Genomic DNA, 70,245 nt, shown 5'->3' with positions numbered 1-70,245 from the left:
CGTGCGTGTGTGTGCGTGTGTGTGCGTGCATGTGCCTGTCCGTTTGTCTGATTGTTGTAGCGCGCGCTGCACTTTGTGGCTGCCATTAATGTCAACGCCGTTGTTGTTGCCCCTGTTGCTGCTGCCGCTGCTGCTGTTGCTGCAGTTGTTGTTGTCGTCGTGTTAATGTTTTTTAATTACATGCAAAGCGTCCAACAAAAAACTCGGCATTTCTCGTTAAGTGTTGCCGTGAAGTTTGACAACACAATTTAATGCACATGCCACTTGCCGTTGTCCGAGACACACGTGAAAAAGCAACACAAATTTATAAATAACATTAAAAAACCAACAAATACATAAATAACAATTAATTTGATAACAATCAACGTGCGCTCACAAATTTACTGGCCCTTCTCAGGTAAATCTTGCATTTGTTTTCAAGTATGTGCGTGTTTGCATTGAGCTGATAAGCGAGTTTGTAACTGATAAGCGTTGAAAGTGAAGAAACAGAAAGATATCAGACTAGCTGCAACTTAGATACACCTGTATTTAATTAAATGGATATTAAATCAAGATCGAATTAAAATAAGTTAGAGCGTTTCTCAAACGTAACCAAGCCTTTTAAAAACAGACCAATTTGCACTTGAGTAAAATTCACTTCGGCTTGCACTCAATTCCATACTTTTTTTTTTATATATGTTTTATTAGTTATGCCAAGAATCGGCCATTAATATCGGCTATAATAGGCGGGGTAAATTTAAAAGCCACGCCTTGTCACAATTCCATACTAACTTAAGCGAGACATTTTCTGCTTAAAATAACCCGACTTATGCTTATTAAATAGCTAAATTAAGAATTCCAACGTACTTATATAAAAAAAGCTCCGAAGAAATTACCCTTCATCTCGCCAGCTTTAGGCAGAAGCCTTTGCATATATTAAATACAAAGATAATGGCATCGCGGGAGCTCGATCTCTAAACATCGTGAGTCCAGAGTCCGGGCGCTTATTAACCCACTGCGCTATTAAAGCGAATTTTCGGGTAATGTCAAAGAATAAATTTAACAGCCGTGTTAGTTATTTTTAAAAGTTTATAAAACTTTTCTTCTTTCTTGACGGGATTCGATCCCTTAACTTCTTATTCAGCATCGCGCCAGCTTGAGGCTCCCGCCTTTGCCATATGCTAAAAATACATATGATATTATTTATGTCTTCGCGGTAGCTCGATCCTTAAACATCCTGCACACAAACTCAACGCTTAACCAATTGCGCTATTCTAGCAATTTTCGGAGGTTTGCCAAAAAAATACATTTAACAGTAGTGTAGTTATTTTAAATGCAAATTTAAAGTTTATAAAATTTGTCTTCTTTCTTGACGGGGTTCGAACCCACAACCCAACAAAACTTTGCCAATGTGGCCACCCATTAAAGGGTTTAGGCCTGAGCCCCTGGAAATGCTTTAGCCATTTCTTGATATACAGTTTCATAGAAATAACTGTTCAAACGCACCTCTAACGGAGGCAACAGTTGCTGTCGTCACATTCGTTGATACACAACTCATTAAACTCACGGCTCACCGGAATTTGCATATATACGTGTTTAAATCGCATTTGCCCTAACGCCGCGCTGCCTCGCTCTCAAACGCGTTTTCGTTTTTTTTTTAGACTAAAGTGTTTAAGCATCGTTATTAATGCATAATGTTGTCTCTGTTAATAATATTGATTTCAAGACATAAACATAAACATTGACAAATTAATGCCAATGCGAATCCGAGTGCGATTCCAGCTCAGTCATCATCCTCTCGACTCGCAAACCTGAAGTAGTTGGCGTTATTAATGTTGTTGTTGTTGTTGTTGTTGTTGTTGCTGTTGCTGTTGTTGTTGCTGCTGCTGTTGCCTTTGTTGCACTTGAAAACTGTGGCAGCCTGTTTTTCAATATCTGCCTCTCCTCGGCCACCTTATCAGACCTTGCGGCGCACTTGAGTCGCCGACGAGTTGTCGCATATTATTGATACTCTTCACGGAGCTTACTTGAAAAAAAAATAAAATAAAATATCTTAGACTATATCTATTCCTGTTCAGATATAACCATGCACTTGTTGCGAAAGCTTTGCATAGGAATATGGTGGTCCAAGGAAACAAAAACATGGTTTTACACATCTCTGAATTCAGGATTCAACTTGAGTCTAGCTTCGTTTATATATATATAAAAAAAAATATATAAAAAATTATTTTTATTATTATATATTAAAAAATTGAACTATTGTTTATTTTACATTTCAAATGTTCTATCCGGGTTCAATTTCATGTATAATAATAATAAGAATTATTTTATTCATTTTGATTCTTGTTTAAGTTTTACTTTTTTCGCTTCAAGATTTGGTTTGGCGCCTATGTTAGGCATATATGGCTTAGCTATAGCTTAAACTGAACAATTAGATTTCTGCTATATTTTTCTTAAGACAATATTATCTCATCTAAACGCAAGAGCATTTGCTCTGTGGCACTCTTCCTTTCTGGCTTGGGAATTCATTTCTGGCCAAACCTTTCCGACTGCCAGATTGGCAGATGTTGCTCTGTGAAAGCCTTGGCATTGGCTTGTTGGCCGAGTCGAAAGTGCTTGACTAATTATTAATAGGCACGTGTATTTATAGACGAGCAAATATATGCGTATTTGTTTAAGAACAGATCGTCATCGTTATCCACATCGACTCATTAAATATCCATGCTTAAATGTAACATCTGTTAACGCTTTTGCAGCCTTTTGTTTACAGCTCGCATATTTTATTGTTTATAAGTGCTGTTCTTTTATGTATACCCTGGAAATGGCAGAAAACGGCATAATGCTTTTATGCACATCTATGTTACAGGCAGAAGGCAGCAGCTCCTTGATGTCCCTCTGTGTGAACTTGAGGATCTCGGGGACTACAAAGGCTAGAATATTGAAATTTGGCTTATATACGCATAAAGAGATTATAATTTTAACGATATCTCCTTCCAGTTTTAAAATATTGATAATATTCGATTTTGACACATGGTTTTTTAAGCAAAACTCGAGGATTATAGGAGCTGGATACACACAACTTGGTATATAGGTCTCGAATAATATAAACTGACTGAAAATACTTTCTTTTTTTTAGATACTATCCCCCATTTCCTAAGAAATTGAAAGTATCCCATTTTTAAAGATAGAACCTTGAGCTTTGGTATTTAGACACTTTTTTATGCCATATTGAAGCCCTGAAAGTTTCAAGCAGAACGAACTATAAGTTCCCAAGTTAAGCAAGACTATATTTCCTATAGATAGGAAAGAAGAAGCACAGCGTCAGTCTTAGAGCGCAGCTTGCAGGAATAAAATAGAACTGGCTCTATTCTAATGACAGCTTGTCGCAATTATAGGGTATCAGCTAGTCGGACACTCCAGACTAGAGCATTCAAGACTATATTTCCTATAGATAGGAAAGAAGAAGCACAGCCGCAGTCCTAGAGCGCAGCTTGCAGCAATAAAATAAAACTAGCTCTATTCTTGTCGCTATTATAGGGTATCCGCTAGTCGGACACTCCAGATAAGAGCACTCTCACTAGTGTTTTTTTTTTGATCTGACCAGGCCAAAACACTTTTGCGACGTCACTCGTTTATGAAACGTAGAGGCGAAGAGGCGTAGAGGTAGAAGGGGGGTCTGGCATATGAAATATGAAAATTTATTGCGTATACGCCGCGCTGGCCGGCGCTTCTCTTCTGTTTGTTGTTCTTTTTGGGCATTTGGGCCTCCAGTTGATTGAGCTCTGTACAGAGATACACAAACATACATATATATATATATATACAGTTTCAAATCAAAATGTCTTTATTTATATAAATGCTGATTTATGCGCAGCTCTTTCATGTTGCGAATTTATCTGTGTGTTGTTTTCTGTGTGTGTTTTTCTTTTCTTGCTTTTTGGCAGCGTCTCATTTTTTATGCCTAGCGATTTACCTAATTACGCTGGAAAAGCCAAAGAAGCATGGCAAAGAGTGGGGGAGAGGGGAGAGAGTGGGGGGGGGGGGGGGTGGGTCGATCTTTTAGTCAGCTGTCCGTTTGATTTGCCAGACATGTGTGAGACCTTTCGAATTGTTGGGCTTTTGTTTTTGGGGCCGATCGCCCGATTGGGACGCCGCTTGAATAGCAAATTTGTATGTTATTGTTGTTGTTCTTGCTTTATCTGAGTCACGACTACCAAACATTTCAAAACAATAAGTCACAACATTTTCTGCGTGCATTTCTTTTCAACAGAAATTCAACTCGAACTGTCACCGGGGGCTATGCAAATAAAAGGCGCGTCTTGGGCTTTTATTGTGGCATGAGTTGGCCCATTAGGCCCGGGGGGGTGGGGCACGATTATATAGGTCCATCAATATGTAGGTCCATTGCATACACAATATTTGCTTAACCCAAAATAATACCAAAATGCTATTCCGCGCATTAAACTTTTTATACCCTTGCCGTGGGTATTGTGCATTTTTCATGAGAAAGCTTCGAGCCCATGTATATACTTTCTTTAAGAACTGTAGCTCGAAAACTCTGCGATTTCTATATTAGGTACATAGTTTCTGTAAAGGTATCGAAAATAACGTAAAAATTTGAATTTTCAATTTGCTGACAAGATCAGTGTGACCAAAAAGAGTGATAACTAAATACTATAACGATAGTTATTTATATCGATAAAATCAGGCATAGAAGACAAAACTAGAAGGTCACACAGAGTAACGATGGAAAAGACAGGTCGAGTAAAGAAAGATTCGTTGGGTTGTGTGACCAAACAAAATAATATATATATATAATAGCGATAGTTATTTATATCGATCAAATTAGGCAGAGAAAATAAAAGAAGGTCACACAGTGTAACGAAGGATAAGAGAGTTCGAGAAAGGAGAGATGTGTTGAAATTTAAACCATTTAATATGCCACGCCAGAGTATTAAATGTTCGGTGTGCGGTTTTCTGCTGCTCATGTTTTTATACAATATAATATTTACCTTTGCATTTAGTTAAACTTTTTTGCGACGTGCCAAATATTTTTATGGCTCACATTTCGATAGAACTTTTCGCGCTGGGCGTTCTTTATAGCTTTGGCTATGGCTAAACAAATAAACAATAACAACAAAAAGTGATCGACTTGCCGTTTTTATGAGTGCCCCCGATGACGAGTCGAACGGTGGAAAGTATGTATGTATATGGAGAACTTTTGAATTTTCCCAGCCAACGCGTGCCTAATTTACTGTCAGCGCAATTATTGATCTTTAATGGTGATGGGGGAGGGGGGGGAGGGTGGGGAGGGGGCGACTGTTAATTGTTGAGCGCAATGTTTTCGACTTATTTTCGGGTTTCGTTTCTAATGCGATTAAACGCAATCCTCAGGCAATAACAAATTATTATATAATCAACTTTGTTAGCTGCTGCCACTTGGCATTTTGTTTACACTCGAATCGGCAGAGACGCCCGAGACGCCGCCCGAGAAGCCGCCTGAAGGAGTCAGCCGGGCGGCCAGCCTTCCGTCTCTCAGTCTGAGTAATTCATTAGACGTATATTGTGCTAGAAGAGAGGAGGCACAGGGGGGGGGGGGGGTGTGGCATTTGCATAATTATGCAATCACTTTTGGCATACTTACACATTAGGCGCAGACGGCTGATAAACAAGCCCCAAGCACTAAACCGAACCGAACCGAACCCAACCCAAGCCCACACGACCTCACACTACGCCCGGGGGGCTGCTCTGGGCATAGACAAAGGCGCAGACACGGACTAGACCCAATTTGATTAGCACGCGCATAGCAAATGAAGGCCAAGTCGCAGGGTGGTCTTCCAGCAGCGCCTTCCCCTCCCTCCAACCCCTCTCCGCCTATTGCCCTGCCTCTGCACACACCTACTGCACACCTACGTCCAAGCTAGAGATGGGCGCGTGTCGGACTGCGGCACGAGCACGAAACGCAAGCGCTTTCCCTTTTTTATACTCTGTGTACCAAGTAAAAACAGAGTATATTGATTTCGTGCAATGTTCGTCTTGTTGTCTGTCGATATTTCCCACAGTTTCCATATCAGAGTCCAGACTACTGAAGATCTCCTCTAAAGGTCGAGCCTAAAGATGGCTATTGCTATTAAAGTTTGCGAAGCCAATTCATAAGGTTTTTTTTTTGTTAAATTGTTCATTTTTTGTCGTACCTTTTTTTATATTAATTTTATTCAGCTTCGATAATAGTTTCAGATTTAAATATTCCCATCACTTTTTAATAGTTTAATTATATTATTATTTTAGATTGATTTTTACCCATAAGCCGTGGGGTACATGCCTGCAATTTGACTTTAACACACGATATGAGCCCATCTCTAATCCGCAGGCAACTCCCATATTCCTTAATGTTCTATGTAAAGTCGTGTTTTCTATTCAACACGAACACGCAAAAGATTTATTTTTTAACACGATCTTCGCTCATCTCTAATCCGAATTTAACTTCCTCGCTGAAGCTGTCTATCCCATACTTATTACGCGAGCTAAATCGACACGCGTCCATCTCTTATCCGCACTCAACTCCCTCCCTTTTTGTTGCTTGTTTGTAATAAATAGTGTTTTATATGACGCCAAGTTTTCTTATTTTAAAACACGAAATGCGCTCATCTCTAATCCCAATTCAACGTTCTCGCTTCACACTAATTAGTTTTTTTTTCTATAACACGAACACGTCGTGCTCCCATCTCTAATCATTAAACTCCCTTATTTTTTGTCACTCTGAATTTAGCTACCTCGCCTTGTGATGCTCATCTCATACTAAATAGTTTTTTTTTGTCTTAACACGAACACGCGAGCAAACACGACACGCGCCCATCTCTAGATCCGCACACAACTTCCCCGCCCTTATGATGCTTTCCATTCCTCCCATACTTCGGTGTGCGACGTGGCGGCCACTTAATCATCGTCGTGCTCCATGTTAAGGCCGTGTGTGAAGGTATTTTTCGCTTTGCCACTTGTGCGCTGCTCCTCTTCTTCTTCTTCAACTGCTGCTCTTCTTCTTCCACCTCTGCTGCTGCTTCTTCTGCTGCTATTTGTTGCTGCTTTTGTTGGCCTTTTGGCTCTTAATTAGAAGTCAAATGTTTGCTGCCGAGGCAAGGCCGTTGCGACTGTTTTTTAGTGCGCACTGCGGCATATGTGTGGGCGGGAGGGGGAGGGGGGAGTGTGATGTGTGTGTGTGGGTGGCTTTTATGTGGGGTCTTATTGGCCATTTGAATGCAGCTAGTTGAGTGCTAACAAATGAGTTATTAAGTTTGTGACGGGACTCACAATTCGCAATTTCGCAGCCGGCAGCATTCTGAGGCGACGCGAGTCGAGGCGAGGCGAGTCGAGTCGAGTCCTTGCCGAAGGATCTGAGATATGAGTGCGATTTATTAAGTGAAATCTGTCAGGCCATCTGTCAGGCCAACTGTTGCCGGAGATTTCATTAAAACTCAACCCACTAAATATAAATAGACCTAATCACAATCTATGTAAACAATTAGTGGAATATTTCTGTTTAATTCATGCTATTGTAGCTGGCTCCCCCAACCGTGTACAACATCTTTTATTTATAGCTTAGTTCTTCGTGTTTATTGATTTGGGGGCCTTCCTAGTTTTTACGGCTCTCACTCTCGCCTGGCCATCAAAAATCAATCAGAAACATATTAGAAACAAAGTCTCTCAAAGTTGCGCAGCAAACACTAAATTATTAAACAATTTCATACGCAGGACATCAAACGATGGAAATTTCCGATCATTAACAAACCCCTTTGAATTCAATATATTTTTTGGCTGAAATTTGAGGCCAGACGAGTTTTGGTGTGGAAATATCCAATTAGAACTAGCCAGCAATTAAATCAAAGATGATTTTTGCTTTTAATTTTTTTCTGCTTTTAATTTGAGATTTATTTATAGATATAAAAATTGACGACAGCAATGTTAAAATTGATATTAATTGTTTTATTTTTTTATTTAACTATTATTAGTTACTATTGGCTTAGAAAATGAAATGTCTTATAAAGTCTCAGACAATGCTTCCTCCATACAATAGACTGGGGACTTGAACTCGAGTCTCCCCTTTACAGTTTCTTAAAAGACGCACTATAACTATCTCAAAATCGATTTTAATAAGTTTTATATTATATATTTTATTATCATTATAAATTTAGTTAATAAACTGTCTAATGCTTACACTGGACTGGGGACTTGAACCCGTGTCTCCCCTTTACAGTTTCTTGGAAGACTAGTTAACGATAAATGGACTAAAACTATCTCAAAATCGATTTTAGTTGGTTTTATATATTTTATATTTAGATAAAGTTAAATTAAGTTAGATAAACTAAAAGTAAACTTTCCAATGCTTCCTTTATACACCGTCTGGTGGATTCGAACCCATTTTTCCCATTTCCAGTCTCAGATAATGCTTCCTCCTTCCTCCTCCTCCTTCCTTAGAAGAAGAAATGTACTTAAATCTTGAAATCGATTTTAATTGATTTTATATATTTGATTATTATTATTATAAGTTAAGATAATAAACTGTCTAATGCTTACACTGGACTGGAGACTTGAACTCGTGTCTTCCCTTTACAGTTTCTTAGAAGACGAGTTAACGGTAAATAGATTAAAACTATATTTAAATCGATTTTAATTGGTTTTCTATATTTTATTCTTATTCTAAGTTTGGATAATAAACTGTGTAATACAGTCTCAGACAAAACTTCCTCCATACACTAGACTAAGGACTTGAACTCGTGTCTTCCCTTTACAGTTTCTTAGACACGATAAATGGACTAAAGCTTGCTTAAAATCGATTGTAATTGGTTTTATATATTTTGTTATATATTTATATATTTTGTTATTATTATTAGTTTAGATAAAGTGAGATAAACTAAAATTAAAGTGTCTAATGCTTCCGCCTTACACCAGACTGTGGATTCGAACCCCTTTTTCCCATTTCTGTGTAATACAGTCTCAGACAAAACTTCCTCCATACACTAGACTGAGGACTTGAACCAGTGTCTTCCTTTTACAGTTTCTTAGATGACGATTACACGATAAATGGACTTTATATATTATATTATTAAGTTAATACAATAAACTGTCTAATGCTTCCTCCTTACGCTGTGGATTCGAACCCCTTTTTCCCATTTCCGTTTCCTAAAGTACAAGTGCTTGGTATAATATATATTTTAGAAAATTTTCCATGGCGTATTTACGCTTATTATCGATCCTTTTTTTTTTGGGGTAAATTGTGTCTCATATGTTTGGGGAGTCTTTTGTACCCACAGCTCAAAACTGAAACGGACCCTTTTTGTATTCTTGGTGTAAAAGTGCGTGTAAAAGCGAGAGCAAACAAATCCATAAGCAAATATCTAAAAGTAAACACTCAAACAGTTTTTTTCACGCTATGCTTTATAAAATTTATGCATGCTTATTTGTGCGTTCCTCCATTTGGATTTTAATCCCCAGTTCCCACAGCTCGGCTCGGCCCGGCTTGGGCTCAACTTCGAGCAATCGCTGACAAATGAGCCACAAGCTAAGTAACAACTTTCTTCGTCATTACGTTCAAATTGTTTCTGGGCGCATCCAAATTGTGAGAAACACGTAAGCGTGTGCACGCCTCGATTGACCGACTAGAAGATATCCTGTTACACGTTCCGAGTTGCTGTGCATTCGTATTTGCTCCTGGCAGGCATAGCTCATAGACTCAGCTCTTTGAAAATTTAATTCTCCAATAACTTTTGATTTTATTGCTCTATTTTGGATATAATTTCAGAGCTTAAATAGAACTTTCAATTGTGTGTAATCGATTTATTTATATATAAAATTACCAGGGAGAATTATTCTTTATCAATGTTTCCTATAAAAGAGACTCTAGTCTATGCTTCTACCTTTTATTACCGAAAATGCTCAAAAAACCGCATTTGAAAACCGATATTTATCGATTTGAGGAAAGTCCGAAAAGTTATTTATACTTTAAAATAAATATTCGACCTTGTCTTATCTAAGAACAAAACCGAAAAGAACAATGTTTTCTATAAAAGAGCCTCTCAACTGTCCTTTATTATCGGATATGCTCCGATACCCGCAGCTGAAACCTGATATTTATCGATTTGAGGAAAGTCCGAAAAGTTCTTTATACTTTTAAATAAATATTCGACCTTGTTGTGCCTAAGAACTAAAGCTTTTAAGAAGGAGAATTATTCTTTAAATAGGTTTCCTTTAAAAGAGCCACTCGACTGTCCTTTTGTTACCCGATAAGATCCGAAAAGCGATATTTATCGGTTTGAGGAAAATTAAAAAAACTTATTTATACTTTTAAGCAAAGTTTATGACCTTGTCTTGACTAAGAACAAATGCTCTTTATTGGATTCGAGCTGCTAATATATTGTATATATCAAGGAGAATTATATTTTATCAATGTATCGTATAAAAGAGCCTACCTTTTGTTATCGAATATGCGCCGATAACCGCAGCTGAACTCCGATATTTATCGATTTGATAAGTTTATTTTACTTTTAAGCAAAGTTTATGACCTTGTTTTGACTAAGAACAAATGCTTTTTATTGGATTCGAGCTGCTAATATACCCCATATTTGGACTAATTTTAATGGGTGTCTTAAAATAAAAAATGTGCAGCTTACGCAATACTTTTGAGCCGCGTCTCAGGCACTTGGACGCCGGTTTCCGGCTGTCGCTGGCACGTTTCCTTAAGGGGGTTTCGATTCCGAAGGTCGTCAACGGATTCCTCTGGCTGCCGGCGAAATTTAGCTGTAGTTATTTTCGCTGCCGAGCCTGGCCAAAAATGCCAAGCATTTGCAATTCTAATTGCAAACAGATGCCCGTTTAATTTATAAAACGTGGGCCCAAAACGCCCTCGCCCCCCTCCCCTCCCCTCCCTCCTCCTCCCGTCCTGCTGTTCCGTCAGCTCGTAATAATTTTTTTTTTTTGGCTTTCTTGGTACGTATTAACGCGTTATTCTGGTTTTTATTTTTGCATTGCTAACAACAACAACAAGAACAAGTACAACAAAAAAGCAGGAAGAACACACCCAAATCATATTATATAATGTGATACTTATATGCAGCCAAGCCGAAGCCTGCACACCCTTTCCCTATCTTATTACTATATTGGGAATTGAATAAATATTATTGAATACATTAATTTGAATATTGAAAGGGAGAAATATATGAAAAGCTCATCTTAGATTTAGCTTCTTCTTTTCTTATTATTATTAAAAGATATCGAAAAATTGATAGACTGTACTTGATTTATACACTAGCCTGGGGACTCGAACCAGTGTCCTGCTAAAGATATAAGCTCAAGCTGTGAATGACCTTTTGTTAGGAACTTGATAAATATTATTACATTTTAGATTATTTTGATGATTTCCATAAATTTATAGACTGTGCTTGATTTATATATTAGCCTGAGGGATTCGAACCAGTGTCCTGCTAAATATATATAAGCTCAAGCTGTGAATGACCTTTTGTTAGGAACTTTTTAAACATTATTGAATTTATTTTAGATTTTTTTCGATGATTTCGATAAACTGATAGACTGTGCTTGATTTATACACTAGCCTGGGGATTCGAACCCGTGTCCTGCTGAATATATATGTTTAAGCTGTGAATGAGATTGTTAAATATTATTAAATTTTAGATTATTTTGATGATTTCGATAAATTGACAGACTGTGCTTGATTTATATATTAGCCTGGGGATTCGAACCAGTGTCCTGCTAAATATATATGCTTAAGCTGTGAATGACCCTTCGATAAATATTTTTGAATGCATTTTAGATTTATTTCGATGACAAGAGTCAAGAGTGAATGCCAAAGGCGTGAGTCTCGACTGTCTCGACTGAATTGGACTCGATTTGCTCGGCTTTATCGAGAACAACGAGATGAGATTGAGATTGAGATTGACGTTTAAATATAGCGCGGACAGGCAGTTGGGATTAGTGAACGCATCTTAAGGTTTTATGATGCCGAGGAATTTGGTACTTTTTTTTTTTTGTCAAATATATCGTGTTGGCCACAAAGTGTTTAATTTACTGATAAATATTTTTATGCCACAATAAATAATCCAACAACATTTTCATGAGGTACTTGGCCAGCGCGTGGCCGCCAAAAGCCCATAAAAAAAAATGGTGGCCAAAACCAAATTCACGTTCTCATTCGCACTTGTGTCCTGCGGACAATTACAACATTCGCTTTTTACACTCTGCTCGCAGAGTGCAAAAGTCTATATTGGTTTTATGCAACTGTGTTTGAGCCAAAACGGTTCAAAATTTAAAGGCTATAGCCTTTAAGTTTGAAATATATATTATAAATAAATATATAGTTGTACATATATGAGACTTTATCATTTCGTGTCAATATTTCGATCCAATTCCCAAATATCGATAAAAATCAATTTTGACACTTGATTTCTTAAGCTTATCTCGAGGATTATTAAAGCTGGAGATGCCAAATTTGGTATAAAGGTTCTCGAATAGTAAAACTTCTTAGGTATAACTTCCTTATATAACTTCTTCGTATAACTTCTTAGTATAACATCTTAGGTATAACTTCTAAGTATAACTTCTTGGTATAACTTCTTAGTATAACTGCTTGGTATAACTTCTTAGTATAACTTCTTAGTATAACTTCTTCGTATAACTTCTTAGTATAACTTCTTAGGTATAACTTCTAAGAATACCTTCTTAGCATAACTTCTTGGTATAACTTCTTAGGTATAACTTCTTAGTATAAGTTCTTAGGTATAACTTCTTAGTATAACTTCTTAGTATAACTTCTTAGTATAACTTCTTAGTATAGCTTCTTTTATGCCCTCTAAAATTGAAAAGAAAATCAGACATTTCATAAAGATCGGACTTCACATACCGATCCACATGGAATCTAGAATTTGTATAAACTATTCTATTGAATTTATTATGAAATTATAATTAATTTATCAACGATAAACTCTTTCTTCAGCTTGTCTCCTTTTATGGGCCTCTGAGCGAGTATTATGCAGTCGTTTACACCCGACTGCAATATTCTTGCTTTGCATATACCACAGGCTGGAGTCGGACAGGGGCAGGGCCGGGGGGTTGGTCTCCCGACTGCTGTCGTTGGTTCACTGAACTCGTAAAATGCTGCTTCTTCTTCTTTTTTTGGCAATGCCCAAAAGTGAAAGTGGCCAACTATGCAGTCGGGCAGCCCATTAAATTGCAGCCACAATAAAAGGCAACAATTACGAGCCAACAACTTGTCTTTGTCTTAGTATGTGTGTGTGAGTGTGTGGCTGTGTGTGAGTGTGTGTGTGTGTGTGTGTGTGTTAGTGTGTGGACAGTAGCTCAATTAAACGTACAGCTTTCAATCTCGAACTGCACTCAAATTCACACTCTGTCAATTGAGCGTCAAGTGGGGCAAAGTAAGTCACAAGCGCCACGCCTTAAATAAAGCCACTTTTGTGTGGTTATTTTTATGATACCCTGCAGCCATTAAAAATGGCTATAAGGGGTATAATGTACTTGTGCAAATGTGTATGTGACAGGCAGAAGTAAGCATCTCTGACCCAATTTTTGATCAGCATCAATAGGCGAGTCGATCTAACCATGTCCGTCTGTCTGTCTGCATGTATAAATGCAAGGATCTCATAACCTATAACAGCTAGAGACTTGATATTTTAAACGTAGGTCCTGCTAGTGCTCGCGCACTACGAATTTCATTCCGATAATCGATAACTTGCCCCTTTTCCAAGTTATCGATAATAATCGATATCGAAATCCTGCCTTTTTGGGCAAATCTCGTTAGTTATAAGAGCTAGAGTCAGCAAACTTGAAAGGTAGCTTCTAGAATTGTATATAATCATATATCGAGTATCTTTCAGGGGTTCAGGCTTCAGAGTATCTCCTAGTCGGGAGCTCCTACTGGTTGTTGTTGTTGCTGTCGCGTAAATTGTCGGCAGCAGCAGCAACTGACATCAGCAACACGCTCTTGACCACGCCCCCTGAGCGCTTTATGGGCGTGCACTTGTCGTCCTTTGTGGCAGCGGTGACAAATTAAATGAAATGCCACAGCAAGTGCAGCGGCCCCTTCACCCCCCCGCCCCTCACATACCTCCCCGTCCTCGAGTGCCACAGATTGTTAGCTGCGTTTGCGGTTGGGGTTCTTGTTCTTGTTGTTCTTGTTGTGCAGCCTCAAGTTAACGGGGCACTGCTCAATAATCCGAACGGAAGTGCGGCCAGCGCCATTTTTCAATTTGTACGCGCCGGAAATAACAATGCAGTCGCCGGGGCAACTGCTAATGCCAAAGTCCTGAGTCCTGCAGTCGCATTCCGCGCGACAAAGAACCCCTCACAGAAATTGAATTGTAACAAGTGCGAGTGCGCTGGCCGAGTGCGCCTGACTAGCAGATACCCTGTAGATTGCTGCCCCGAAAACAAACATAAGACGAGATTGGGCTTCTTCCTGCGTGAACCCTACAATTCTCCATCTCCTTAACTGTAAATTGATGCCTATATGAAGAGTGCAGGTTCAATAGAAACTTGGTAGGTCGCCAGTTCAAATCCAGAAGCAATTTTTAAGTTTTCTATTGCAGTTAGCAGAGCGTCGGCAAACTTAAAAAGAGGTTGAGGGATCGAACTCCCGTGAAGATCAACTATGTAAGTTTTTGAATTAAATTGGAGCAAATTTATTTATTAAAAAACAAAGAAAAAGGTTTTGTCAAAAAAAAAGGCAAAAGCTGAAGACAAAATATTAAAGATTTGATATAAAATTAGAGCAAATGTATTTATTCAATAAAAAAAAAAGAAAAAGATTTTATTTTCGTTTTGAGTCTAAGCAAAAGTCTCCAGATTCACGCTCAAAGCTGCCTCTGCCAAACAGTTTGCACAACACCAATATGCCCTCTTATTTTAGACCATTTTCATTATGTACAGGGTATAAATATGGGTTGGCAGTTAATGGCAGCTTATTGCATTTCCCACATGGGGCTGCGGATCAAGCTGCGTCGATTGCCGTCGACCTGCCTGAGTTAGCGTGAAATTTGATAACCTTGAAGGTCAGCCGAATGTGAAAGCCACATTAGCTATGCACATACGTGGATATTCCAATATAGTCCGGGCCTGATATATATATATATATATTTACACATTATGTACACACACACATATCGAAGCAATTAAAGTGTCTTTAGCGAGGTTGACTTTTTTCTCTCCCACTTTTTTCTGTTGCTGTTTTCAATTTCCACGCAATCGTAAAACAATAGCGAATGCTATCTATGCTATATGGTCGTCTATCTCTCTGTCTGTGCGTGTGTGTGTGTGGGTGTGTGTGTGTGTGTGTATGAATTCTCATGGCAAACAAATAAACAAACAGCTAGCAGACAACAGCGACAGCAGCTGCCGAGTTTCCCGGCCCGCAGCGATGGTCGCATCTTTCAACAACGCCGCCCGTCGCCCGCCCCCTTCCCTTTCCCACGCCCCCGACCCCTGGCGCAATAAAATGCCTGCCCGCGGGGCCTTATCAATGCCAAGCCAACGTTAAATACTTGCAATGCGACATGGCCACAAGCGAAAGGATAACATTTCAGGCAGCTTCTCGAGCGGCAACTTTAACTTGAACTTTCGCGTTAAAAAGCGAGAAAAAAACGAATTGTCGCTGGCTGATAAAAAAGGCAGCTGAGACAGAGAGAGAGAGAGAGAGAGGCAGAGACCGGGCGCACATTAGCCGAACGACCCGCTCGTATGAAGATCTATGCGCATATCTGGGCTTATGTGTGAATAGGTATACGAGGTGGGGTCAAAGGGTCATGAGATCTCGACTGATTGCTGGGAGAAAAGAAAAACTTGACGAGAAAGTGCCAGAAAAATGGGATACATTGCAGTTGTGGGAGGATTAGTTGCGAAGGGAAGGCATATGCATATATACTATTAAATGTTATATACTTAATCTATAAATACTATATAGTCTCTATATACGATATTCTTGATCATTAGCTTCCTACCATGTCGCTCTGTCGCTCCCTATGCCTTTACCTTATATGAATGAGAGGTGCCAAAAATGGTTCTCGTACTCAGACGAAGCATATTACAAATTATGGTATATTCTCACGTTTCCCACAAATCGATAAATATCGAAAAATGGGATATACTGGGATATACTTATGTAAGCATTAGTTGCAAAGAGCAGGCATCTGCCGTTCCAGAAAGTATATATATTGTTATATATACAATATTCTATATATAATATATATATATGCTATATAGTCTCTATATACTATATTCTTCAGCATCAGCTTCCTACCATGTTTCTCCCTATGCCTTTACCTTATATGAATGAGAGGTGCCAAAAATGATTCTCGTATTTCATATTCAGACGAAGCTTATTACAAATTATGAAATATTCTCAAGTTTTCCACAAATCGATAAATATCGAAATAAAGTCCTACTTCTTTTTTAAGCGTATTATGTAGACAATAAGCCCATCTCGAGCTAGAGACTGCTTCCCTATTGAATACTCAGAGCAACAAATATATTTCTTCAAGGGAGTATATGCTCAGGATTTCCAAAAATCGATAAATATCTATTTTTAGCCATTTTTCTCCTTTATGCCATTTTTATTATAAGCGTATATTGGCAATGTAAGCTCTTCTCCAGCTAAAGACTAAAAATATATATGATCCCTTATTAAATACACAGATCAAACAATATTTGTCTTCAAGGATATTTTGTATATAGACAGAACAAAATAAAATCTTAAAGCATCAAAAACTATAACTATAAAGGCAGAAGTTATTTAAGAATGAAATTTTAGAAGTAGATGAGAAACTGATCTAAAATTTCAAAATTATAAGACTATAAAGATAGAAGATAGATTTAATAATTAAATTTTCAAAGTAGGTTGGCTTAGATGCACTCTTTCTTATTTAAACTATTAGATATATATATAGAGATAAATTGATAGAAGGACATAAATCCCTTCAAAAATGTCTATTCCTGTTGGTTTTCGAGCACATCTCGCTTGGATGTACAAGACATACAATGGCATTGTTTGAGAGTTGAACAAACAGCCAAACAGTCGCAGTAAATGTAACTTTAACGGGCAAACAGAAGACGACTGAGAGGCGGGTTTGTGGTGGAGGCAGAAACTCCGGGCTGGACACAGAGAAGTCGCATAAATAAAACGCAAGCGGCAGCAGGAGCCGCAGCTGCCGGCAAATATCCTTGAGATGCAGCAAGGAGTTCAGCTGGAATCCGAGTTATGAAAATGTAATTGAAAATAGCAGAGCGTGAAAAATTCGCAAAATGAATTTATCGCAAATACTATTTGCTCGGACTATTGAGTTATTCGAAATTATTAAAGCCAACATTCAATCAATAGACAATAAATCAAGGGAGGAAAAACCCGGGTAACAGGCACCACAACAAACAACGAAAATAGTTTCCAATTAATTGCCATTCAGCGGGCAATTACCACGAACTGGCCGTGGAATATGTCAATTTGTGGTTATTCTACCCTGAACCCAATGAAAATTGATAGGAAGGGCATATAAGCTGTGTGGAAGTGTTTGCCACAGGCGGGTTGAAGTATGTCCCACTCTGTTAAGGAGATATGCAAACCAGGTCAAACAAAAAACTCATCGATCTCAGAAACTATTTATTTTATTTTTATACCCTGAACCCATTGACAATGGGTAAAAAGGGTATAATGTATTTGTGCAAATGTATGTAACAGGCAAAAGGAAGCATCTCCGACCCCATAAAGTATATATATATTCTTGATCAGCCTCAATAGCCGAGTCGCTTTAGCCATGTCCGTCTGTCTGTCCGTCTGTCTGTCTGTCTGTCCGTCCTTATATATGAACGCAAGGATCTCATAACCTATAAGAGCTAGAGCTGTAGGTCCTCCTAGTGCCCACGCAGATCGAGTTTGTTTCCGATATTCGATAACTTGCCCCGTTTCCATGCTATCGATAAAAATCGATAACGAAATCCTGTTTTTTGGGCAATTTCGGGAAATAATAAGAGCTAGAGTCACCAAACTTGACATGTAGCTTCTAGAATAGTATATATATATCAAGTATCTTTCATCTTATACCTATCGTCTGTTGGAAGAAGGGTGTTCAGGGTATCCCCTAGTCGGGATCTCCCGACTAGAACCTCTTACTTGTTCCACCTGTCCATCTGATCAGCTGGAATCTACAAACCTGGAAAAGACTTTTAATATGGTTTCTCTAGCCAACAGCCTACTGAGACGATTTTATTTGCATCCAACTTTATATAGAAATAAATAAAAGAATTTGTTATAATATTGAATTCTATTTTATTAGAATTTGTTTGATATGCGTCGATTTTAATATATTTGTGCCAGTTGTTGTTGATTTTAGTTGGGATTACAGCATCTGAATTTATTTATGAATAAATTGTAAAACAATTACAGATTTTGTACAATAATTGCTATACTTATTTGTTTTTTATTTCATTTTCCATTGCTTTTGGGGCGTATAAGCATTTTGACTGTCTTCAAGGAGTAGTAATTATCCCAAAATATGGCATAATATTTGGACACCTTGTGATCATAGTATTTGCCATTTAAATTGCTAAAAAGAAAAACAATATTAAAACAAGTAAGAGGTTCTAGTCGGAAGCTCCCGACTACGGGATACCCTGGACACTCTTCTTCCGACTGGCGATAGGTATAAAATGAAAGATACTTGATATATATATACTATTCTAGAAGCTACATGTCAAGTTTGGTGACTCTAGCTGATTTTATTTGCCAAAATTGCTCAAATAACAGAATTTCGATTTTTATCGATTACTTGGAAACGGGGCAGGTTATCGACTATCGATAACAAAGTCGATCTGCTCGGGGACTAGGAGGACCTACAGCTAAAATTTCTCTAGCTCTTATAGCTTCTGAGATCCTTGCGTTCATACATAAGGACGGACGGACCGACGGACATGGCTATACTGACATATTTACTTAATGGGGTCGGAGATGCTTCCTTCTGCCTGTTACATACATTAGCACAAATGCATTATACCCTGTTGACCCATTTTCAATGGGCTCAGGGTATAATTAATTGCATATAAATTGTTTTGACAAAGCCCTGGCGATCATTACCTGGCTGTATAAGAATCGTACCACCAGCCACCGCCATATTCGATTGCGCAGTTTCCAGAATTCAAATTGTCATTGTCACGATCGTATGTGGTGAACTTATGATCTTTGTGGTGTTGCAAGAGATCATCTGTTGCACTGCCCTCAGATTTTCCCAAGGTGATCAAGGTGTATTGGTCCTTCTCGCCAGAAATGGCAAATTGTGCGTATTTTCTGTAATTGATGTCACCATCAAATCCTTCCATATGTATGTAGAGCTCGTGGAGTTGGGCGCGCGTCAATCGATGAATCTTTTCAAGTCCTAAGAAAAAATCACCATGAAAGGCTCCAAAGCCTTCACGGCATGTGGCCCAATCCCTATAGAAATCCTCCTTGCCATTGATTCGCTGCTGGATAACCGTCCAGCCAGGACCTGCTGTCGTCCTATCACATAGTACATCGAAAGGACCTTCTTGATCCGGGCTAATCTTATGAATACCCGGCGCATCAGCAATGTCGGTGCATCCACGGTAAACGGGCTTCTCTTCGCAGCTATTTAGTTTCTTGGCACAAATGTTGATTTCGTTTTTGAGTTCGAATTGGATTTGTTGGGCCTGTTGATCAATTGACTTCTTTTGTTTCTCCAGCTGCTCTTCATAGTTCGCGATTTTCATGGCATTCGAATTAAGTTTACTCATTTGCTCTTTTAGCTCTTCGATACTCTGTTTGTAGAATTCATTCTGAGCTCTCAGCTCCACGATGACCAATTCGTGATGTTGGCTAAGTTTTTCCCGCAGTTGCTTGATTTCCCTGTCTTTGCCATCAACCTTATTGTCATTGTTTTCAATTTCCTCCTTCATCTGATGTATATACTTCAATAACGGTCTCACAGCTTTATAGGTGTACTCTCCACATTGTTCCTCTGCTATTCTGGTTGCCACACAAGACTAATAAAAAGAGTTTGATTTTGCGTAAAAACATAGATAAATTATCTGTTTTTTACCTCATTTTCGTTAGCCTCAGCTTCAGCTATGATCAGTATTAGGCATACAAATATAATTAATATGAACATAACACATTTCATTTTGATAGCACTTTGATTTTGGAATTGAAATGCGAATCTCAACCGTACTTATACTGAAGTACGGCAATCATTCGGAAGCTCGTCTGTCCAATATTTTGGCGATTTTAAGCGATTATCAGTAGGTCGGTAACTCAATATAAATAAACAAAAGGCATGGATCAGGGCTTAAGTGACCTTCATTGAACTGTTGATAGATTGCAAATAGGACAGTTCATTTGCTTTGGCTTCTTCTCGCTATCATCTGATTTTAAATTCAATATACATATGTGCATATACATACATACATTCTCATACATTTATATATTCTCCTATACCATACCCAAATCGAGTTAGTCATTTTTTGCTCGATATCATCTCCCATTTTCATAATATCAATAAATATGGATTTCGAGCATAAAAGCCTGATTCCACTATGCTTAACATTTCTTACATTTACAAACTTCACATTCTCCGATTCCATTAGCAAGTCTCCGTTGTCGATAACATGTGAATGGCAAAAATACCGCTTCTTTAAATAAACAGCTGATCGGTTCGATTTAGACTATAACTCGAAAACTTTGAGATTTAAATAAACCAAACTTGGTATAACTTATAAAATAAATAAATATATAATTGAAGGTTCTCATATAGTAAACACATAATGGGAATATTTAATTTTTCTGGATACCTTTTCCCTTTCACATTTCCCAAAATAAGGAATTATTTACTTATAAGGATAGAACCTTACAATTTGATATGCATATTCTTTTACATGCCACATTTAAGCACCATACATTTTATAAAGATCGGACAATATATACCGAACTCAATTCTGGAAGAAAAAGAAGCGCAATTCCCCGCAAGAGTCCTGATATGTGATATATGTACATATATATGTGCAGAAGAAAGCTAGAATGATTGTAACAGTAAGGTTCAGGGTATCTGCTAGTCGGACAAACCCGACTAGAGCACTCTGACTTTTTCTAAAAGCAATTTTGTGAGCCATCAGCCAAGAGCCACTGGCACCACCGCAACCACTCGGTGGCTACAATTGAAAAACAAGCTTTTGGTTTTACGGCGCTTTGTCCTTTGTCCTTTTCCTGTTGTTCCTTGTTGTTGTTGTTGCTGCTGGTTCGACACGAGCGCTGTCCTGGCATGCGAACTAGTTAGATTAATTTAGCCCGAGTCACAAATACAATTACGAAGTCATTTCAATTTATTTAGCGTATGGCACCCCAAGCAACAACAACAACAACAGCAAAAAATAATATAAAATAAAGCCTCAACGTTGAGGGTGCCAGAATCGAATAGGAATAAGGGAATTAACCGAGAGACGCAGCCGGAGCAGGAGCCGGAGCTGGAGCAGGAGCAGGAGCAGCTGTTGGAGCTAGGGCTGGAGCTGGAATTGGTCTGGGCTTCTTCTCATTAAAGGCGAGGCTTTAATAAGCGCTTAAGATCTGATTGTAATCTAGAATTATTATATTTCTTTTTATTGTCTTTATTTCACTTTTACTTTCTATATCCTTCCAGTGGGTATTATACTTTTAGCACGACTTGTGTAACGTGCTCAAAAAGTATTCATATGCTTCCTGAGAATTTCAGTTTGAAGGATGTGAACTTAAAAGAAAGAGTATCTAGTGAGGATTGCCCGAATAGGGAATACCTTAAACCTGCTTCTACCAACACCAAATGTAGCTCACACTATGAAGAGGGAAGGGGAGGAGTCAGCTATAAAATTAAAGAATCTTGATCTATATATATATATATATATATATTCTATACATACTATTATAGAAGCTGCGTGTCGAATTTGTTGAGTCTAGCCATAAAACCCTAAAAGATTTGCTAAAAAACAGGAATTTTATATCGATTCTTATCGCTATCTCTTAAAACTTAAAACTCTTGTCATAGTATTTTAAATCAGGATAAGAATAATAATTTTGAAGTAATATTCTACAGCTTAGGCCTAGCTTTAGCTCTTCTTTGTTCTATTTAACCGGTTCAAGGTTCGTCTTATGGTTAATAGAAAATTTGAGTTCCAGGCTCTAATTATAAGATTTCCTCAAACCCAGCTCAGCTATTGCGTGCTTCATTATTACCATATTATCTATATTATGTTATAAATTGTGTGTTTTTATGTGTGTGTGTGTATGTATGTGTGTGAGTGGGCGTGTGTATTTGTGTGTGTGCTAGTGTACTTATGTATTTATGTATGCATGCATGTTTGCTTTCTAATACCAAAACGCAGACCAAGCCTATTTTTCGCTGTGCTGCAAATATAAATAAAACAAATTTCTACCAAGTGCTCTTCTCCTCGATTCTCAAGAATGCAAGTAGGCTCTGCAGTTTTTCATGCTTGCTAGCTAAGTGCAGTGCTTTTTTTTTATTTTTTGTTTTAGTCGCTGTTATTTTTGTATTTATGTATGTATGAATGTATGTATGTATGTATGAATGTATGTATGTATGAATGTATGTATGTATGTATGTACATATGTATGTATGTATGAATGAATGTATGTGTGTATGTAGGTATGTATGTATGTATGTATGCATGTATGTATGTATGTATTTATGTATGTATGTATGTATGTGTGTATGTATGTATGAATGTATGTGTATATGGATGAATGTATGAATGTGTGTGTGTGTGTATGTATGTATGTAAGTATGTATGTATGTAAGTATGTATGTATGTATGGATGTATATATGTATGTATGTATGTATGTATGTATGTATGAATGAATGTATGAATGTATGTGTGTGTATGTTTGTATGTATGAATGAATGTATGAATGTATGTGTGTGTGTATGTATGTATGTATGTATGTATAGATGGATGTGTACATATGTATGTATGTATGTATATATATATGTTTGTATGTATGTATGTACGTATGTAGGTATTAGGATATGTATTAATACATGTACGCATGCATGCATGTTGCATATAAACAAAACAAACATGCATACATGTAAGTACCAACTGGCATACATACTATATATAGGACACTTCAAACTTCTCTCAATATCGAAAAGTGTGAAACACAAAGATCTTTGAAAATGTGACCTGATGGTAACCAAAAACATTTCATGTAAAAGTTTTTCGCGCTTTTTTCACACATGCGAGTGAAATTTCGCAAAATTTCCCCATGTTGGGCTGTTCGTTGTAATCAGTCAGGACAAACAGTTGTATATATAGAGATATATTCATTATTCCTAAACTATAGCATACTCATAATGCGGTAGCAATCGATTAAAAGTGAATGTCTTACTTTCCATTTATCTACTTGGGTATTTAATCTACGGCAATCCGATAATTCCCTTTATTTTTTGCTTCTCTTTTTAGACAGCTCTGCGATTTGTCAAAGTAGCTGGCAAGCCCACTAACTGGAACCATTATGGAACGATAAATTGATTAGATATGCGTATGTGTCTAGTAAATATATATCGTAATGTGCAATGTGTGCGAGTGTGTGTGTGGGTGTGTTTATATCTGTGTGTGTGTGTGTGTGTGACAACTTTCTTTCCTTCAGTTGGCTGTGGCTGCTGCTGCTGATGCTTATTGCTGCCTCAAATTGCCATTTCAATGTTAATTTTATTAGGGTGTCAGCTATAAATTGCCTTCAATCTTAAATACCATAAAAAGCGTTACACTCTCACACACACACACGCACGCACACATACGACATATTCGCATTTTTAGCATATACTATATATATTTATATCCAGTCGAAGTCCAAAGCGCTCAATTTCCATTATCATCAACAGCTTTGAACCTTATTCAAATCTCAGCTAAATTATACCAAATACTTGCCACATAAACATGCCAATGTGTGCGTGTGTGTGTGTGTGTGATGTGTGTGTGTGTGTGTGTGTGTGTGTGTGTGTGTGTGTGTGTGTGTGACCCCATCTCTAGCCTGTTTTAGGCCAGGCCACAAGTTATCCATCACACTCGACATGAACACGCTCGCTCCGCATGTAAGCAGTTGGGATTCGGTCGTAACCATAAACCGTTCGAGATTTACATGCCCCGTGCCCCGCGTCCCGTGCCCCGTGCCCCGTGCCCCTCGACCTCATGTTCTTGCGGTCGCAGTTGTTGCCACTCGCCGCAGATGGGCGCGTGTCCGGAAACGAAAGCAACTAAAACCCGGAAATACGAACGTCTGTAAATATTATAAACATTTATTTGAAATATTTCACTGCCTATTTATTTATTTATTACTATTTCTCCTCATGTTATATATTAGTTGCCTTTTAAGCTAGCTTAGCGCTTACTTTTATTTATTTATTTATTTAATTATATATCTCTATATATAAATCAGTTTGTCCTGACTGACTGACTGATTAGTCACACACACAGCCCAAACTGTAAAAGCTAAGAAATGTTCACTGTTGTAACCATTTATGATGAAGCTGCACGTTAAGATGGGTAAATTTCGCGTAATTCCACCCGCATGTGCGGAAAAAGCGCGAAAAACGTTTGTATGTAACTTTTTTGTTTACCATCCGATCGGCCTCAAACTCATTTTCAAAGAAATTTTGTTCAAATTCATTTGATGGGTGTTTCGGACTTTTTGGAAATTTCATCCCTCCTTTGGAATTTAATGAATACGTGTTTCAGCGATTTGGGAAATTCCACCCACGCCAGTGGTAAATTGGCGGAAAACTTTTGTATGAAAGCTGTTTATTTACCGTCCGATTAGTTTCAAAATCATCTTCAAAGCTTTTTGAGAACATTAACCTTATACGTGCCACGGTCGAGGCCGGGTTATACCCGTTAGTTTAATAATATAATAATATTAATATCACTTTTGTGTAATTTAGTCTCTCTGACCAACGAGAAGCTGCTTTTTTTTATAAACAATTAAATACATCTTGTCTTTGTGTCAAGGAAATGCCGCCACGTGCCCCGCACTAGTTGTTAAAGGTCTTCGTCCTTTCCCGCAGCTGTGCCACTTGGGGCAGCTCCTGTGGCAGCTGTGTTGTTCATGAAATTGAAACTGTAATCGAATCGGAGCGAAAGGCCAGAGTTTGTTTTGCACTATTTATGATTTTCCATATATTGATAGCCCGCACTCGACAGTTCCATCAATTTCAACTTTCGAGCGCTTCATTTGTCTTTCTACTCGACAAAGTTTTTATAAAAAAACAATTATGCCCGAAAATGGAATGGCCAAATGGCCAAATGGCCACTAGCCGCTGGTCCCTTGGCCAATTTGGCTTTATTGGCCTGCACTGACTCATTCCGGGCCGGGTCGGGCTGGGCTCTGTTGGCCATTGTCAACATCGTTAAAGTCGCATTTTTAAGCCAAATGTGGCACAAAACTGCCTTGTTATGTCATTTGGGTACATTGAACCGAAACTCCGGACATCATCACATGACAGGACAACAAGCCGAAGACAAAGGACAAAGCGACAGGAGCAGAGCCAGAAATGGAAACAGGAGCAGGAGCTGAACATAACCAATATGCTGTGCACATAATGAATTTATCAAATTAATCAAAATGGCGCTGCAAAGAGCGGAAGTTCTTGTTACTGTCCCCCCCCCCTCTCTCTCCCTCTCTCTCACTCTCTCTCACTCTTTCTATGTGTGTGTGTGTCTATGTGTGCGTGTGTTTGTGTGTCTGTGTTTGTTTGCGTGTGTAATACAATTAAGCATCAGAGGGACTTGCGCAAAAATGGAGATTTAATAAAGCCATTTGGCTGATGGGCAGCCTCTAGTGATAATCGCCAGTTAGCCAACACTAGAGATTGCAGCCAGGGTTGTCACCCAGTCGAAATATTAGAATTATAGTTTGAACTAAGTTCTTGACTTATTTTCTAAGTGTTTCTTGTTGTTTAAATCTGACAACAAAATATGTATATAGAGCAAATACCATATAAAGACATAGGTCAAAATGTTCCACCCCAATCCCTCAAATATCCCACATAAACATAGGTCAAAATTTCCCACTCTTATAGCTCGGTCAAATCTCATCCGATTTTCACGAGGTTTGGCTCTTTGTTCATGGTTTGACCTCTAAGTTAATTTGGCATCCAAATCTGACAACATTATTTTTGGTCAACATTCATCTAAAAATGGTACCCTTACATATCCTATGTAGAAATAGGTCAAAATTTCCCATACCCATAACTCGGTCGAATCTCATCCGATTTTCATAAGGTTTGGCTTTTTGTTCATGGCTTGGCCTCTAAATCAATTTGGCATCTCAATCTGGCAACATTATTTTTGGTCAAAATTCATGTAAGAATAGTACCTAGAAATATCCCACATAGACATAGGTTAAAATTTCCCCCACCCATAACTTGGTCAAATCTCATCCGATTTTCAAAAGGCTCGGCTTTTTGTTCATGGTTTGGCCTCTAGATCAATTTGGCATCTCAATCTGGCAACATTATTCTCGATCAAAATTCAAGTGGAAATGGTACCCTCAAATATCATATACATATACCCATAGGTCAATAATTCCCACTCCCATAATTATATAATAATAAAAATTAATATATGTAAATATAAAACTTAATTAAATATAGTTATAGACAATTAAAGCGGGGTATATACATATTTATTGTCAATGGCCTCAGCATATTTGCAAAGATTTGTGATAATTTCTAATCTTACCGGAGAGCTGACAACCCTGCAGGTAATTAAAATCCCGCCGACGACTGACACCGGGATTGCGGGAGTATGTTTATGTTAGCCTGACGATGGGGAATGGGTGTGTTAATCGCATTGGTCGGATGTTTTAATGTTATGTAAATGACAGGGCCTAATGAACTCTCCACTCATTATCGTTAGCCAGTTGGCCGTGCTCGGGCACGGGGTGGAGCCGGAGGTGGCCGCTACTTAAATGCTAATCCCAGACACTTTTGCTGCTACACTTCAGATCCCAGGACATAATCCAATTGGCTGCTGCTGGCGACAAGGAGGACCACAAAGCCCCCCCTCCAGCTGATTGATTTGTTTAATGTCGCCGCGGGGCAACCGGACGGAGCCGGAGAGCTGGTGCAGCAACCGGAACGGGCGCTGTTAGCGACATCGTAAACTTCAGGCCGGCCTACGGGCAACTCTTAATTTCATTAGCCCGTATTAAAGGGCCCCCCCCCCCCCCCCCCCGACCAAGCCAAATCAAACAGCAGGACGGTAAATCGCATCCGACCCGGAGGATAATGTGCCAAATGCGGCGAATATAGGGAATTCCACGGTGGTTGACGCCCTTGACGCAGGACGACGACATTGTTGAGCGGCTGCCTCGGCGTCGCTGTCGCCTCGCAAGCTGTGGCCAGGCGCGGGCAGCAGCCGCGGCTGACACTGAACAGCATCAAGGCGAGCCTACTGCTCCTCCTCCTCCTCCTCCTGCTGCTGCTCCCAACAACAACAACAACAACAGCGACACCTCAAGATGCTGCTGCTGCAACAGGGTCGACGACGCAGCACGCTGAGCTATCCCGTGGCGCTGCTCGTGGCGACCATGGCGCATACAACGCAACTAATAGTATTCCAGCCTACAACAACAACAGCAACAACAACAGCAACAACAGAAGCAACAACAACAACTCCAACTCCACCGATCCGGTCGCCGATGGGGATGCTGAGCAGATGCTGCCACAGATTCCGTCGTATATACGCACAACCGCCATGTTCTTCTGCATAATCATCATGCTGCTGGGCGTCATCGGCAATGTGATGGTGAGTATTGTCAGCTTATTCTAATTTGATTGACTGACTGACCGATTGACTGATTGAAGATGAAATTAAATTATTCAATTTCCACCATTTGAACAGCTTGAAATTCATTTTCAAAGATCTTTGGGAAAATTATAATACTTGTTGTCGTGTTTTTGTACTGACTGTTTTGATTGACTGACTGATTGACTGATTGAAGATAAAATTAAACTATTCAATTTCTTCCATTCAAACTCGTTTTCAAAGATCTTTGGCAACATTTGTTTGAGTCTTGTTTTTATACTGACTGTTTTGATTGACTGACTGATTGATTGAGGATAAAAATAAACTATTCAATTTCTTCCATTCGAACAGCTTCAAACTCCTTTTCAAAAGATCCTTGGCAAAATTAATTATTGATGTGATTTTTATACTGACTGTTTTGATTGACTAACTGATTAACTAACTGATTGACTGATTGAAGATGAATTATGAAGATGATGAAGATATTTCGAGCAAACTCATTTTGACAGATCTTTTGGGAGAATTACTTATTGTCGTGTTTTTGAACTGACTGTTTTGATTGACTGACTGATTGAACAGCGTTGATGATATTAAATTTTTTTCCAACAAATTCAAACTCGATTCCAAAGATTTTGTAGAAAATTTATAATTTTGGTATTTTTATGCTGACTGTTTTGATTGACTGACGGATTGACTGATTGAAGATGCAGTAAAGATATTACATTTTGTTCCATTTGATCGGCTCCAAACACATTTTCAAAGATCTTTGGGAAAATCAATTAAAGTCTCGTTTTTTACTGAGTCTCAACTCTTTATTTTGATTGACTAACTGATTGACTGATTGAACATTGACGCCGCGTGCAAACTAGAAGAGCTAGCAAGAAACATTCTTCACGGTTTTTGAAAAATTTCTACAGCTAGAGTTACTAGAGTTACTGGAAATCGCCTGTATTATTTTTTTTGCTAAACATCGGATAAGCTATGAGCTTACTTCCAAAAGTCGTTATTAAATCTTTGAGTAATTTTTAATTGTTTTTGACAAATAAACAAGTGAAACGTTTTTCACTCTTTGTCGAAAGGGGGGGAAATTGGAAATATTGGAACTTTTTGTACGAACGACTTAAGACCTATTTTGATTACATAAAAAATGATTGAAAGTATGTTTAGGCTAATTTGGGTAATTCACAATAAGGTTCGGAAAAGGCGTGGAAAAGTGTTGCCAATTCGCTTTTCACTGGTTTTCCCAGATCAAATATACATATAACACATGATAAAGGACCTCTTCCCTTGCAGGTGCCCATCGTAATAGTGAAGACAAAAGATATGCGCAATTCCACAAACATATTTCTAACCAATCTGAGCATTGCCGATTTGCTGGTGCTGCTCGTCTGCACGCCCACGGTTCTCGTCGAGGTGAACACACGACCCGAGACTTGGGTGCTGGGCCACGAGATGTGTAGGTTCCAAATCTCGGCCAGCTGTTGTCCAAACCAAATTAACATTTCACTTATGTTCACATGCAGGCAAGGCGGTGCCATTTGTGGAGCTGACGGTGGCCCATGCCAGCGTATTGACCATCTTGGCCATCTCCTTCGAGCGATACTATGCCATCTGTGAGCCCCTGAAAGCCGGCTACGTGTGCACCAAGGCGCGCGCCATTCTCATCTGTGTCCTGGCCTGGGGCATTGCCGCGCTCTTTACGAGGTAAGTCTCTCTCTCTCTCTCTTCCACTCTCTCTCTCTCTCTCACACACTCTCTATCTGTTTCTTTGTTTGGGCATTGAACTCGCCCGCCTCACACTCTGCTTCTTTATGCTTTAAGCACTCGCATATTAAATTCGAATATTCGCTTTATTACTTTCGTATTTCGTAGCTAGTTTAATCTATTCCATGCAAGCATGCTTCTGGTTATGGTATTTCTCGCTTTCCTTTCTAGATCTGTTCATCTATATATATATATACTATATCTATTTACTGTACTTTGTCTAATTCCATTTTTGCCACTTTTGTTCTGTATTTATTTGGGTTTCTTTTTACTCATTAATTATAAGTGTCAATCGCGGCCATTTTTAATGTTTTTGTATTTTGTTTTCCATTTGACCATTTCCACAGTTTCCTTTGTCGTTATTATGCCCTTGCAGCGGGCCTCATGACTTTGTCGCCGAATATGTAACATATGGAAATTTGAATTTATTAAATATTTATTCTTGAAATATTATTCTTAATAGGCAGAATAATTTATTTAATTGAAAGCAAACTCTTTGAATTTTTTTTAATATTTATTCTGGAAATATTAATATTAATAGGTACAAAATTCAGAGCAAAAATTTATTAAATATTTATTCGTGAAATATTATTTTTAATAGGTTCAATAATTTAGTTGAAAATATTTTTTTAATTTTTGCATTAAATTCAGGAAAAACAGGCTTCATTATGCACAAAGTATAGCCACAAAATCTGATCAAAATTGATCCAATTTCTTACTTCATGGAAAACATTAATCAAAAATATAGTTGTTGGAGGGAAAAACTAAAATTGCGCTTAAGATACACTAACCAAATCTAGAATCTATCATTTTATTATGGCTCTTAAATATGAGGACATTTTCTTTAGCATGTCATTATATATTACAGAATATATCATTATATATATTAATATATATATATCATCATATTATATATCATTATATATATTCATTTAAGCTCCTATAGGAACAATCAATTAAAAATGTGTTATGCAACATGTTTCTGTTTTTAAAGATATCCCAGATGGGTTCGGTATTTATGAGTATTACTATGCTCTAAAAATATAGAAAAAAAAACAAATATAACACGGGTAAAAATTGCTAGAGAGTTTTTCTTATAATAGATCTTTGGATCTTAATAGATCTGAGGAATAGACAGAAGTCCGCAAAGCTCTACCTCTTCAAGCGAGATTTCTTGATTTTGTGGGAAATTTTTTTTATTTATTTATTTATTAATTAATTTAAAAACTAAAATTATAAAAATGAAGTGCTAAGAGCCTCATTAGAATACAAAATGTTCTAATATCAAAAATTTATAATATCAAAACAAAATCAAATTTTTGGGGAATGAGGGAAAATTTACAAAAATCTTATCTATATATATACCCTAAAAAAGTCTACAAACCATATTTGGTATATCAAATTTTTAAAATCCTCGAGTTATTAAGAATCAAATCTCGAAATTGGTATCTAGCGAAATCATCAGAACGTAAGGATTTATTGTAAAAGATAAAAGCTGTAAAAAAAATATTAATAAAATATGCATATGACAAGTCCGGATCTGCAAGGGCATTAAATGTTCGGCTAGCCGAACTGCCCTTCTTCTTCTTCCTGCTGGTGTTTGCTTCTGGCCTTTGTTTGACATCAACTTCTCCATTTACATGCTAAACATTGGCAGTTAGCGTTACGACTGAACCAATTCTATTCCGACCTCCATTCCGACCTCCATTTCCCTACATACATTTCAGCATCATCTGAGCTTGGTTTCGGTTGCTTCTTCTTCTTCTTCTTGTTATCATATTGTGTGCTTTTTCTGGTCGTCCAGCCTGCCTCAACTTTCCGGCTGTGTCCATTGTGCTCTGTCCGGCTGTCATTATCAGCGCGCTGTCATCTTTAATAAGCGGCAATGCGGACTATCATTCGGGAATTTACATTCCATTGACACTGTGGCGACCCTCTTTTCCTTTCACAAATCCCACGCACAGCGTGTGACACAGTCGGTGGGCGTGACAGCCGCCCACTTTTGTGCCCATTAATTAGGCTAACCAGCAAGAAGCTGTCAGAGAGCACACGCCCACAGCTGACTCGGGGGAGAGGCGTTAGCACATAATTCAGACACATTCACAGCCTGTTGCCCCGATCCATAAAGTCTTCTCCTCTGTCTCTGTCCCTGTCTCTATCCCTGTCTCTGTCTCTGTCCCTATCTATGTCTCTGTCTCTGTCCCAGTCTCTGGCTCTGTCTCTGTCTTCGACTCTGCCTCTGTCTCTGTCCCTGTCTCTGTCTTCGACTCTGTCTCTATCCCTGTCTCTGTCCCTGTCTCTGTTTCTGTCTCTATCAATGTCTCTGTCTCTGTCCCTGTCTCTATCCCTGTCTCTGTCTCTGTTTCTGTCCCTGTCTCTGTCTCTGTCCGTGTCTCTTTCCCTGTTTCTGTCCATGTCTCTGTCTCTGTCTCTGTCTCTATCTTTGACTCTGTCTCTGTTCCTGTCTCTGTCTCTGTCTTCTATCTTCTATCTTCGACTCTGTCCCAGTCTCTGTCTCTGTCTCTGCCTCTATCTTCGACTCTGTCTCCATCTCCATCTCTCTTTCTCTCTCTCTCTCTCTACGCTCGTATATAACCTTTGACTCAGACACACCCTTCAACGTGTTTATGTTTGTTTTCTCTCTCTCTCTCTCTCTCTCTTTCTCCCCAACTGTCTCTCTCTCTCTCTTATAGCCCCATACTTTGGGTGGCTGAGTACAAGCTGGTTGAGTATATCGATGGATCCTCGGTGCCAGTTTGCCTGACCCAAGCGATTGGCGTCTCCACGGTTGGTTTCTTTCTGATGACCATATCCGTGTTCTTCGTGCTGCCGTTCCTAATGCTGGTCGTGCTGTATGGCATCATTGCCCGGAACCTGGTCTCCAGTCAGAGCGCCATGCTGCGCGCCCGTCCCACCAAGCCGGAGCTGAGTCTAAAGGCGCGCAAGCAGGTGGTCCTCATGCTGGGCGCCGTTGTGCTCTCGTTTTTTGTCTGCCTGCTGCCCTTTCGGGTGCTCACGCTGTGGATCATCCTGAGCACGGAGCAGACGCTGCACGACATGGGCCTGGTGCGCTATTATAGTCTGCTCTACTTTTGCCGCATCATGCTCTACCTCAACTCGGCCATGAATCCCATACTCTACAATCTGATGTCCACCAAGTTTCGCAAGGGTTTCGCTCGCCTCTGCCACGACGTCGCCCGTCTCCTATTGAAGCTGCTCACCCTGGGACGCCGCCGTGCCAATGCGGGTGACTCACGCGGACGCAGCGGCACCCTTTCGACGGGCACGGGCACCCAGACGAACTCCTCGAATGCGACAGCGGCCACCAGCTCGAGCATTCTGTCGCGCGGCTCGAATCGACGCGGCAGCGAGGAAATCAGCCGCACACGCCTCAAAATCGAACTGCAATTGCCGTGCGGCAGCGATCTGGAAGCGATGGCCATGCTCCAGAACTCCACGTTGCGCAGCAAGCGGCGGCAGAGCGACAGCCGGCTGCTCGGCGAGAAGAAACCGCGACGGCCCAAGCCGCAAATAAGTTTCGATGAGGCAGCCGTGGAACGAGTCCCAGAGGAAACTTTAAGCCCGGCATGAAGAGGAGGCAAATCCTGGCAAGGGAGGAGAAGAAGAGACCAAGAGACGAGTAGGAGCTGGAGGAGGAAGTCGCAGAGGAGGAGGAGGAGCTATGGCAGAAGTAGAAACCGTAGGAGGAAACTGTAAAGCTGGACTAAAGCGGAGGCAAATGCAAGCCAGAGGAGAAGTAGGGACCAAAAGACGAGTAGTAACCGGAGGCAGAGGAGGAGGAGAAGCTGTGGTAGAAGTAGAAACCGAAGGAGGAAACTGTAAAGCTGGCCTCAAACGGAGGCAAATCGCATAATGACAGGCAGAGCCGGAGGCAAATCCAGGCAAAAAACGGAGACAAGTCCAGGCAGAGGAGGAGGAAGGAGGAGCAGGAAGCGGAACGGAATGAAAAATCATGTGTAACCCGTTTACACTTACGCTTCAGTTGATTCTGGAATGTCGGCCGGCCGGCCGGCAGAGTCTCAGCTGATCCTGGCCACGCCCGTAATCGATGCCATTCAGGCGTTGACAAGACCCAAGCTCCTTGGACATATCCGCACACAACAAAAAACAATCAATTTTTCGGGCTATTAAACTCGAATGAATGTGCCAAAGATAAATAACAGCAGCGACAGCCAAAGCAGCAAAAACAACTACAACTATAAGAGGGGAGCGGGGCGGGGTGCGGGTGCGGGTGCGGGTGGTCCATTAACTGGCATGTAAAGCACGGCAAATGGAAATGGCTTTATATGCGTTTGGTGAGCCCATCAAGCAGGCGGATAAACATGATTTAGTTGTATTGAAATACATAGTTTCTTCCTCTTCTTCTCTCTGCTGCGCAGTTTCCTTCTGCAGAGTATGTTTCGTCCATTTGCCAAAATGGCGGCCAACAGCAAAAAAAAGTGTTGCCTACTTTGCGGCGGCCGAGTAAAAATCAAAACCAAACAAATGCATAGCTCGCATGTACACGCACACACACGCACACACATACACACGCTCACACATATTAATAAATATTTATATATATATATATGCCCACGCACACATGTATTTACCTTGTATATCTACTTAGAGGCGCCCAATTTGTAAGTAAATAAACATTTTTGTATTACAATTCAAGACATTACCTTAATCGGATGCAAGCGTTTTCTAATTTGATTTTCTTTTCTGATTAGAATCTGGCAAACAATTGTAAATATGTTTGTATGCAGGTACAGTGAAAGCTCTGCGAATGAACAGCTGGTCTTGGGCGAAGTTTTACCTTTTAATTTCTTAATGTTAATCTTTAAGCTTGCAACTTTAATGAAAGTTAATTTTTTTTTATGAAAATGCTTTTATTTTTATTTCCAACTTCCACTGACAAAAAGTTTTGAAGTAATTTTAATTTTTATTTATTTAATTTAATTTTTTTTTTTGGGATATAAAACTTTTTTAATATTTAAAATTTTTAAATTAATTAACTTTTTTCAAAATTTTTGGTCATTTTTGAGAGAATTTATAACTTGATTTTGTGAATTCCAGTCTATATAGTTAATACCCGTCCGATTCTAAAATGTTTATCATTTGCATATAAAACTTTATTTACTCGACATATTCTTTTCCTTTTCATTTTATTTCTTAAAAAATTATCTCTTCAGCCAAAATGAGCCCTAATAAAAGCTGAAGCACTCCAGAGAGCTTTCACTGTATCATTAAGTAAAATATTGTTTACATACGTTTTTGTATTTTTGAAAACTTTCGACCGTAATACGAAGTAGTTATCCACATAAATTCTTGTATATATGTGTATATATATATATTTAGTAGAGCAGACGTTTCCGTTTCCGTTCTGGTAATTTGATTAGGTTGAGTGCCGCTTCAATTGGAAACTTGTGAATAGTTTTTAAATATTGAACTTTATTTGTTGTATTTTATGCTCAAACTTTGCAGACAAGCGACATTAAAAGCTCATCCTCTTGTATTTCTATATATGTATATACTGTATTTGACTATAATTCTTGCAGTCCCATCATTGCCATATCCAGCTACAGCGTGGAGCCCTACGGGGACGGGACGGAGGCGCCAGTTTGCACCACCGCCGCGGACGGCTTTTGGCCCATCTTCTACTTTGTGGGCACCATAACGCTCTTCTTCTTTTTGCCCTTTGGCATCCTGCTGCTGCTGTATGCGGCGATTGCGTACAAGCTGCTGCGCCCGAACAGTGCATTCCATAGGCCCACCTCGCCGCAGGGGACCGCTCCGACGGCTGCCGCGGCAGCCAGCAGCAAGGGCAACAGCCATCAGCAGAGCAACGGGATGCGAAAGCATCGCAAACAGGTGATCTTCATGCTGGTCGCGGTCGTCGCCAGCTTCTTTGTCTGCCTGCTGCCCTTTCGGGCGTTCACGCTGTGGGTGATCACGGCCAGCACCGAGGATGTGGAACGTCTGGGCATTGCCGGCTACTACAATCTGTTGTACTTTTCGCGTTTCATGCTGTACCTCAACTCGGCCATGAATCCCATACTCTACAACCTGATGTCGTCCAAGTTTCGCAGCGGCTTTTGGCGGCTGCTGCTCAGCTGCTTTGGTCGGCGACCGCATCATCATCGGCATCATTATCATCATTATCCGACTGTCGCGGGGCGCAGTCTGCGGCAAACGCAGCGCAGGCAGGATCTTGATCCGGCGGAAGGCACAGCTGTGCCGGGCCCGGACAATGGCCAGCGGCCGCGACGCACGCTGCGACGGGAGGCCACCTTTCTGATCAATTCCATATCCACCTCGTCGGGCACCGAGCGCAACACCTCCTCCACATGGCGCAGCAACAGCCTCTCCACGTCCCTGGGACTGGGCGAACGGGAGCGGGAGCGGGATCGCGGCGCCCTCGGAGCAGCCATAATTGGCACGACGGCGGCGACAGTTACCGCGGCCTGCCTGCAGGAGCGACGCGCCAGCAAAATCTGAGCACAGCAAAAAATCGTATTTAGTTGAGTTCTGACAGCACACAGATTTAGTCCATAGTCATAGTTAATAGATGAAATTTTGTTGTAAAGACTGAAGTACCTCAGAAGAAGTCAATAAACGCTAGAAAAGATTCGTTTTTGGAAACCAAAGTAAATAAAAAATGCTGTCAATTTTTGTGACGAGGCAATCGAAGCTATTAACATTAGGTCTGTATTAGCTAAAGTACAATAGAATATTGAAGGAGGCTGGAGGTTCGAATCCTAGGTGAATGTGTGAATATGGTAGATGTCTTAGCTAAAGGCCCAGTCATATAGTCAATTAGGAAAGGAGGTCCAGGGTTTGCTTATATGTAAATGTAGTAGTTATGTCTTTGCTTATCTATTGCTAATAAGTTTTAGTCTATTAGTAATATCATTCGAAGCCCAGGCTAATGTTTAAACATGGTAGATGTCTTAGCTAAAGGCCCAATCATATAAGCAACTGGAGAAGGATATTCAGGTTTCGAATCCCCTGCTAATGTGTAAATGTAGTAGTAATGTTTTAGCTTATCTATTGCTAATAAGTTTTAGTCTATTAGTAATATCATTCGAAGCCCAGGCTAATGTATCTATTGCTAATATTTTTCAATCTATTAGTAATGTCATTAACTAACTAAATAGTATCAGTCTTTTTTTTTTGCTTATCCATTGCTAATAATTTGTTAATCCATTTGTTATAATGTTAACCTTTACAAATAAGGTAGAAAAATGTTGTTTATTGCTCCGACCATAAACGTGCGTGTGGCTTATGTTCAAGAATTTTTTATTGTGTTAAACGTCTCTCATTATCTTATTATCATCATCAAAAATTACACTATTTTATGTGCCTAAACAAATCCTACGCGTTTTTTTCCATTTCACTGAACGTTTCTCTTTAATTCTAAATAATGGGTTTTTTTCTCTTTTGATTTATATAATAATTACAATATGACAGACAGAAGTGGCGATAGATATGATTTGAGAATGGAATTGTAGTTAATATAATTCGGTTGGGTGCCGGATTTGAGTCTGGGCTATAATAAACGCAGTTTTTGTTTGAATTTTTATTTTTGTTTTGTTTTTCATTTTCATTTTGTTTTTGTTTATGCATATAAGTATTAATAGTAATCGGTATCGGTATCGGTATCGCTATCGTTATCGCTATCGGTTCGCGCTGCTGTGGTAAGTAACTCTTAAGTTTAGATTAAATTTAGATTAAGTTAATTACTACACCATTTTGTTGTTGTTGTTGTTGTTTGCTTTGCACTACTTATGAACAGAACTATAGAAAACAAAAGGAAAGTCAAAGGGGTAGGGGTAGGGGTAAGGGGGGGGGGGGTAGTACATATCAGTATATCCTGTGTGTTATATGTGTGTGTGTGTGTGTGTGTTTTAATTGTGTGGCTGTTCAGAAAGTTGAACTTGAATTGCGCGCACTTTCGCAACGAACTTCTCATACTTTTCAATACGCATCATTATTGTTATTATATAATTCAATTGTTTTTGTTTTGTTTTGTTTTTTTATAATTACGATTTGCTTGTTTTATTATTGTGTTGATGTTTTTGTTTCTCTTTTACTTTTGCCGTGTTTTTGTTTCGTTTTAATTTATTATATTTAAATTTTGTTTAATTGTATAATAAAATAATGATTCACAATCAGAGTTATTCAGCAGCAGCCAGATTTGGTGTTCTCCACTGGACGACCCTGATCGATTTTCACTTTGCTAGCATTATCGGTGGCGCTGGACGGCGGCCCAACGCGATTCTTAATCTCGGCCGCCATCGTCATGAATGCCTGCTCCACGTTGGTGGCGCTCTTGGCCGAAGTTTCAAGGAATGGAATGCCTAACTGATGTGCGTACTCCTGCAAATCCAAAGTTGTAATACATTAATAAAAGATACAAATATATATACTATATATTAGGTGGCATTTCCCGGCTATACGGTTTCACATATTTGTTGGGTTGTTAATCTACTCGTACTATTTTGAGCTAGAGTGTAAAGTCCATCGCATTAGGCATTATAAGTAGAGATCAGTCTATGTGAATCTTAAAACCGGAAAGCTAACATTCGTTCATGCTACCTTTGACCCGCAGATGTTATACAAGAGAGGTAGATATTGCAATACGTGCAAAACATGTCTCAAACAAATCTTAACAGATATTTAAAAGTAAGCTTAAGGCCAATCGAATGTATAACAAAAGTTTCATTGCAATTATGGGTGAACTTTAGAAAAGTGTAAAAGCGCCTTGCGAACAAATTAAAACAGATCCTTGAACATGAGTTAGAGGCCGATCGGACGATAAACAAATTAGTTGCTCATTAATCAGTCAGTGAGTCAGTCGGCGCACAGTTTTAAAGATATATAAAGAGAAATAAAAATGTGAATTGGTTCACACGCACCGCAGCTGTTGTATGATCGACAACTTTCTTGGTGGTTAAATCACTTTTGTTGCCCACCAGCAACTTGTTAACATTTTCGCATGCATATCGCTCGATTTCCTCTAGCCATTGCTTGACATTATTGAAGGACTCCTGATCCGTGCAATCGTAAACAACAATGATGCCATGCGCGCCACGATAATATGATGATGTGATGGTACGGAAGCGCTCCTGTCCAGCAGTATCCCACTACAAACAGAAACGGGATTTAGTATATATTCGATGGATGGATCTCTCTCTCGCTCTCTCTCTTGACCAAAAACCTACAATTTGCAATTTAATCGTTTTGCCATCCAATTCTATAGTTCTAATTTTCTGTAAAGGAAAAAAAACAGCTTTGTTGAGTCACAGTTTTATGGCTAGATATAGGTTGAGCACTTACAAAGTCCACGCCAATTGTGCTGATGTAGCTCTCTGTATATGTATCATCGGCAAATCGGAGCAGCAAACAGGACTTTCCAACGCCAGAGTCGCCGATCAACAGCAGTTTGAAAAGATAATCGCTGTAAAACAAAAAAACAGAAAAATGTGCGTTACTCAAGGCATATTTTCCCCCCATCATATCGCGCTATTAAAATGCGCGTCACGAATTTGTTTATCTTATCACGTACCCAGTTGAAACAACCTGCTAATACTCATTGTTTGACATCTAATCTGGAAGGTCCCTTCTATGGGGCTAATGCTTATGCAGCTGCATATACAGTGGAAGCTCGATTGAGCGAATGTTAAGGGAGGAATTTGTTGATAATAATTTTACATATTTCTCTGTATAATAATGATAAATAAATGTGGGGATACTTCACAGTTTTTTATTTCAATTTGTATAATTGGTTTTCTTTATTAGTTTACTTTTTTAAGTAGGGAAACAAATTAGGACTTCAAAACTTGGAGAGAGCTTCGTCCAAGCAACTTTCACTGCATTATTTACGAGTAATTAAGAGGGAGACGTCAAGCATTTCAAGTTCAATTGCAGTGAAAGAAAACATAAAACATTCAGCATAGATGGCAATTTGATTACGTAGCAGCAGCAGCAGCAGAGAACAACACAACAACGACGCAGCGTTAAGCAGTCAAACAACAACAAAGTGTACGCTAGAGAGGGGGTTGAGGACGCTGGGCAGGTGACTCATCCGCCCCGCAAAATAACAGCGCAGAGCTAAAACCTAGCCAAGGGCTGGCTGGCTGGCTGACTGACTGGCTGGCTGACTGTCAGCAACATTTACAGCGATTCAAAAGCCAATCAGAGAACTTGGATTTCTCCAATTGCTCCACAATTAATGAAAACATACATACACACATTCGTATACTATATACACATCATATAACCGTTATAGTTGTATCCAAATTTTTTTACTCGGAAACGTACTAAAATCGTATGTTGTTTTTTTTTAAATACTCGTTTAAAGGGTGTGGGGCTGCGGTGACTACTAAAAAGTCGTCGTGGACGTCGCAAAAATGACGTCGCAGAAACGCAAAAGAATGAAAAAAAAAGAAAGAAAAAGGTGACCAGTGCTGGGTTATGGAACGCGGATGAGTGCAAGGTTTTTCATTGTTCAAGTCAATATCTCAATTACGCGCAATTAATGCATGTGAACGACTTACTATTCTGGATTCATAGATGACATGTTTTTCGTTTTGGGTTTTTGTTCAAGTTTGTATTATTTTTTTTTGCCACGAACGAAATATTCGATTTCGCTTGAGCTGCTCGTTAACTGGCGAGTCGTCTGACGGGTGTCTCTAATTTCGATTGGCGGCCTCTTGTTACGAAATAACGCGCACTGTGCACTTGTGTACTCCAAAATTGTTTATTTTTCTAACTTCTATTTGTATTTATTGCAACGAATTTAAGGGAAATTCGATAATTTCCACAAAATTCGACAGCCGAGAACGAGAACAATGGCGACTGAAAAAATGACGAAGTGGCATGTAGTGTGGTATAGTGTCGTCAGTTGTGCCAGCGTAGTGTTGTTAAACGCAGTGGCCAGGGCTGCATCAGCCACTGCTATCAGCAACCTCCGCTTTGTGGGCGGTAACCACCTACAAATGTACATACATATTTACATCCGCCCGCCTGTGTGTATGTAGTTATTCACTTATCAGTAATGCTTATTGGATTATTCTTTAATACTTGCAATTGCAATAATCTCTTATCATAAATTATTTGATTCTAAACACATCATTTAACATTTGAGAGTTGTTTTGCTTGCATATAGAACACATGTAGATAAATAGTACATAATATTATATGAGGATTCGATAAGCGGGCTATGGGGAATGCATCGTTTTAGTGGGTGGATCCGCTATTTCCACTATTCCAATGAGTTCAATGTTAGCAGCTGTTTGAGCACTTTTGTCTGTGAGGTTTCGCGTATCTCGCCAGCCAAGAACATCTCGTCGACAACACTGTACACTTTGTAGAAATTAAAGACGAGATCCAGCTCGCACACATTATGGAAGTACTCGTTCAGCACCTCCACAAAATTATGAATGGCCTCCAGATAGCACAGATTATTGTCATTGACGTCCACGCAGATGCAAAAGTAAAGACCCGCATAGCGTCTGTACACAATTTTGAAATTACGGAACTGTGGACCAAGAGCTAGTTAGTATATGTCTTGGAATATATATTTTAATGCTCCCCATATTACCTCTACGAAGTTGGTGTGCTTGGCATCCCGCACGGTGACTACGGCGTGCACTTCTTCAATTAATTTTTGTTTTTCGTCGTCATCAAAGTTCATATACCACTTGGCCAAGCGAGTTTTGCCCGCACGGTTTTGTATAAGTATAAATCGTATCTGAGCGGATGATAAACAATATTATTTCTATTCAATGAATTGGTAAACATTATGCTTACCATTTTAGAGTATGTGTGTGGGTAATTACTTGAGTAATTACTCGGCTATTTACAATTTTCAGCTATGAACACAGCGAAAAAACTGATTACGAACAAATGTGTATCACTATTGCCAGGGCTGCTGCAGCTGGCGAACAGCTGTTAAGCGGATCAGTGTTGCATATTGCTCGAATGTCCACGTCAGTTGGCAACGCCACTCTTGAATACGATTACGACGTTTTCACTTTTTATATTTGTTTAGGCCCAACTTGAAGCTAGTCATTAACACCTCAATTACCAAAAAATGTTGACGTCGCGCTTGAACCTCTGGCCGCGCCTTCAGTTACTGCGCAAATGCAGCACTACATCATTGGGCCAACAGAAACAGGCAGCCGTCGAAATCCACGATCCTTTGCAGGCGCACGCCCTCAAAGAGCAGTGCATTCTGGTCGACGAGCACGACAAGGCCATTGGAGCTGCCACCAAGGCCGACTGCCATCGTGTGCAGCCCGGAACGGGTGACGTAAAGCTGCATCGCGCCTTCAGTGTGTTTCTGTTCAATTCGAAGGGCGAGATGCTTGTACAAAGGCGCTCCGTGCACAAGGTGCGAGTTTGAGTGAACTCCAGCTAGATCCTTTTGATATCAAGCGATCTTTCCATTTCAGATTACTTTTCCAGACACATATACGAATGCCTGCTGCAGCCATCCCTTGCATGACATCGAGCAGGAGCGACAGGAGTCGAATGCCCTGGGCATACGTTTGGCGGCCCAACGTCGTTTGAACTACGAACTGGGCATACCCACAGATGAAATAAAGCCCGAGAACTTTAACTACCTAACGCGCATACACTATGCCGACAGAGGGGACGGCGTCTGGGGAGAACACGAGATTGACTATATACTCTTCCTCCAAAAGGATGTCACACTAAAGCCCAATGCCAACGAGGTCAGCGAGGTGCGCTTTCTGAAACGCGACGAAATCGACGAAGCGATAGCTAAATTTAGTGCACCCTTGACCCCCTGGTTTGCATTAATATTGCGTCATCGGCTCAAACAATGGTGGGACAATTTGCATAGACTAAAACAGTTGGAAGACTTGCAAAATATACAACGCTTTTGAGAACTCAACACACAATACACGATCGAAGACGCTGCAAGATGTTGCAATCAAGCCAAAAATATATATGTGGAACCTCAGTTTTGTTATACCTTTGCCAGCGAAGTAGACATTGCCAACATCATAAAGTACTATAATACATTCTTAACGGCCTAGTCGATGTAGCCACTTTCTTCCATCTAGTCTGTGCTACCGGAAGCTACCATAGGCGTTATTGGTCAAGGGTTATTCAATGAATGCTTCTTTGTTTTTCAAGATATCTCAATTATAATCACTCATAATCTCATCAATATCGAACGATTGTATCATATTATTGCCATAGCACCGATCAGCTGAAAGTAGATTTTTTTATGAATTATATAAATTTAAGTTAAGTATAGAAATATGTCGCGCATATATCATATAGATATATAGAAAGTTCTTTATAGTTTTTATTTAAATTCGCTTTATTTGTATTCAAATGGAAAATAGTGTGTGTTTGGGGTATTCATGCACCTCCGTTTAGTTGATCAGTTCAGTACAACGTATAGAGCATCACATATGTTTGAATAATATGTAAATATAACAAAATATAGTGTATGTATATATGGTGTATGTATTATCATAGCACTAGCTAAATGTGTGTTGTTGAATATTATATAAATATATATATAGCTCATAAAATGATCACATCACGTTTACCATAATAATCATCATCATCAATCTCCTCCGCAACGAACAACAAAAATAAATATTTACAAAAGTATGCACTACAAAACTAAACGAGAGACTTAATAGGTTGGTATACAAAAGGTGCCCTAGCTAAAATCAACCTTAGAACTAAAGACAAAAAATATCTGTATGAAAATTAAACAATAATATATAGCTGCAGCGTTTTTAACAGTCACGAAGCGCGCGCTTCGCAGTGTGAAACGGTAGCAGGCGCAAATTGATTTTTTTCGTACCCGCTACCGCTCCACTTGGCACCACCTTGGCACCGATTTGTTTATTAGTACAAAGTAAACAAAGCCTTTGCTTACGAAATACCAACAACTTAAACCTATGTTTGCAAATTAAGACAGAACAAAAATTCGCACTAACAGTATAAATAGGAGGGAGGTTTTTTCTTGCAAGTCGCATGCGAATGCGTCGTAGTTGTGTGTGTGTGTGTGTACGTTTTTATGGGTATAGCTCGTGTGTGTATGTATGTGTTTAGGTCAGGGCTTAGCACATCCTGAATTCGATTAGGTTATAAGGCACATGATGTGAGTCTGTCGTGAATCTCAGGCTTGTTAAATTTGCTTAAAGTGCTGGGCACTATTTAGGACAAGCCGAACAGCTTCAAAGCATTGAAGGCAGTTGCCAGGGCGACCTCATCCGGCGTTTTCTTCATGAATGCAGCAATCATTTCCACAATTGCCGGCAGGCTGCACGGCTCATTACGTTGAAAGGTGCAATATCTGGAATACGGAATGTAAATTAAACAAAAATAGCAAGTGTTCTAATCGGAAATGCCCGACTAGAAAGTACCCTGAATCGGAAATGCGATCTAACTTTGATAGTTAGATTCCGAGTTTATAAAATTGGCAGGCTCTGAATGTAAATACCAAAGGACAGGGCTCTAAGCCAGCTCGTCGTGTCGCTCAAGAATATACTTTACGGGGTCGGAGATGTCTCGATCCGCCTGTTGCATACATATGCACGCAACCAATCTACCCTTTAACCCATTTTCAATGGGTAGCATTTCAATTCGAAATCCCACCTGTGTAAGTACAACAATGAGCGTTCCGTAATGCCACTCTTCACATGCTGTGGCAGTTTGGAGGCTCTCGTATTTGGATACATAAATGGCGCATCAGTTTCCACCAGCAGTCTGTCCAGTGGCAGGGTGCCATTATCGAGCAGCCGGCGCACGCCAGTATCTGACTTGTCCTTGCACAGATAACCAGTTAAGCTGATGTAGAATCTGCGATCCAGATACTTGAGTGCCTCCTCAGCTGTGCCCATAAAACCTCTGATAATCACAGGCGGTAGATTCTCGAATCTGCAAGTGTGTGAGCACCATATTATGACCCAAATTAGTAATAATATTTCTTCCACTTACGTGTCGAGTATTTCGAGTACATCGTGCTGAGCCGATCGCTCGTGTATTAGCAGAGGTTTCTTCAGACGTATTGCCAAATGCAGTTGCTTGGCAAATATCTGTTTTTGCACATCCGGCTCGGAGAAGTCGCGCTGATAGTCCAGGCCGCAAGGACCAATCGCCACGCACTCCTGCGCCTGTGCAATGTGCTCAAAGTCGAACCATGTGGACGGCTCCTCCACAATGGACTTTGAGTCGTGCGGATGTATGCCAGCAGTCGAGTATATAATGTCGGGATAAATGCGTGAAAGCCGCAGCGCTTCCTTGCTAGATTTGACCGAGGTGCCGTGGACCATTAATTTCTGAACACCTGAAAGAAAGTGAGTGAAAGTGAGCACATATTCGCATAAGCAGGGTTATGTACAGTGAAGCTCCTTTGAGTGCTAATCAATCACTTTTTAATGATAGATAAATGGGATCTTTTAATGATAGAGTCGTCCGATCGAAGGGTATTATAAATGGGACTACAAAAATAGGACAGCTAAAGGAGATGTTTGTGCCAGGCAGAGCTTTCACTGTATATGTTGCACTTATGCAGGCCAATTCATACACACAGACGCAGGTGCGTCGCACACACACACACACGCACATGTTGCATGCTAATCGCCCCTCTGCCGACGCTTGACCTTCTTAATGTGTGTGTGTGTGTGCTCTCGCTGACCACTTGCCGCGCCCAACGGCAGCTGTCATGTATTATTATTAGTCTTATCGCACTTCTTCCTCTTGTCTTGTTTTTTTTTTCGATTTGTGTGCCAGATATTTTGAACAAACCTGCGTCTCTTGCCCTTTGGACAACGGAATCCAGATCACGGCTATACTTTTTGTTGGTCAAATTGGCGCCCACGTCGATGACAATGAGGTTCTCAAAGCAATGCTTCATGCTGTCCTCAATGTCCAGTTGCTCCTCCTCGAGAGCTGCGGTTGCTGCGGCCACCACAGGCGCCACTTGTTGTTGTTTTTGCTGTTGTTCCATTATGTATGTAAAAGAATGCTTGTACGAAAATAGCAATGACGTAGACAGACAAGAAGATGCTTTGTCTTTGTGTAATTTAATTAGCTTTCGTTAGCACAAGGAACCGCTGCGGTTATGCGTACGGCAAGAATATCTCGCTCTTTTTATTGGAATATTTTAACCAAAGACCAAATAAGCAATTAACAGATGAAACGTTACAAATTAATAAAAATAAAAACAAATCCCGACACGAACTACGACTGCTGGCAAATGTTATCGATGTTAGTAATGCGACATCGGCATGTGAAACTATCGACTGCGAAACTATCGATTAATGCATACAATTAATCGTTGGCGTTCGATGTGCGCAACAATTGTTGTTTTTTTTTTATCGATTAATGCAGCGCAGTATTTGAAAAAGTAACAAAAATGTTTTTTCTTTTTTAAAGGAATACTAGAATCTTTCTCCAACGGGCTTGATAATCAGCTCATGAATCTGAACGTTGGGCGGCGTCTGGATGCAGTAGGCGACCGCATCGGCCACATTCTCGGGTCGCAACATGGGCATTTTAGCCAGCACTTCCGGTGAGTTTTTGTCAAAAATTTCCGTATCAACAATGCCTGGACTGATGCTCTGCGGGGTATTAAAATGGCTAGAGTTTCATCAAGAATAAACCGAACAATACTTACTGTAATCTTAGTCATGGTGCCCTTATTCAGGAACTCCTGGCGTAGAAACTCGCTCAGTGCAGTGACAGCATGCTTCGAAGGTGCATACATGTTGAAGCTAAAGCCAGGATTCATGGGCACTCCGTGCCCGGCAACACTATTGATAATAAGCACATGCCCATCGTTTATCCGACGTCGCTGCATCGAGTGAAAGGCCTCGCGTGTGCACCAGGTAACGCCCAATACGTTGGTATTTAATATATCCCGCAGATCGGCGCTGTTTCCCTCGTCGACTATGTGCACGCGGCGCACAATGCCCGCATTATTCACTAGCACATCCGCACCGCCGAGAGTCTCATCGATCCAGGCAAACGAATCAATCACCTGTTGCTCAACACTCACGTCACACTGGCGGCCATAAAAGTGTGCAGCCTGTTCAGCAGGCAGAGATGCCTTTAGCTGCTCTAGTCGATCCAGACGACGTGCCAGGCCCACAGCAATCATGCCCCTTGCAACCAGATCCTTGCAACATTCGGCACCAATGCCCGAGCTGGCGCCAGTGACAACAGCGACGCGATTTCTCCAGCGATCCATATTCAACAAAATAATTACTATTCAAGCTAAAGTCCATAAGCTGCGTAAGACGTCTCGTCGACAAATGATTGTTCTTTATGTGTTTGTGTCTAACAGCAACAAAAGGTTGGAAATCTCACAGGTGTTTCTACACCTGGAAAAACCAACACATCAGTCCGGAATTTGAGTCTAGCCCAGCTTATGGAAAATAATGTGAGTTTTAAGAATTAGAGCTGGTCTATAACATTTGTTCTCTGTACATTATGCTTTAAATTACATATGTATAATGAAATATATATATAAGTTCTTATCCTCATACCATATATTCACTAAAAATCTATTATCTCTTATCTTATGTATAATGTTAGTTTTAGGAAAAAAAAAGCTGGTCTTATAATTCAAATTATAAAATTTTCTTCGCTATACATTGAACTTTATACCATATTTTAAATAAAAAAAATATAAATATTAATATAAGTACTAATCCTCATATATATATTATCTCTTATCTTATGTATATTGTAAGTTTTAAGAAAAAATTATAATTAAAATAATAACATTTTCTTCGCGAAAAAATTGAACTTTATACCATACTTTAAATCAAATAAAATAGAATATAAATAATAACTAATCCTCATATATGGCATTCACTAAATATCTATTATCTCTCATCTGTTTATCTACGAAGACAAAAAGATAGCTTGGATAACTTGGAAACGGGGCAAGTTATCGACTATCGGAAACAAACTCGATCTGCGCGGGGACTAGGAGGACCTACAGCTAAAATTTCAAGTCTCTAGCTCTTATAGGCTCTGAGATCCTTGCGTTCATATATAAGGACGGACAGATGGACAGACAGGCAGACGGACATGGCTAAAGCGACTCGAAGATGCTTCCTTCTGCCTGTTACATACATTTGCACAAATACATTATACCCCATTTACCCATTTTCAATGGGTTCAGGGTATAAAAAGTCAAAGGGATTGTTTGTTTTTAATATAATAATGTATTACATTTATTTCTGCTAATATGCGTGTATCTTTGGTGTTATTTGTAGCTCACATACATATCTCTCCCTCTATATATATATATATTGTTACGTAAATGTATGCTATTGATGTCATTATATATGCATATTGTATAGCTTGATAACATATTGATTTTATTTATTTTTTTGTTTATATTTTTGTCACACAATAATATTAAACATAATCTCGCTTGCATATTTTGTTTATCTAATATTTGAATTTATTGTAATTTTAAAACTTATAGTTCAATTCGTTTATTCGATAAATATTACTTATATATCATTACCAATTGTAAATCTTTTTTCTTTTTTTATATATATAAATTTTGTGTATGTGTGAAAGGAAAATATTTGTATTAGTATCCATTACCATATATAACTGTGTAAAATGAATAGATAAACATATAGAATAAAAACAAGAGGTTCTAGTCGGGAGCTCCCGACTAGGGGATACCCTGAACCCTCTTCTTCCAACAGGCCATAGGTATAAAATAAAAGATACTTGATATATATATATATATTTCTAGAAGGTACATCTCAAGTTTGGTGACTCTAGCTCATATCATTTACCAAATCGATTTTTATCGATAACTTGGAAACGGGACAAGTTATCGAATATCGGAAACAAACTCGATCTGCGCGGGGACTTGGAGGACCTACAGCCAAAACTTCAAGTCTCTAGCTCTTATAGGTTATGAGATCCTTGCGTTCATACATAAGGACAGACAGACGGACAGACGGACGGACAGACGGACAGACAGAGGGACATAGCTAGATTGACTCGGCTGTTGATGCTGATCAAGAATATATATACTTAATGGGGTCGGAGATGCTTCCTTCAAATACATAATACCCTTTTTACCCATTTTCAATGGGTACAGGGTATAAAAATATTGCTAAGAATAATTATTGCAATAATAGTTAATGATTAAAATAAAATAATAGTAATGAATGGAGAGGTGTACAGCTTGTAATAAAAATAATTACTGCATGAATCATATGTATTGATACATCTATATAATATATATAATATATATGTTATGTATTTTTATATATATTTATAATTTATTGATATTTTCTGGTTATTTTTTGTGGGCTTCGTTTTTGGTTTTTTGTTTGTAGTTTGCATTTTTTGTAGCCACGCTCTAGACGCTGGGAATTGGTATAATCTCATTAATATTGGGCTTATTGAAGCTTGAAGCTGGGCCAACTCGGGTTGGTCTCAATTCTTATTGTTTAAACTAAATCCTGGTTAAAATTGTAGCTTTTTTTTAAAGCGTGCCAAAAACAGCGCCTAATGCTATATGTTTTTTTTTTATGCTTTTTTTTAACTTGATACGAATATATAGTATATATTTATATATAAATGTTTCGTTTACAGTTATTACTTGACATTTATAAAATTTTGGCTAACAATAAAATTGCATAGTTCTCATTATGTATATCTATATATATATATATATATATATGTGTGTGTATATATATGTTTGTAGTTCCATAGTTACATATATATGCTTGTATATATAGCTTAGTTGTTAGTCATTTATTAAAATTGTTTATCGTTAACGTTTTCTTAATTTCTTTTGGTGTTTAGTACTTAGAACGAATTATGTTTCGATTTTCGATTATTGTTTTTATTTAGTGATACGTTTTAGTGCGAATGCTCGGACAGCTTGTTCCACCTGCCTACCTGTGCCTACCCCTCCCCTAAGAGTAGTTACCCCAAACCAAGAAAAATAAATTTAAAATATATATATTTATATTTATATATATTATTTCAACTTCAACTGCTCTCGGACAGCTTGTTCCACCTGCCTACCTGTGCCTACCCCTTCCCTAATAGTAGTTACCCCAAACCAAGAAAAATAAATTAAAAATATATATATTTATATTTATATATATTATTTCAACTGCTCTCGGACAGCTTGTTCCACCTGCCTACCTGTGCCTACCCCTCCCCTAAGAGTAGTTACCCCAAACCAAGAAAAATAAATTTAAAATATATATATTTATATTTATATATATTATTTCAACTTCAACTGCTCTCGGACAGCTTGTTCCACCTGCCTACCTGTGCCTACCCCTTCCCTAAGAGTAGTTACCCCAAACCAAGAAAAATAAATTTAAAATATATATATTTATATTTATATATATTATTTCAACTTCAACTGCTCTCGGACAGCTTGTTCCACCTGCCTACCTCTATGCGCCACCCTTCCACCTGTTGTGGCCTTAAGAGTAGTTGCCTAAACCAAGAAAAAGAAATTAAAAATATATATATTTTTTATTTCAACTGCCCCTCCCCTTAGAGTAGTTACCCATACCAAGAATAATAAATTAAAAATATATATATATATTTATATTTATTATTTTTTCAACTGCGCCCGGACAGCTTTTCACACCTGCCTACCTGTGCCCCTGCCCTAAGATTAGTTACCCAAACCATGCAAAATAAATTAAAAATATATATATTTTTATATATTATTTCAACTGCCCCGTAAACATTTCCATGGTCGACTGTTGCCGCTTTGTGCGCTTCGTAATGCTTACCTCCCCCCTCCCCCCCAGAATTAACCATATAACTCTCCGGCTGGTCAACCCCTATATCTCTATATCTCTAATGTCGCAATTCGATTTCGTTTCTCGTTTCTCGTTTCGGCTTGTGTAAAACTCTAATAAAATTGATTATTGTTGCTTGATAGATACGTAATACATATATATTGCTTATTCCAAAATCAATACAAATATATATATTCATATTCATATTTCTTTAAATATATATATGCATGCATGCATTGTATATATATAAATTGTAAGAATTGTTCATACAAAAATTTAGTAGGTACGTTACTTTAGACCTCGGTGTTTCTCAAATTTGTTCTTTGATACTGGACATTCCTTTCTTTTTTTCACTCTTCGCTTTCGTAGAAAATGTTTAGCCGGGGATTCCCCCCCCCCCCAGAGACCAAAATTTTTGTTTCGGCTGGGCTCTCCCGCGGCTAGTAAAAAATTGCACTCCCCTCAAGTATTTGGTTTCGTTTCGTTTCGTTTAAGCAGGCTGCGTTTCGATATTTATAGCAAATATGACGAGTACAAACAATCTTAAAAACTGCGAATATACAGGGTAGTTGTATGCATGTGTGTGTGTGTGTTCGTGTGTGTGTAGAACTATTGGAACACGTATAAAACATCTAATAACTATGTTAGCTTAGGTGCATTGCGTGTATCTCTCTCTTGTGTGTGTGTGTGTGTGTGTGTGCCTAACTAAGCGATCCCAGTTGTGTTTATACACTTGCAGAGGGTATTTCGATTTTGTCTTAAGATACATATATATTCTTGATTCGGATGAAGTTGTAAGTACTTATAGGTAGTTACTTTTACTAGTCTCAGTTTTAAATCGATATTATATTGTATAGGCGACATATCTCCGCCCAGTTTATTTTGTCTGCGGAATTATGTCGCTTTTTCTGGCTAGATTATGGCCTTTTAAAGCGACATATCTCCGCCGAGATCTAAAAAAGACATCTCCGCGGAGATATGACGCTTGGAAACGACATACTTCGCACGGAAATAAATCGTTCATAGAAGGGCGGAGTTATATTTTTTCCTTATTTTTTTTTAAGATATACTTTTTTGTTAAAAAGCTTTTAATGTCGCTGTTGCCAAAAAAAAATACTTTATTAAATTATATATTTGACGGGCATTTGAACCAAGGTTCTCCAATTTGTCAGGCTAGCTTCATTCTGAGCTAATCCTGCTTTGACGACGGAGAGAAGTCCTGCGACATATTATATCTTAAAGGAACATTCGATTGAAATCAGTTTTAGTTACCTGAAGAACTTTCTATTTAAAAATTCTTAAACCCACTTGACAATTACAAGATTTAATATGCTATTGAAATTGAAAGCGAAATCCCATCAACATCGAACTATTATTTTATATAATTCCCATCGGACTATTATATCATATAACTCCCATGGAAGCGATCTGTCTTAGAAAAAAGGTGTGTATAGAAACTTTTTTGTTTCCCAAGACTTATAGACTAAGTAGAATCCCATTTTTATCGGACTACTATATCATATATCTGCCAAAGGAACAATCGAAAGAAATGTTTTTTTTTATGTTCAACTACTTTTTTCTCATTCAAGATATCTTAACCCAGGCCTATTGAGTTTGAACCGGCTTGAACCATACAAATTTAATATTTATTTTTTACTGTTTTTAAACATAAGCTATCAAGTCTGCAAGAGTATTAAATCGTCGGCATGCCGAAGTTAACTGGGCCAACCTGGTTTTCTTGTCTATGTCCTAATAAGTTCCGCCCCCAACCCAACCCGTTAACAAATTGGTCCGACCTCTGGCGCGGCTGCCGCCTGGCTCTGAGCTCCCAGCAATCGGCCAACTTCTATCACAGTCTGGCAGGCGGTGCCCCTCATCCTGCTGCTCCGCTCTCCAAGATTTGGTGTTCGAGTGTGTGTGTGTGTGTGTGTGTGTGGGAGTGTGTGTAGATAGATATATTCATGCTCAATCTGTGGCCTACTCATACAGCTCGACGTTGCGGCGGGGCGAGGCGGAGGAGGAGGAGGAGGAGGTGCCGGTGCCGTAGCTGAGCTGCGAATCGGTCTTCTTCAGTATGGAGACATGGTGTGTGGGCGCATCGCTGGACCGGTTGGTCATCAGCGAGTCCTGTTTGTGGAGCAGACCGCGTCGCTGGTCGGCAAACGAGATGACCGAGTCCTGCTTGACCAGCTGATGGCGCCGTGGCTCCGGTCGCTGGTCCACAAAGCTAATCACCGAATCCTGTTTGACGAACTTCTGCCGCTTGTCCAGCAGGGATGCGGGCGTGGCTGTGGCCACGCCGCGACGCGACTCAATCGATATGGTATCCTGTTGGGTGAGCGCCGAGTCCACGGAGCGCTCCTGGGCGGCGAGTGCGGCGACGCGGCGCGATTCCATGTAGGAGACAATCGAGTCCTGCTTGGAGAGCGACACCTTGCTGCCGTTGCTGTCCTGCTGGCAGAGCAGGCGACGCGTGCCGGAGGCGTCGCTGCAGGAGCTCTCCTGCTTGATGAGGAACTGCCGTGAGCCGTGCGAGTCCTGCTTGAGCAGCATCTGCTGCGACAAATTGCTGTCCTGCTTCATCATCAGATTGTGGCGCCGCAGCGAGTTGTGCTCGTAAATGTACGAGACGGCGTTGGTCTTCCTCAGACCCGGGCTGCTGGGACTCTTGCGCGAGCCATTCGGATGATAGTGCGAGGACTTCCTTGTGCTGGTCGTAGACGAGGCAATCGCCACATTGTCATAGTATCTACAAATGGAGGAGGGTTAAGTGGGTAAGTTATGGGAATATTTGATGATGGATCAACTAGAGCCCTGCATCGATTTAAGCGAATCGCGTTTCGAGTACTCGCACAACTGTTTCGTTCGAACGAATCAATCAAATTTTCGGCTCGAGTTGTTCGAGTTGCAGCCAAAAATTGCAGTCGATCGACTTAATTGAAAGTTCTAGTCAATCGTAAAATAGGTGCAACCAGATCGAGAAACTTAACTATGTCGATTGTGTTTGAGTTAAGCGTTTTTTGTGCGTACCGAACAATGTGCGCGTCGAACATGTTGCGACTCGAGTTGCTCGAACTTCCATTGATTGAATGGCTTCGGATATTTTGTCTGGTAAGTTCGATACTCAAAAGCCCGGGCTTGTCGGTTCGAGTAAGCGAGTTTGATTGAATGATTTATCCGATGCAGGACTCAACAATTGAATGGACACTCACCTGAGTCTGCCGCAGCAGCTGCGCGACTTGATGATGGCCGCAAAGCCGCGTCGATATTTCTTGTTGACCGAGTAGAGAATGGGATTGATGCAGCTATTCGAGGAGCCGAGCCACTGGGCCAGCGGCATCACCTTCTTGAGTATCTCGAACTCCTCCTGCGATATGTCCGAGCCGAACTTGATGCGCGCAAAAATCACATAGAGCGGCAGCCAGGACAACACAAACAATATGACAACGGCGACCAGCATTTTGATGACCTTCACCTTGCTCTTCTGCTGCATGCGGTCCATCTGTGCGTCCTTGGACAGCTCGCCAGGTATGCTGCGCGTCGAGACCTTGATCCAAATCAGAACGTAGCACAATGTTATCAGCGACATCGGCAGCAAATAGCAGGCCACCAAATTGGCCAGCAGAAAGTACAAATTGCCATCGGTGCCCGGTGGCCAGACCTCCTGGCACAAATACTGCGGCTGCGCATAGGTGGAGACGAGAGCATCCGAGAAGACCTCCTCCGCGGGCACCAAATCGAAGAACAATAGCCACGGGATGGTGGTTACCAATGCGATTACCCAAATGCCGATTATCATGATGCGTGCACGTCGCTTTGTCATCTGCTTCAATGGCCACCAGATGGCAATGAACCTGCAAGAGAAGTGCCAACAAAGAGCTTTAAACAGCTGCCGATGCCGCCTCTCCGTCAAGGATAATGGCGAGATGACGACACGGTTTCAAAATAGAAAGAAAGACGAGCCATGCAAATATCTTAGCCTTGATTAATTCGCAACACGCTGGATGCCATCGCAGCGGCGCATCCGTTAAGCCTTTTTCTGCTGACTGCTCGACTTTCCAATCCCGTCTATTGAACTCGACAACACGTGTGCGTCCCCCCCCCCCGCATATCCCCGCCGCATACCCCATGCTCACCATTTTTTACTTGGCCTGCCATAATCAAGCGTAATTTGAATAAGAGCAGCAGCAGCTAGCAGAAGGGATAGGGAGGGGCAGGACTCTTGCGGGTTTTCATTTGGCTTAGTGCTAGCCACTTATTATGGCGCCCCATTCGATAGACCAGCCGCAAAACAAGCGAGAGTGCTCGACTGGCAGATACCCTGCAGCCAGCAGAGCTTGATAACATTCTAATTTTCTTCTGTAGAAGTTGGTTTCTCTCTCTCCCTGAGCCCCTACTCAAGAGACTGTACACAGCGAGAAAAACGGTGGACTTTTTGTACTTGATTCTATACGAATCGAGATAAAAACTCTTGAATTAAGCGTGATTCGTAAATAATTTCATATAAGCTCTAGAAAGGTCTTTAAGTAAGTACAAAAATTCTTGAATCAAAAAATACAAAAAATATAAAAGAAGTTATTTTAAGTAGTATTTGTACTTAATTTAAGAACATACATATATGTTCTACGGTAACTTCGGTGCTTGTTGTCCGATCTTTATGAAATGTGTGGGACATAAATATGGCTTCCAAATAGGTGTAAAATCTATGACCCACGGCCTAACCCGCACTCTAGGGAATGTATGTTCTTTAATAACTTCGGTGCCTGTTGTCCGATCTTTATGCAATTTTTAGGACATTAATATGGCTTCCAAATGCGTGTAAATTTCAAAGGTCCAAGGCTATAGCTTTTACAGATAGACAAATATTGGGAATCTCTCTTTATGTTTTCTATACGAAAATCGAAAAATATTCTTGTGAAAAATTTCATAGAAACGAGCCCAGTTATTTAGGTTTGATTTAGAACAACATTATTCTACGCCTGCCATAGGAGGATCTTATTTCTAAATTGCCATATCTCAATCTCATAAATTGCATATCTCAATCTCATAAATCATATCTCAATTTCAAAGATCCACCGACAAACATGGTAAGACATGGAAGATATGCGCTTTATGGCGTCAGAGTAGCCTACTTCTGCCTGTGACATACAGCTGGACACAGCCAAACTACCCCTCCACACACATCTTGCACGTTCCCAGAGTATAAGAAGACGAGCTGCAGTCTGGGCCCGCCCAAAACCAAATAATTACGGCTCCAACTACAGCTCCCGTTTCCATTCCCATTCCCATTCCCGCTCGGGCGCAGCCTTTGTACTATTTTTTGGCCACTTTGGCTGGCGTCTGGCAGGGCGAACGTTTGGCTGATAAGGAGCACAAACGGTAATTCCATTAGGGTCCGGCCACAACTTTTCAAAGCCAATATCAAATTGTCATAAGGTTTATTTATAGACCAACAATGGACCGTGCGAGATATATATATAGAGCCAGATATGGCAATTGCATTAACATAATTTGTCTGCAGGATTTGGTGCTTCTTAATTGAGTTTTACTTGGAGGTCAAACAATGGCCAGCCTGTCCGATCTGCAGCTGGATATGTGATTAAATATTCTGAATTATGGCCAAACGGAAGCTGGCGAAAAGTTTTTGCCCAAAAGTCATTTCCATAAAGAAACAACAAATTTCATAATTGGCCCAAGCAGCCAAGCAATGCTCCAGGCTGGCTTTCTTTATGGCCTTATCATCTAGCCACAAGGAGCGGCCAGAGTGCTCTAGGCGATAGTGCACGACTCGAAGATACCCTGTAGCCAGCTTTGCACTGTTGCAGGGAAGAATGCATGACTGGCAGATAACCTGTAGCCAGCTTTGCGTTGTCGCACGCCAGAATACATGACTGGCAGATACCCTGTAGCCAGCTGTGCATTGTCGCAGGAATGCTCGACTCGCAGATACCCTGTAGCCAGCTATGCATTGTCGCCGCTTGTTGTTCCTTTTAAGAACCGATTCCTCTTTTTACTTTTAGAAGAATTTATTATTGAATTATTTGTCTACTTAAGCGTGGATCGTTCTTTCATTTTGAGGATCTATAGCTGGCACTTATATATCCTACGTATATCCCCAGAATCCTGATTAAGTCTCTTTTAATAAGTTTCCTTTTTACGAAGTCAAGGACAATTAATTAACGTTTGCTATAGAACAACCTGCGTACCCAATTTGATGCCTATTTGCTATTTATAGCAAGACATTCTCGAAATATTGTTGCTGGATATCGATATTGATCGATTTCACGAAAATGCCGAAAGGTTTTCGATAATTATCAAGAATTATTGACTAACATGTGCTATAAGACGAGATATATTTATATATTATCGATATTTATCGATTTCACGAACTAGCCGAAAAGTTATCGAATCTTTGTTCCGGACATAAGTTTTGATGCTGTTAAGGAGTATGCATGCTTTACGGGTTTGAATAAGTCTCCTGCTAGTTACTTGCTTTTAGACAATTAAAATACAGCTGCAATGTTCACAGGGTATTGATTAAATAAGCAAAAATATATTAATTAATATTTAAAATTTATTAATCACATTTTCGATCTTACTAAACTCCTGAACACTATCTTGTGGATAGATAAAGATCTAAAAACGATCTACTTCTACCACTTAGCATACAGGGTATTAAAACTAACTGAAGAATAAGAAATATTTTATGGTTGACATTTGGGCAACTCACACGGAAATTGCCGCAAACACAAAAGCCGCACAGTCATTGGCATAAGACCACAAGTATGTGGGTTTATATGTATATGAATCTTGTGATAATATTTATCAAGGGATGGAGGGAGGGCGGGGGATGAGAGTTGCCAATGCATATCCATAAAACGGAGAGCCCTAATTAAATGGCACTGGCTAAGCGAGTGATAAGCAAGGATGTCGAGCGCTTAAATCCGGGACATTGCGTGCCGATTTCAGTTTCATCATACAGATAATAAATCTTAAATTTCGCATCACTTTACGAGTGCTCGTAAAATACAAAGGAATGTGAGGGACAAGGGACATGGGCCTGGCCTGCGTGTGTGGCTTGACCAAATGATCCAATGATAGAGTATATGTCCCGCAGCTGCCCGGCTGTCGCCTTTGGCGCTGAATAATGACAACAGCAGCAGCTACGCCTGGCTGTGGAGAAGCTGTCCCACAGAAATTGATATAAATGAGAGCTGCACCATAAAGCGGCGCCACTGATTATCCCAGTTGTTGTGGCTCCTGCGTGGTCCTGTTCGCCACACACATGTCAAAATGTTGTCAAAACGTTTTACTACCACTTGATAAATCAACTGTCCGCAGGATTTCTGACTTTATGCGCATAGCTTTGAGCTGTCAAGATATCTGTCGTAGCTTTGTTATACACTCTACCCATTCGAAAATGCTTCAAAAGGGGTATATTAAAGCTGATTGGAGCTGAAGTATGACAATGTAATAAACAAATACAACAATTGAAAATTACTTCTGGATTTGAACCGCCGACCTACTGCTTGCTGGTCCGACCTTCGCATTTTTCCACTTGCAAATTTCCAATCCTTCTCTCACTTTCGACTATAGAGGAAGATCCTGTAAGCTCGCTGCTTTCTGTTTATGTGTAAACCAACTAATTTAATAAACAAATAAAACAATTTAAATCTGGATTTGAACCACCGAACTATAGCTTGCTGGTCCGACGCTCAGACAACTTAAGGCTTGAACTGTGAGTTAACCTTCGAAATCGATAAATATCGGTACGTTTCTTAGACCTTCAAGACATATTAAGAATCTTTCGTATATACAAACCATGAAAAATTCTTTATATATATGCATGCAATACGAGAAGGGTTGATCCTTTCAACTCCTGAAACCTATCGACTTCAATATCGATAAATATCGATACGTTTCTTAGACCATAATCAAGAATCTTTCATATAAGCAAGCCCTGAAAATTCTTGATATGTGTATGCAATATGAGAAGAGTTGATTATTTAAACTCTTGAAACTTATCGACTTCAAAATCGATAAATATCGATACGTTTCTTAGACCCAAAATAAACAATTCTATTCGTATGGCAGACACATATCAAGAATCTTATATATATTCAAAACATAAAAGATGCTCGATATGTGTTTGCCTTACGAGAACAATCGATCAATTTGGCTCTCAAGACTTATCGATACTTATCGATTTTGGGAGGCCCCGGCCTGAATATAAATATTTGAAAGGAAACCTACTTTTAGCCAACTTTAAGTCCCGTAAAATATATTACAATCAGCGATTAAATAGAACAATTTTTAAAGAACGAATTTTTGTAATGTTTTTGAAATGGAAAAGGCAGAAACAGGAAGAAGCTTGCTGGGCAAAGCTGGACACAGGGTATGTCCTATTGGGCCTATTGGGCCAGCGACACCCTTGCCTGATTTTGTATGGAGCAGGAAACACAAGGCGAGCTCAAATGCGGCACAAGGCGAGCGCAACAAAGTCTACGAACATTCTATAAAAATAAATTGAATATATATTTGCCGCCTAATGCCAAATACGGACAAGGCGAGCTATGAACTTGATCTTGAGACGGCGACAATCGGTTACCCGTTTTCCAGTTTTCCCAGTCGCAGCCGGCTTGCATTGAGCTTGACGGCGTTCACTTTTGCAATTAGCTTGAAGCCAGTTCTCCAAAGCTCCTATAAAAGCCCGACTCGACGCGACATTTGACAACAGTTGCAAAACATTTGCTCAGCTCTCAACAAACCCAACAACAAACCAACCAAAAAAACCAACCTACAAAATGTTCAAAGTTGTGAGTATTCCGGGGAACTCGGCTCCCGTCCTGGCTACTTAGTTAAAGGTCTTCCTCCACAGCTGTTCGTGCTCGTTGCCATTGTTGCCGCCGCTCAGGTCTATGCGCATCCCGGCGTAGTAGCCGTGGCGCCCGTTGTCGCCGCGCATCCCGCCGTGGTGCACAGCCCGATCATACACCATGGCGCCCACTCGGTGCACTCGTAAGTGCCTGTCAACAGAAACTAAACGCCGCATTTTTCACGCATTTGCTTTCCAGGCATGTGGTGCATCATCCGGCGCCCGTCAAGGTTCTGCATCCCGTTGTCGCCAAGCCCGTGGTCGCCGTGCATGCCGTGCATGCCGTGAAGCCCATTGTGCCCCTGGTGCCCGTGCATCATGCCGCACCCGCTGTCGTTGTGCATCATTAAGATAACCTAAGCCCGATTCCCAATTCCCAATGCCCGTCGCCCGACTCCCGTTCCCGTTCCCAGATCCCGCCCAAATCCGCGGCAATAAAAGTTCATAGCCACGTAAATTCAAGGTGTTTTTTTTTGTTTTTTGGACTTACCTGTCTAGCGAGACGGCAATTAAGCTGTAAACCGAAGCTGCTACGGAGACACCCTGTATGTAGGGCACAAACTTGCACATCAGCCAGCCGAGCATCCACGCTGGAATGAAAGAAAGGGGGAGGGGGGTGGGGGGTTGGTGTGGTTAGTAAGGGTGTTTATATTGTACATAAACAATGCACAAATTATGCTGAGTAACTCTCGGTCATGTCTATGTCTACTACACGTCGTGGTGGTCCTGGCCTAGCCATGTTTGCGGTCGTCCCGGTTAACGTTCAATGCTTTTTATACCCTTCTGGAGGGTATTTTAGATTGGTCAAGTCATGTGTAACGCATAGAGGAAGACATAAGCTGCACCTATATATTATACTTATCTGAATATTTATAATCATATAGATCATGAAGTTACTATTAAGATAATCGGGCTGTCAAGATATCTTCAATTTTTTTTTTTTATGGTAAAAAAGTATAATTATTTTATTATTATTAAAAAGATCTCTCCTACCTAATATTGGCAGCTAAAGCTACATATATATAAATATCTTCTCTAAAAACTTCCCAATTCTCATTTTAAAATGTCTCGATAGAATTGAGCCTAAATTCGTGTGCATATGCTTCCTATATAGGAGCCTAGATCATATGGAATTATCGGACTTAAAAGATATCTTCTCTTTTTTTTTTTTGAAATGTCTATATATATTTTATTATTATTAAAAAGATCACAGCTCAAGCTAGTTATATATAAATCCTTCCCATTTCTTCCTCAATTCTCCTCACTCTTATTTTAAGGGTATCTTATATTCGACTTTGGCTAATAGCCATTATTACTTGTCTATTTTTTTGGTTGGTCGTCCACGTTGTCGTCGTCGTCGTTATCGTTGTTTGCTGACTGAGATTTATGTGCTGCATATCATTCATAATTTGGTGACAAGTCTCAGATTGCCAAGAAGCCAGCGTGAGGCATTGTTTGCCAGAAGGGGGGCGCAGCCCCTGGCCAACAGCCCCCAGCTGGCCAAGTTAATTTGTATTCCCTTTATTCTATTTGATGGAAGACATGATTGTCTCTGTCTATAAAGGCACACACACACACACACACACACACTCATGGAATGTACACTCTGCGAAAGCAGCCAGGAATTTGGTACTTTAATCAAGAACAAGCTGAGAAATTTCTTAACCTGAGCTGACATTTGTTTTAAAACTGAAATTCCTGAATCCTAGACTACAGCACATTACTCTGTCTCGCTCTCTATCTCTCTCTCTCTCTCTCTCCCTCCCGTCCTCTGGGAATTGTTGTATTGCACTCTGAGAAATTCAAAGAGTTAAGTATAAAAATTCTTAAATACCTCCTTAAATGTTGTACCTATTCAAAGCAAACGCACTTGAAGAAAATAAATTAAAATTTTGCACTCAAATTAAGACATAATATATATATATATGAAAATATATATATATTTTATATATTTCTTTTCGTATATATAGTTTTCTTGAATATGAAACTTAACTATTTTTAATCAATTAATAGCCTAATTCCACTGTCAACATATTATTACATTTTTTAAAATGTGAAAAATGTGAAATATGTTGCCTATACGTTTTCCCATAAAAAAATACATTTTTCACATTTGCAATAAATGTTGGTATTAGCCCCGAATAATTCGTTTTTTTTTTGTGCAATGCTTTTGCCAATCACATTCTACCGACAATTGGCACGTGCTAATGGAATCCCAGAATTTGAAGTTTGTAAATGTAAGAAATGTTGAGCATAGTGGAACCAGGCTATAAAATATGTAAGTATAACAAAGTTATAATCTTATTAAATTAAATTATATTAATAAAGTTAAATTAAGTAATAAAGTAAAAATTATATTTAATTAAATAGTTCAATTGATAAATGTGAAAAATGTGTTGAGTCAAGGACTAAACCCAAACCTGGTCTGAGTTACTATATACATATATATAATTATAGATATATTATATATTTAAATTCGTATATCCATAAATAGTGTGAAATTCGTTAGTTTTCTTTTGAACTATTTTTAATCAATTAAAATATATATAAAATAATAAAGTAAAAATTATATAAAATTTAGCTGTTCAATTGATAAATGTGAATAATATCTTGAAGCAAGGCTTAAACTCAAATATGGCTGCTTAAACAAAAGCGAGCCTAAGTTCATGAATAAAATAAGTTTCCGAACCGCAAACAATTGTTGTGCTTGCAGCCTTGTGAAGCATATGCTACAAGGATATATGCTAGAATAAAGGATATACTATGTTCCCCTATCTGTCATATTGTAATCCTAGCAAAGTGTGTTTTTCTTCTTCGAGTGTATTTTCTATAGTTGGCTGCTGCGTTATGAATTTGATGCTGCCAGCAAATAACTTAGTCAGACACAAAAGGCTCTAAAACGCAAGGTTCTCTAAGCGGGCGGGTGTGGAGGGGGAGGAGGGGGGGGGGAGGTACAAGGCATTTGGCCCTGTAGCACACGTCGCCAAGGTTGATGACAGGACAACAAATCGAATGGCAATTAAAAGGTGCTAATAACCAGAACAACAACAACTGCAGCAGGGACGCACACATCATCACAAATGCCGAGTTCAACGAACTCGGAAAATTCGAAAAAATAAATAAAAATTATATTAATAACTCCCCCGTCCCGTTGCATAGATGAGGGTCAGGGGCCCAAAAAAAAAATGCTACAGCTAATTTCCTGTCTCGTTGTTCGTTCGCCTGTCTTATCTCGTTTGGCTCTCGACTTTTTATTATGCATACGCACCGTGCGCCGGGCCAAATTTAATGTGACTTGGCACATAAAAATACAAAAATTATTATTATTTGTGCGTTCAAAGCCAGAACTGAACTTTGTTTTGGCCAAGTCAACAGACGCGCTGGCCACGTGGGCACACATCTGGACACTTGACAGGGGCTTAAATAGATTTTGGCCACATTCTCGAACTGCAAGTGCAACAGACTGAGATATATTCAAGTGATATCCGTTGCTATTAATATATTTAGCTATTTATTCCGTCTGTTGCTCTTGTGCTTGATATATTGTTCGTATAAAAGTTTGGTTTTCACCCCAAAAACTTTTCACACAAGTTTCACATTGAACCCAATCGAATTGAGTCCAGTGCGAATTGGGGATATATTTATGCGCGTGGCAGCACTTGTTGAGGCGACAACATATGCTGCCAAAAAAACTTGGCTTTAAGTTTATATTTACGGCTATTAACTTGCACGCACAATATTGATATTGAGCCCAAGCTGATAAACTCCCATCAATATTTCCAGTTAAACAGCGCGGACCTCGCTTTTAATGCGCCTTGACCCGCAGCTAAATGTCAAAGAAGTCTTTAGATTTCTCATCTTAGCTTTTCTGATACCCTTCCTAGGGGTATATTAATCTGATTGACTGACTGACTAATGATTGATTGGCTGACTGACTGATTGATAATCAGCGCACAGGCAATATCGTAGAAACTGGAGAGCTAAGACGGGCTTCCACCTGAATGTGTGGAAAATAAGTGGAAAACGAATCCGATCAACTTGAAATTAAATTTTAAAATCTTCTACATTTGCGATTAATTAATTTTTAATAAATAGAGTTGGGTCATTAATTAAAACCTTTCGCTAAGTTAGTTGAATTTTTTTACATTTAAAAATATTTTATATATATTAAATATTAAAGAGAAAAGTAACGAAAAAGATTTGTTTATGCAAGTTTTCTTTGTTTTTGTTATGTGACAGAGATTTTGAGATATATTTATTTAATTTAAATTTAAATATTCCTAAGCTCATCTTAAATCGGATGAAAAGAAGATATTATGTCCTTTATCTTTAACCAAAGCCGGGTAATTTGTTCAAGTGCGCAAATATTGTGATATGGAAACTTTTTCGCTAAGGTAATTAGATTTAATTACTTTGCATTATTTGGAATATTTTGATAGGGATTTAAAATTGGTAGCAAATTTGTTGATAGGGTATTCAAGTGTTTCGGTCTGCCAAAGTTAACTTTTCTAGCATCAATTTGCTTAAATTTTCTTTTGAGGCAAACTTTGCGCGAACTTTTGTCGTAGGCCAAGTTAATGGGATTTCGGTTTTTTGCATTGTTTGGCGACGCTTAGCTGGATTTTGGTTAAGTTCTTCGTTCAAAGTAAGGCCATAAAGTTAATGAAATAATCGGTTGGAACAAATCTGACAATGTCGTTTTGCCTGGACGTGGCTTCGATTGAAATGGCCGTGAGATGTCCATGGAGGTGGGGGGGGGACGATAACACTTAGAGAAAATGCGTTATTGTTATGTTTATCGCCGGCTGCGTCACGTCCTGCGCCAAATTGAAAAGAAGAAGCCACAGTCAACCAGAAGCAATCAGGCACATCGAACTGGTAGCTGTTGCTTGACACGTAGCAGCTAAATTAAAATACAATCGGCAAGTGAAGAAAAATGACTTCATCAGCAGCAGCAGCCAGCGGCAGGCATGGACTGAGGCTGCATTACGCATACGCACCGTGTGCCCAAAGAAATCAAATGCCGCATTTAATGAAGCAAGACGTGACACGACAATTTGGCATTGTAAAATGGTTTAAGGCGAACGAAAAAAAAAAACGACTCCTTAGCGTATGCCATAAAAATCCAATTAGAAAGTGGCGTGGGAAGGACATGCAAAGCCGTGTCTCAAGGTGGCAAGGTGGCAAGGTGGCAAGGTGGCAAGTTTTGCCACTCCGCTCGGCGAAATCAATTCATTTCGCATTTTATTGGTTTTTCACAGCGCACACATAAATAAAGCCTGAAGTTGCACAGCCCTGCCCAGGTAAACACACACACACACAGGTGTGCGTGTGTGTGTGTGTGCATAACCCTGACTATTAGGTTGCCGAGCAAAATATTTAGGTCAATTCATCCAGCCGCAAAGCGAAAGGTCCTTGAATGCAAAACAACCTTCCACTGCAATACGGAGGCACAGGTGTGTGTGTGTGTGTGTGCTTAGATAATGATAGCTCCTTAACAACCCCCCCCCCCCCCTTGCTAACCCCCCCTAAGCCACTGGGCCTGCTGCTGCTTCTTATTATATAAGCACTAACCCCTAGCCAAAACATAATAATTCCTGCAGCTCCAAGTTCAATTCCATTTCATTTAACTTGTCTCGCAGCTGCTGACATTTAGCTTGATGCGAAGGCGAGGCGAGGGGGTGGTGAATGGGGGGGGGGATGGGGCAATTTTTCTTTTGCTATTTTCCGCCCACAAGTCAAAATGCCAGCAATTCAATAATAGCCCAAGGGCTGTCGCAATTTATTTATTGTTGTTGCCTTAAAGGGCCTATGCAGCTGCGTCTGGGTCTGGGCCTCAGCTTGCCTCAACCTAAGTCAATACACACACACACACACACAGAGACACACTCACACACACACACACACACATACATGCAGAGAGTGACCCACTAAACGCTGGGCAGCCCGCGGCCCGCCCTGCGCCTATGTTGAATTTGTGAAATTAGGTCAGTTCTGTGTCGATGATCCTTCAGGCCAACCCCCCCTCCCAAAAAACAGCAGACGAGGGTGAGAGAGAGAGAGATAGAGAGACAGCGCGAGTGCGCACTGATGCTCACTCCAACACACACACACACACACACACAGCTCATTCAGCTTTTCGCTCGCTTCGCTTTCTGCTGCTCGGTTCATTTCGTTTACTACGCGAACCCACTCAGAAACCCAACCCACATCGACCTGTGCAACCCCCTCTTGCCCCCTCTTTCCCCCTCTCTCCAAGTAAGCAACACCTTTGCGCCCTGCTGTGTGTCTTGGTGAACATTTTCTAAGGCAGCGCATTTAATTGGCAAACGTTGGCGCCAACTGTGTAAGCCTAAATGCGGCCAGGTGAGTTAACGTTGAGGTAGCTGCTGCTGCTACTATTATTATCTGGGCAGGTGGGCGAGGAACTGGTACTGGAACTGGGTCTGGGACTGGGTCTGGGACTGCCCTGCCCTGAGATGTCAGGCATTTTGCAATCAGCATTTGATTTCTGAAGGATTTTGATCATTTGCATGCAATTTCTCAACCGAAGCAGAAGAAGCGCTCTGTGACAGTCGATTTAACCAGCTGCCAGTTGACAATTCACTTTCACACACACGCACACACGCACACACGCACACACACGCACACACAGACAGACAGTTAGCTGCAAGGTGATGTAAATTTATTAAAATTTAACCCTCACAATTATGCGTAACCTCGTTTATTGGGGCCAAATGTGCAAGTGGCTTGTGGCTTGTGGCCCATCGTGAGGCTCAAAAAAAAGGGCCTTTAATTAAATATACAAATAATTAAATGTATGTATGTGTGCATAATACCTGGGCCTATCTCGAGCTTGGCTCAATTAGGAATATTAGCTGCGAAAATATTCAAAAGTTATTTCCTCTCAAAAAAAAGGGGCTGCAAAATGTAATTAAATTAAATATTAAAGCGAAAAGTACCGAAATTATTTAAGCAAATATTTGTTTATGCAAGTTTTCTGTTTTATTATGTGAGAGAGATTTTGAGATATTTTTTAATATCAAAAAATACGTATTTTATAATTGTACTATTATTGTTTATAGTATTGAAATTTTCATGTTCCTAGCCTAACCTTAAATCGAACTCAGAAATCAACCGAAAATATTTAAAATATTCTTAGATTTTATAAATTGATTTCTTTCATTATAATTGGAAAAATGTAGTTAACCAACGTTGGAACCAAAAGCGGAATAAACTGGTTCATGAACTGAGCCTTTAAATCCAACTCAGAAACCAACCGAACCTGAGATCTGGTATTATTATATACATATATATTATATAAAAATTTTATTTTTATTATTATATATGAAATATCAAATATTATATATATACTATATATTTTTAAAATCTTTAAATTGAATTCTTTCAATAATAGTTCATGAGCCGAACCTTTAGGCAAGACACAAGCTCGAACTGTGAACCAATTCGACGAGTATCCTTTTATACGGGTAAAATGAGTTATATCATTTTCATTCAATTGCTGTGCAAGATATCGGCAGATATTGAACTATCGAACGCTTTTATTAGCATTGGGTCGGGCTATAACCTCGTGCTGAATTTTACGGTCGAGTCTCTTTTAAAAAAAACAAAAGTACAACTTGGCAAAAGCCATTATGAAACCGAGTTGATTTTGGCATTTCGTGCAACATGGCAAAGTTTTCAGTTAGATAGCGGAGAGACGGATTTGGTTAGATGAACTCATTATAGTCGGACGTACTTCCTTCCTGTGTTGCGCCCCACATTATTTCCAAGGCTGTAAAAACTGATGGCAATTGCATGAGAGAAATTTCAATGTAGCCTGTGGCTGGGCGGGCGGGCCATAAAACTGATGATAATGCACGATAATATTTCAGAGGAAATTTAGTTCATTTGAGCACTTCGTATGCCAGAAGTATTTATGTAGCCATTAGCGTTAAGCCTGATGCTCCTTGTCGACAAATTGCGCATACGCCGGGCCTAATCCACGACTCGATTAATTGCCAAACATAAATCCGGTTAATATGCGTGGCCCACAACGAAAAAAAAAGGAAAGAAGGAAAACAAGAAAAGGACATGAAAAAATCGAGACGATCCCAAGAAAAGCGCTAATGAGCAGCTAATAAATCTCGGGCCAGCTATTAAGCAATACAAATCGTACAGATTTGTACTATATGTTTATATGGCAGGTATTTATATTTTTTGCTGTTCATTTAAATCCGTTTTCCTATCATTTTCCAGCACATTTAAAGTTATTTTTCATATGGAGCTCTGAAATTTAACTATCGTACCTCTTGGGCGCACGCTTCCACGCTAGAGCGTGGATTTTACGAAAGGGTGAATTAGTCATGCATTGATTTTTTATCTATAGCTCTGAAAATTGTTTTTCAAATCGATTAAAAAATAATTAGGTACGGATTTTCACGCGTTTTCCGACATTGAGGTTGAATTCTCCACTTGCTTATTATTGATATACAAAAAGTTGTATGTAAGGATACTCATGTGAAAAAATTTGGTTAGGTTTTGTGCTGATCATCAATCAGTCAATCAAACATTTAAATCTCTAAAAGTCTAAAAAAAGGGCTGTTCATCGATTATCATGTAGGTAGTCCTTCAGTCAGTCCATCAAAAGGTAACAGCTAGCTAGCTCTTACGGCTGGGCCTGAGCGTTGTCAGTCAATCAGTCAATCAGTCATATAGCTCCCTGGAGTTTTCGTTTGCGCTGAGCGTTGATTATTAATCAGTCAGTCCATCAGTCAAAACAAATATTTGCAGCAAAAAATATAACTACTTTAAATAATTTATCTTGCTAGGACTTGCGGGTTAGGTTTTGTTTTGATCATCAATCAGTCAATCTATCAATCAAGATAAACACTTAAAACACAAAAGGTGTAAGGCAGGGGTTGATTAGCAAGTAGTTAGTGCTTCAGTCAGTCCATCAAAAGGTAACAGCCCGCTAGCTCTTACGGCTGGGCTTGAGCGCTGTCAGTCAGTCAATCAGTCAGTCATATAGCTTCCTCCGAGTTTCCGTTTGTGCTGTGCGTTGATCATCAATCAGTCAGTCATTCCATCAGTCAAAACAAATAGTTGCAGGACAAAATATAACTACTTTAAATAATTGATCTTGCGGGTTAGATTTTGTGTTGATCATCAATCAGTCAATCAATCAGTCATGACAAACACTTAAATCACAAAAGGTGTAGGGCAAGGGATGTTCTTTGATAATAAAGTTGTGATTCCTTCTGTCAGTCCATCAAATGGTAACAGTCAGTCAGTCAATCAGTCAATCAATTTTAAATATATATATGTAAATAATCTCTGGTATATATACAAACCGAGTTGGTACTTACGCACAAAAAGGTTGCCAATTAGCGTGGCGGGCAGACAGAAGACAATCACCAGGATGTCGGCAATGGCGAGATTGACAATGAAGTAGTTGGTCACGGTGCGCATACGTGGGGCACGCAGGACGACGGCAATCACGAAGCTGTTGCCAATGAGTCCCACGAGAAAGACCACAATATAGGCGACACAATAGACAATGGACATGGCCAGCGAGTGGCGATAGAGCGGATCGAAGCCAAAGTCCACATTGCCATCCAGTTGATCCCAGCGCAGCAAGCTATCATTGTAGGACTTGGTCGCAGCTGCCGCCGTGATCAGGCTGGTTGTTGCCGGCGACATGTTCAGCAGGCTGGCATAATAGCTGGACGAGGTGGCATCCGCCACAACCACGGCGCCGGGCATGCCAAATGCCTGCGAACTGCTGCCTGTTGTTGCTGCTGCTGTTGCTGCTGTTGCTGCTGTTGTTGTTGCTGTTGCTGTGGCAGCAGCAAGGCTGGATATCAAGGAGCTGGCGGCGGGCGCCACCGTCGCCGTTGCCGTGGTCAAGATGGTGCCCAGAAGTGTGTCCGTAATGGCCCCGTTACTCAATTTAATGGCACTCGGCGAGAAGCTGCCACCGACAACATTGTTGCTGCTGTTGTTGCTGTTGTCGCTGCTGCTGCTGTTGCTGCCGGCAACATCATTGAAATTCAAGAGATTTTGCAATTCCACGAAATTATGCGTGAAATTATTAGCTTCGCCAGCGCTCTGTGTGACATCCTCCAGCAAATCACTCTGCTCCAGCATGGGCCAGCCCCTGCCCAGCCCCGCTGTTGCCGGCGTGTCCCTGCTGCTGTTAGTTATTGCTGCTGTCGCTGCTGTTGCTGTCGCTGTTGTTGCTGCTGCTGCTGCTGTTGTCGTCGGCGTGTCGCCAGCCGCGTGGCTTCTGTGTTTGCGCTTCCGAATCCGTCCGCCGACCGCCATGCTCAGCTAAATCTGGCGCCGGTATTAATGTCGTATATATATATATCTATATTTCTATTAAATTTATTGCTGTTGCTGTTGCGTATTTTTATTTTGTTGGTGTTTTTTAGAAAAAGTCTATAAAATTGGCGTCACTTGGCATTTTGCTGACAAAACATATATACATATATATATATATAAATTTTTCGCCTTTCCAGTTCCAGTTCTAGTTGGGTTCTTGCAGGATATGTAGATGTTTTTCGTGGCTGTATCAAATTAGGCAACATTCAATTAACTTGAGCGTGTGTGTGTGTGTCTGTGTGTGTGTGTTGAGAGGGGGGTTCGCCTTATTGTTGTTGCACAACACTCGCTAACAGTGTTGCCAAGTTAGCTGTTTTCTAGCTAAATTTGACTATTTGTAAGATTATAGAAATTTTGTAGCCAAATTTGGCTATTTTATAACATTGCTGACAGTTTAGCTGTTTTCCAGCTGAATTTGACTATTTGTAAGATTATAGAAATTCTGTAGCTAAATTTGGCTATTTTCAAACATAGCTGCCTGACTAGCTGTTTTTCTAGCTACATTTAACTATTTTTGAAATTTTCTGGCTAAATTGGACTAGTTTTAATAGTATTGA

The 70,245-nt window shown here is 39.8% G+C and overlaps 9 protein-coding genes across 10 annotated transcripts; 3 read left to right on the top strand and 6 right to left on the bottom strand.

Annotated features, from left to right (window-relative positions):
* Positions 1-19,113: 19,113 nt before the first annotated feature.
* On the bottom strand, positions 19,114-19,953 carry LOC135436886 (ficolin-1-like). Its single transcript, XM_064694653.1, has one exon. The coding sequence runs from the start codon at positions 19,951-19,953 to the stop codon at positions 19,114-19,116; it is 840 nt and encodes a 279-aa protein (XP_064550723.1).
* Positions 19,954-27,385: 7,432 nt separating this feature from the next.
* On the top strand, positions 27,386-36,240 carry ETHR. Of its 2 annotated transcripts, none has more exons than XM_064695148.1 (4): positions 27,386-27,847; positions 29,141-29,303; positions 29,371-29,551; positions 35,173-36,240. In XM_064695148.1, the coding sequence occupies exons 1-4, from the start codon at positions 27,758-27,760 to the stop codon at positions 36,110-36,112; spliced, it is 1,374 nt and encodes a 457-aa protein (XP_064551218.1). In that variant the 5' UTR covers positions 27,386-27,757; the 3' UTR covers positions 36,113-36,240. The 2 variants fall into 2 exon arrangements, with proteins under 2 accessions (XP_064551218.1, XP_064551219.1); XM_064695149.1 differs by lacking the exon at positions 35,173-36,240 and adding an exon at positions 32,305-34,283.
* Positions 36,241-37,691: 1,451 nt separating this feature from the next.
* On the bottom strand, positions 37,692-40,488 carry Rab1 (RAS oncogene family member Rab1). The gene is made up of 5 exons (XM_064695152.1): positions 40,174-40,488; positions 38,954-39,074; positions 38,839-38,886; positions 38,533-38,760; positions 37,692-37,993 (listed from the first exon to the last, which is right to left on the bottom strand). Exons 1-5 carry the CDS (start codon positions 40,194-40,196, stop codon positions 37,796-37,798), a joined length of 618 nt encoding a protein of 205 aa, XP_064551222.1. The 5' UTR covers positions 40,197-40,488; the 3' UTR covers positions 37,692-37,795.
* Positions 40,489-40,677: 189 nt separating this feature from the next.
* On the bottom strand, positions 40,678-41,578 carry AP-2sigma (adaptor protein complex 2, sigma subunit). Its single transcript, XM_064695153.1, has 3 exons — positions 41,429-41,578; positions 41,220-41,369; positions 40,678-41,156 (listed from the first exon to the last, which is right to left on the bottom strand). Exons 1-3 carry the CDS (start codon positions 41,429-41,431, stop codon positions 40,881-40,883), a joined length of 429 nt encoding a protein of 142 aa, XP_064551223.1. The 5' UTR covers positions 41,432-41,578; the 3' UTR covers positions 40,678-40,880.
* A 47-nt stretch (positions 41,579-41,625) lies between these two features.
* Positions 41,626-43,194, top strand: Idi (Isopentenyl-diphosphate delta isomerase). The gene is made up of 2 exons (XM_064695151.1): positions 41,626-42,011; positions 42,073-43,194. The coding sequence occupies exons 1-2, from the start codon at positions 41,712-41,714 to the stop codon at positions 42,526-42,528; spliced, it is 756 nt and encodes a 251-aa protein (XP_064551221.1). The 5' UTR covers positions 41,626-41,711; the 3' UTR covers positions 42,529-43,194.
* On the bottom strand, positions 42,954-45,864 carry LOC135437249 (3'-5' ssDNA/RNA exonuclease TatD). Its single transcript, XM_064695150.1, has 4 exons — positions 45,419-45,864; positions 44,609-44,957; positions 44,267-44,548; positions 42,954-43,964 (listed from the first exon to the last, which is right to left on the bottom strand). Exons 1-4 carry the CDS (start codon positions 45,618-45,620, stop codon positions 43,826-43,828), a joined length of 972 nt encoding a protein of 323 aa, XP_064551220.1. The 5' UTR covers positions 45,621-45,864; the 3' UTR covers positions 42,954-43,825.
* Positions 45,865-46,047: 183 nt separating this feature from the next.
* LOC135436300 (farnesol dehydrogenase) lies at positions 46,048-46,932 on the bottom strand. The gene is made up of 2 exons (XM_064693873.1): positions 46,290-46,932; positions 46,048-46,233 (listed from the first exon to the last, which is right to left on the bottom strand). Exons 1-2 carry the CDS (start codon positions 46,860-46,862, stop codon positions 46,054-46,056), a joined length of 753 nt encoding a protein of 250 aa, XP_064549943.1. The 5' UTR covers positions 46,863-46,932; the 3' UTR covers positions 46,048-46,053.
* Positions 46,933-52,404: 5,472 nt separating this feature from the next.
* SIFaR (SIFamide receptor) lies at positions 52,405-69,082 on the bottom strand. The gene is made up of 4 exons (XM_064694046.1): positions 68,671-69,082; positions 59,793-59,892; positions 53,640-54,281; positions 52,405-53,176 (listed from the first exon to the last, which is right to left on the bottom strand). The coding sequence occupies exons 1-4, from the start codon at positions 69,065-69,067 to the stop codon at positions 52,405-52,407; spliced, it is 1,911 nt and encodes a 636-aa protein (XP_064550116.1). The 5' UTR covers positions 69,068-69,082.
* Positions 59,206-59,748, top strand: LOC135436451 (uncharacterized). Its single transcript, XM_064694045.1, has 3 exons — positions 59,206-59,243; positions 59,306-59,445; positions 59,502-59,748. The coding sequence occupies exons 1-3, from the start codon at positions 59,232-59,234 to the stop codon at positions 59,650-59,652; spliced, it is 303 nt and encodes a 100-aa protein (XP_064550115.1). The 5' UTR covers positions 59,206-59,231; the 3' UTR covers positions 59,653-59,748.
* Positions 69,083-70,245: the final 1,163 nt, after the last annotated feature.

The sequence above is a fragment of the Drosophila montana genome, unplaced genomic scaffold (genome assembly GCF_035044405.1).
Source record: "Drosophila montana isolate Dmon_TW-CO22-7 unplaced genomic scaffold, ASM3504440v1 contig_3733_1, whole genome shotgun sequence".
NCBI classification, from domain to species: Eukaryota; Metazoa; Arthropoda; class Insecta; order Diptera; family Drosophilidae; genus Drosophila; species Drosophila montana.
Note: the sequence above shows the minus strand (reverse complement) of the source record. Positions and strands in the feature narration are given on the sequence as shown.

Excerpts from the sequence above, each read along its gene's own strand:
- LOC135436300 (XM_064693873.1), bottom strand. The coding sequence starts at position 46,862 with ATGGATCGCTGGAGAAATCGCGTCGCTGTTGTCACTGGCGCCAGCTCG. Across the intron at positions 46,234-46,289 it reads GCACCATGACTAAGATTACA|AGCATCAGTCCAGGCATTGT; the intron begins GTAAGTATTGTT and ends AATACCCCGCAG.
- LOC135436451 (XM_064694045.1), top strand. Across the intron at positions 59,446-59,501 it reads GGCGCCCACTCGGTGCACTC|GCATGTGGTGCATCATCCGG; the intron begins GTAAGTGCCTGT and ends TTTGCTTTCCAG.
- LOC135437249 (XM_064695150.1), bottom strand. The coding sequence starts at position 45,620 with ATGGAACAACAGCAAAAACAACAACAAGTGGCGCCTGTGGTGGCCGCA. Across the intron at positions 44,958-45,418 it reads CCAAAGGGCAAGAGACGCAG|GTGTTCAGAAATTAATGGTC; the intron begins GTTTGTTCAAAA and ends ACTTTCTTTCAG. Across the intron at positions 44,549-44,608 it reads GTACTCGAAATACTCGACAC|ATTCGAGAATCTACCGCCTG; the intron begins GTAAGTGGAAGA and ends ACACACTTGCAG.
- Rab1 (XM_064695152.1), bottom strand. The coding sequence starts at position 40,196 with ATGTCATCTATGAATCCAGAATA. Across the intron at positions 38,887-38,953 it reads GCACAATTGGCGTGGACTTT|AAAATTAGAACTATAGAATT; the intron begins GTAAGTGCTCAA and ends TTTCCTTTACAG. Across the intron at positions 37,994-38,532 it reads TCGATCATACAACAGCTGCG|GAGTACGCACATCAGTTAGG; the intron begins GTGCGTGTGAAC and ends TTGGATTTGCAG.
- AP-2sigma (XM_064695153.1), bottom strand. Across the intron at positions 41,157-41,219 it reads AGCACACCAACTTCGTAGAG|TTCCGTAATTTCAAAATTGT; the intron begins GTAATATGGGGA and ends CTTGGTCCACAG.
- SIFaR (XM_064694046.1), bottom strand. The coding sequence starts at position 69,067 with ATGCCCGGCGCCGTGGTTGTGGCGGATGCCACCTCGTCCAGCTATTAT. Across the intron at positions 59,893-68,670 it reads AATTGGCAACCTTTTTGTGC|CGTGGATGCTCGGCTGGCTG; the intron begins GTAAGTACCAAC and ends CTTTCATTCCAG. Across the intron at positions 53,177-53,639 it reads AGCTGCTGCGGCAGACTCAG|ATACTATGACAATGTGGCGA; the intron begins GTGAGTGTCCAT and ends CTCCATTTGTAG.
- LOC135436886 (XM_064694653.1), bottom strand. The coding sequence starts at position 19,953 with ATGAAGGAGGAAATTGAAAACAATGACAATAAGGTTGATGGCAAAGAC.
- ETHR (XM_064695148.1), top strand. The coding sequence starts at position 27,758 with ATGCTGCCACAGATTCCGTCGTATATACGCACAACCGCCATGTTCTTC. Across the intron at positions 27,848-29,140 it reads GCGTCATCGGCAATGTGATG|GTGCCCATCGTAATAGTGAA; the intron begins GTGAGTATTGTC and ends CTTCCCTTGCAG. Across the intron at positions 29,552-35,172 it reads ATTGCCGCGCTCTTTACGAG|TCCCATCATTGCCATATCCA; the intron begins GTAAGTCTCTCT and ends TAATTCTTGCAG.
- Idi (XM_064695151.1), top strand. The coding sequence starts at position 41,712 with ATGTTGACGTCGCGCTTGAACCTCTGGCCGCGCCTTCAGTTACTGCGC. Across the intron at positions 42,012-42,072 it reads AAAGGCGCTCCGTGCACAAG|ATTACTTTTCCAGACACATA; the intron begins GTGCGAGTTTGA and ends TTTCCATTTCAG.